This window comes from Podarcis pityusensis, assembly GCF_964106645.2.
Source record: "Podarcis pityusensis genome assembly, chromosome: 8".
Lineage (NCBI taxonomy): Eukaryota > Metazoa > Chordata > Lepidosauria > Squamata > Lacertidae > Podarcis > Podarcis pityusensis.
The window spans coordinates 76,386,383-76,438,194 of record NC_138033.1 but is presented as its reverse complement, the minus strand read 5'-3'; the positions used below and the strand labels follow the sequence as shown (position 1 = coordinate 76,438,194).

Sequence of the window (51,812 nt, the reverse complement as noted above, 5' to 3'; positions counted from 1 at the left end):
TCAGGTATCATGGCAAGAGACAAGCCAGGAGACAAGACTGCCTCTTTCTGTGAGGTATGTATGATGCTTGTTGAGTGGGCAGTGGTTTTCAACAAGGGTGCTGTGGCACCCTTTGGTGCCTTGAATGATGGTCAAGGGTGCCGTGAGCAACACTGGCCTCTGTCCCTCTTTCTCTCCCCCCCCCCATGCCTTCTTGCATCCCTGCCTCCCAAAGGCTTGCACAGCTGTTTGTTGCAGCACCCCTGGCTACAAGCTCCCCAGGCTAATGGTGCCTCTGGAACTGGCTAGGGGGTACTTCCCAGGCCCCTGTGGGGCAGCATGAGGAGGCACTGTAGCCTTATGAGGCTTTGCCCTCGGGTGGGAAAAATATTGCGCCCGGGAAAGCGAAAATGGGAGTCAACAGACACTCAAGGAATAGTTTCAGAGAAAAAGCTTTATTTCTACCATCCATGAACTGGTAGAAGGAGCAAGTGTGATAACTCACAAAAAGCATGCACGGGTTCACAGTCATGTGCACAGAGTATATATTCCCCTTCCAATTCCCTCCCCTTTCTCCTCCCTCAGGAGTCCTGCCCATGAGTTCCTCTGAGCATGAACAGAAAGCTGTCTTGGGACTATTGTGGACTCTTGGCACCCTTCCCAGGAAAGGGGGGGTGAGAGCCAAGGGGTCAAGGAGCCCTGGTGGTTCAGCATGTCCAAGATGTTGCAACTGAATGAGATAAGATTCGTTTCTCAGGCCTGCTTTGAACAGAGCCTGTTCATTAGCTTTTTGAAGCCTTCTTGTACTGATAAAAAGTAACGGTTTGCCTTGCAACAGCACAGCAAATGAGCAGATGCTTAGCTGCTGAGAAAATGATTTTGAAAAGCTTTGAGAAGCTTTGATTGAGCCTGCTTTGGGGGGGGGGTGACTTCGGGCCTAGGTGGGGACACCTGTCCTCACCTTCCTTCATTCCCCCCTCTTAATCTTTGGACAGCCTTTTTCAAGGCTCGTCCCAAAATGGGCCACTATCCTTTCTTGAGGCCACTGATGCATGCCCCAATCGTGCATGCTCCGTCAAAGGAGGCATTCAGCTGACCTAGCAACAATTGCAGGAGGCAGCTCCCAGCTCCCAAATTTGGGGAAAGACTCAGTGGCCTCAGTGGAAAGGATAGTGGCCCATTTGGGACGAGCCTGGCGGCTGTCCAAAGATTGAGAGTTGGGAATGAAGGAAGGTGAGGACAGGTGACCCCACCTAGGCCCAAAGTCCCCCCCCCAGGCCTCAAAACTGTCCAAAATTCCTTTTGTCTTCTAAAAATCCAAAACAGCTTTTCTCTGCTCTTCTCTGCTTTTATCACAAGATGCTGTGCATAGGCAAAATGTCACTTTTAAAGGCTAATGAATAGACTCTGTCAATGCCAAGAATACTCAGGCCTGAGAACTGAATCTTATCTCACTCTAGTTGCAACATCTTTGGACACACTGAACCACAAGGCTCCTCGACCCACCCCCCTTTGGCTTCTCATTCCCCCTTTCCTGGGAAGGGTGCCAAGAGTCCACAGTAGTCCCAAGACAGCTTTCTGTTCATGCTCAGAGGAACTCATGGGCAGGACTCCTGAGGGAGGAGAAAGGGGAGGGAACTGGAATGGGAATGGGAATATATACTCTGTGGAAATGACTGTGAACTCGTGCATGCTTTTCTACCAGTTCATGGATGGCAGAAATAAAGCCTTTTCTCAGAAACTATTCCTTGAGTGTCTGTTGACTCCCATCTCCCTTTCCCGGGCGCAATATTTTTCCCACCCGAGGGCAAAGCCTCATAAGGCTACAGCACCTCTCTTTAGGGAAGGGGCAACAGCTGCGGCTGTTCAGAGGACTCCTAAGGAGAGGGGAGAAGAGAAGAGGGAACACTCCACAAAGGAAGGAGTCAGAAAAAGAACGAAAGGCTGCCAGCTCTGCTGGCAAGGGGTGACATAGCTGGGCTCCTGAGCCTCACAGGGCTGCTGCAGAAAGAATGTACCGTATTTTTCGCTCTATAAGACGCACCAGACCACAAGACGCACCTAGTTTTTGGAGGAGGAAAACAAGAAAAAAAAATATTCTGAATCTCAGAAGCCAGAACAGCAAGAGGGATCGCTGCACAGTGAAAGCAGCAATCCCTCTTGCTGTTCTGGCTTCTGGGATAGCCGTGCAGCCTGCATTCACTCCATAAGATGCACACCCATTTCCCCTTACTTTTTAGGAGGGAAAAAGTGAGTCTTATAGAGCAAAAAATACGGTAGTTGGTCAAGGGAGCCGTGGACTCAAAAAAAGTCCAAAACCTCTGGGCTAAGGGAAACCCAGCCAGATTGGGTGAGGGGGTATAAAAAATAAATTATTATTATTGTTGTTGTTGTTGTTGTTGTTGTTGTTGTTATGGGCAATTTCTCAACTCTTTAAAAGTTGTTACACACACTTGTCTTGGCTCCTCACCTCCATGCAACATGTAAGGTGAGAAACTCTGTCGCAACAGTAAAATTAATATCTGCCTTGCTTTGACTGGTTCCTGCCGCCGCTCATTTTTCTCTGACCCATCATGGATTTAGCCCCAACCCCAAGAAACTAGTAACTGAAGGGTGGGTCATGGGGATTGAAGCGTATGCTTTCTGCATACAACACACCCACAGCCAAGCAGCTCCATCTCATCTGCCCCCAACCCCATACCAACCTCTCTCCTAAAATAGACTGGGGTCACTGAGTCCTTCCCAGCAATAGAATTAGCTGTACTGGAAGATTCCTAAAATGTTATTAATCCAGAGTTCAGAGTTAAGAATTCAAAGGTCCCCAAAATAAAATAAACGTTCATAAATGTGCACGGCAAATACATAAGTACAGGGGAGCAATCCTGTCAGCTGCTTTAGGAGACAGCAAGAGTCTGCAAAGCAGGATACAAATAGTAGAAAAAGTATTAAACTGTACATTTCAAAGAATATATATATACCACCCTAGCGTTGCATGGCATTAACATTGTTCCAACCAGTAGGCCACACGGACTCTCCTAGAACCTTGGCGCTGAGGCCGGGAATTCCATGTTCTCAACTGCCGTTGCCTAGCAACGGAGCTTGTGACCGTTTGAGGTTCCTCAGCATCTCAAAGTTGGCAGAGGTGGCCTTTGCACAGTCACTACAGGAGAGGATGGCGTCCCAAAGACTCCTGGAGGTAAGTGGAGGTTGCCATGGCCAGGGGACTTAACTCTGGAACCTAGATTAATGGTACTGAAGGGCCATTAGAATTTTGTTCTCTATATGATCCCAAAAACTCTTTTAGGCATTTTCTCCTCTCTCAGATGTTAGAGTAAAAATGGGCCTCCCTCTCTGGAATGTCTGGCTTAGGTGGGTAGAAGATAAGAGCAAAGTTGAATGAGTGTTATTGTAACTCCAGACAGGGGGAGGCTGAAAAAGGAGGAGGCGAACTGAAAAAAGGAGGAGGGTAACACAAGAAACAAAGCCCCATCTTATTGCTATTAGTGTAAATCACATGTTTTACATGTGAACACGTGTCTATGCATTCTAAGGGGTATAAAAAGTGGGCGCACCCTTACTGGGGTGTGAAGGTTGCGAGCTTATCGCTCTGTACCTTTGTTCTGCATATGCATTTCAAATAAAACCCTGTTAATAACCTGCAAGGATGTTTTGCCGCTTTGTGTGAATCTGTGCTCCGGGGACCCAATAGCAGATATGGAACAGGTGCTACAGTATCACCAAGTTTGGCAAAGAGCTATCGAAAGTCAAAGAAAGGGTTGAGCTTTGCCCAAGTTTTTGGAAGGGGAGAAGGAATGCCAACAAGGAAAATTCAGTGTCCTATACTGAAGTCGATTGAATATTATTTTGAACAGAGGATTCCTTCTGATTTATGTACATGTGAATCTGGAAGAGACTTCATTTCTATTTATACATGCTGGATGTTATCTTAGTACTATAGTTTGGAAGGGAAAGGGGAAAACAGAAGAAGAAAAGAAAGTGTGAGTGGCTAGCCCAGTGGAGGGGAAGGAGGTACCGGGTGGAGCTGGTTTTTCTGCAGAGCTGAGGCAGGGAGCCCTGCTGCCCACCTGTCCACAGAGTCCATCACAGGAAAGGGCTGCTCCCAGGTGCAGGCGAGGGAGAGACAGGAGCCCTGGCGGAGCTCTGCTCCTGGAGGAAGGACGGATGAGAAACAGCGCCATGGGCTCTGCTGAAACAGGCCAGCTCCCTCAGGTCTCCTCTCCCCCAACTCTTACCTGGTGGCAGCCATTTCATCAGGCTGCCTCAGTGGGAGAGATGACAACAGCATTTTAGACACTGGGTAGGGCCTGAGCTTGTGAGTTGTCTTTTCGTCTGCCCTCCTTGCCCCCTTTCTTTGTGTGTTGTATTTCTGTTGGTCAGATTGTTTCTTACAATAGAAGTCTGCCATTAGGGAGTTTCTTGCATTTGATTTCATGGAAGGCTCTCTTGGAGCCTTTTTGGCTTAAGAGAGGGGTACAAATGCTCTAAATGAATAGAAGGATGAATAAGGTCTCTAAGAAAATGGAGGACAGAGATTTTCGGTTTGTTTCCCAACCTACCTCATCTGCGCTTTCCTGATCAACACAAAAACATGAATGGGTCTGATCCATTCTTCACATTCTGATGTCCCTGTTTCTCTTTTCTCATGGACAGGGAATTGATTTTGATGAAGATCAGATATCAGAAATCAGCCTGGAAGATGGGGAGGATCTTCCTCCAAGGTAATCCTGTGCTAATCCTCTCCCACATAATCAATTGCTTTCAAAAAAAAAACCACCCTGTCCATTTCTATGGTGGTGGTGCTTGGGGTCTTTGAAGGATGGGAGGTAATAAAGCCTTTTTACAAAAGTGCTACTCCTCTCTCCCCTCAGCATCCCAACCACAGGTTCTCCGGATGCGGCTGATCTTCCTCCTGAAAGCGTCAGCAAGGAACATCTGAAGGCCAGACTTACGGAGGTCGTCGCCACGATGAAGAGTGGGAAGATCCGAAGGAAGGCGCTCCGAGATCTTTCCGCCCTCCTGCAGAAGATCCAGGAATATGTGAGTTACTGAATAATAATAATAATAGTAATAATAATAATAATAATAATTTATTATTTATACCCCACCCATCTGGCTGGGCTTCCCCAGCCACTCTGGGGGGCTTCCAAAAAAATATTAAAATACTGTAATACATCAAACATTAAAAGCTTCCCTAAACAGGGCTGCCTTCAGATGTCTTCTAAAAGTCTGGTAGTTGTTGTTCTCTTTGACATCTGATGGGAGGGCATTCCACAGGGAGGGCACGACTACCGAGAAGGCCCTCTGCCTGGTTCCCTGTAACTTGGCTTCTCGCAGTGAGGGAACCGCCAGAAGGCCCTCGGTGCTGGACCTCAGTGTCCGGGTAGAACGATGGGGGTGGAGATGCTCCTTCAGATATACTGGACCGAGGCCGTTTAGGGCTTTAAAGGTCAGCACCAACACTCTGAATTGTGCTCGGAAACGTACTGGGAGCCAATGTAGGTCTTTCAAGACCGGTGTTATATGGTCTCAGCGGCTGCTCCCAGTCACCAGTCTGGCTGCCGTGTTCTGGATTAGTTGTAGTTTCTGGGTCACCTTCAAAGGTAGCCCCACGTAGAGCGCATTGCAGTAGTCCAAGATAACCAGAGCATGCACCACTCTGACGAGGCAGTCTGCAGGCAGATAGGGTCTCAGCCTGCGTACCAGATGGAGCTGGTAAACAACTGCCCTGGACACGGATTTACCTGTGCCTCCATGGACAGCTGTGAATCCATGTTATAACAACTGGGCCAGGGGAATTTTCCACTTCAAAACAAATTTTGACCATGGGATTGACCTTGGGCTTCAACTAGAGTGTTATGGCAGATGGAAAAGAAAAGATAGAGTTGCTTCAAGAAAAAACAACGAGGTCTGGTAGATCTTTCCGCACAGACACTGGGCTGCAGCGAAGAGCATCAGCTTCTGGCCCCTCTGCACCATTAGGGGCTGCATCTGTACAACCTAAACCAAAAGGAATGGCATCTGAAGATGTTTTAGCTCTGGCACTAGGCAAAATTAATGAATCTTTGGAAAAACTAAGTAAACAAGTAGCTGAAGCATCAATTAAAATTGATCAAAATACTACAAGCATTAATAATTTGGGACAGAAGGTGAATACTAATACAGAAACTATTGGGAAACTGCTACAGGAATCTACTTTGACCCGAAAGACAGCTGAAGAAGCAAAGGAAATAGCAGTTGCTGCAGAAGAGAAGATACCACCGATACATAGGCAACTTGAGGACCACAGGTCGATGTTGTCTATGATTGAATTGAAGGAGAAACAAACGAATTTGAGGATCAGGGCCGTACCTGAACTTGAGAAAGACAATTTGATTGACTTTCTTATGCAGGAATTTGCAGACTTTTGGGATTTAGATTTGGAGAAGGAAGATTTTAAGATAGTGAGTGCTTTCAGGCTTGGAAGAGGGGGGAAGAAGAACAGGATGAGAGACTGTTTGATCACCCTCCGAACAAAAGAGGAGAGAGACAAAATCTTGAGTCTGCACTTTCAGAAGACTCTGGAAATACATCAGTCAAAAGTGGAGATATTTAAAGACATCCCGAAACATCTTTTGGACCTCAGGTCCAATTACGGAGATTTGGTCGCCCTGTTGAGAAGCAACAGAGTTATCTTTAGGTGGGAATTTCCCCAAGGCCTATCTTTTAGCTTCAAAGGAAGAAAGATAAAAATAAGATCAGTGGATGACAAAGAAAGATTTTTGAAAGATCACGGAGAAGATTTGCAGAAAGAGTCTGGAGAAGAGCTAAGAGCACTATAAAGAGGAATACTAGACATAGCAAAACTACCTTTTGGACTGGACTGCTTAGAGAAAGCGATACCACCGACAGAACAAGAACAAACACTTGGCGCAGTTGGAGGTAAAGCAAAGTAACTACATCATGGCTCTGCAACTATTAAGCTGGAATACTAATGGTCTTAACTCCCCCCAGAAAAGGAAAAGAGTTTTTCATTTATTAAAAAAGGAACAATTGGACTTGATTTGTCTACAGGAAACACATGTGATAAGGCTACATAGAAAAGTATTGATCAACAAAAGACTGGGCCAGGAGTTCATCTCATCGGACAAAGTTAAAAAAAGAGGAGTAGTGATTTATGCAAAGGAGAGTTTATCAACGAAATTTATCTTTAAAGATGACCAAGGAAGATTTGTGGCAATTGAAATTCAAATACAAGGAGAGAAATTTTTGATAGTAGGAGTTTATGCACCAAATGAGGGGAAATCTGAATTCTTTAAAAAGTTGCATGAGACCTTGATGGACTCTTTGGACTATAATGTGATTCTGATGGGGGATATGAACGGAGTGGTATCTACAAATATGGATAAGGCACAAAGACAGGTAGTCACTAAGGATGGTAGACTACCGAAAACATTTTTTGAGATGACAGACAACTTGGACTTAGTTGATATCTGGAGAATAAAGAATCCCTTGGGTAGAGAGGGAACCTTCTTCTCTGAAGCCAAAATGACATGGACAAGTGTAATGGGTTTAGGGGTTGCTCGTGTGTAAGTTGCTGCCACTCCTGGCTAGGTTACCTGGTTAACCCTTTCTGACTGAACAGCCTCCAGCATCGTGACTGTCTCAGTCACTGGCAGAATCCGTCAGTGGGCGTTTCTTAAACTTTTTCCAGCACAAAAGTTCCTTGACGCCAAGTCTCCTCCTACTCTCCCTGCGCGGAAGTCTTCTGCGCAGGGAGGGTGTGGGCAGTGGAGTACCCGTATTCTCTCCGCTGGTGTCCGGCGAGGAGTCTTGGAGCCTTCTCCCCAATTCCCCCATCTGCCCCCCTTCTCTACTGGTGTTACGCTGATTTCCTTCCCCAGCAGATGGGCTCCCTCTCTCCCTACTGGGACCCTCTCCGCCATCCCTTTGGAGCCTCCCCTCCGCTTCCAGCTCCGATGGCAGTTCCCTGACATCCATCTCCCCCCCAGGACCCCCCCCACCCTCGGCCCAACCTTCTGATCCAACCTCATCCCTTTCCTCGGCCAATGATGCTGGGAAACCCCTGAAGGAGCTGTCGCCATCCTCTGAGGATTCAAAACCCGCTTCCCACCCGCTTCGAACTCTTGCCGCGGGGTGGGCCTCCCAGTCTGATTCTTCTCCCTCTGACATCTCCCCTCCTTCCTCTTCAGAGGCAGGAAAACCCACAAATTTCTCCTCGTCGTCTGTGGTTCCAAATTCTTCCTCCCAGAATCTCGCTAGTGGTTTTGGTTTGTCTGGGAACAGGCTGTGGAATTCTTCCACTAGATACCCATCATCGACTGCCTCAGCGGGGACCCAAGTGTTTTCTGACTCGGGTTCTCCTTCCCAAGCCACTAAGTACTCCACCTGGCGCCCTCACCACCTTGAATCGAGTATTTCCGTGGCTTGGTTTGGAGTTCCCTCTCCTCTACCCGCGGGTGGGCGGTGACTCCTCCCTCCCGCCCCGGGAATTCCCACCCCTCCCTGTACGGCGAGAGTAGGGACCTATGGAACACCGGATGTATCTTCATGCTGTCAGGCAACTTGAGCTTGAATGCCACAGGGTTCACCTGCTGTGTTACCTCAAAAGGTCCCAGCCGCCTTGGCTGCAACTTCTTGCACCCTCCCTTTAGGGGCAACCCTTGGGTTGACAACCACACTCGGTTTCCCACCCGTATGGCATCCCCCTCCCGACGGTGCTTGTCTGCCTGCCTCTTATAAACTTCCTTGGCCCGCTCCAAGTTCATCTTGAGTTGCTGGTGCAATGCCTCCATTTCTTCCACAAACTGTTCTGCCACAGGTACACTCCACCCTTCCTCCCCCCTCCCCGGGAAGGCCCTGGGGTGACACCCATAATTGGCCATGAACGGGCTCATGCCCGTGGACACATGTTCAGCGTTATTGTACGCAAATTCAGCCAACACAAGTTTCTCTACCCAATCGTTCTGTCTCTCGCTGACGTAGCAGCGTAGGTATTGCTGGACTATACTGTTCGCTCTTTCTGCTTGCCCGTTGGTTTCCGGGTGTCGCGCCGTCGAGAAGCCCACCTCTACCTGCAGCAAGCGCATGAGCTTCCTCCAGAACCGGGAAGTAAATTGTTTCCCGCGATCTGAGATGACCCTCGAGGGAATCCCATGCAACCTGAAGATGTGATCCACAAACACCTTGGCTGTCTCCTCTGCTGTCACCACATGTGAGCAAGCTATGAAATGGCACATCTTCGTCAGTAGATCGACTACTACCATGACTGCTGTCTTCCCCCTGGACTTGGGCAAATCTGTCATAAAATCAATGGACACCACCTCCCAGGGTCTTCCCGGCGTGGGTAAGGGTTCCAGTAACCCTGCGGGGGCAGCCCTCTCCCCCTTTACCCTTTGGCAGCGGTCGCACCCCCGTACATATTCCCGTACATCCTCCCTCACCCTTGGCCACCAGAACTGCCTGGTGACGAGCAGCATGGTTTTGTGCTGTCCAAAGTGCCCAGCTGTGGGGTTGTCATGGAGTTGTTTGAGTACCTTCCCCCTCAGGGTCTCCCCCGGTACATACAGCGCCCCCTTATAGTACAGCACCCCTTCCTTTTCCTCAACCCCCCCATGGTTTTCTCTTCCGTCTCGGAGTTCCCTGATTTTAGTTTGAGAGAACACGTCGTTTCTAGTAAGCCCGGCCAGTTCTCGTTTCCCAACCAAGGCCCCCCCCCACACCCATCGGTCCTCGGGGATCACGTGTCGTATCTCCGGCGGTCCCTCTCCTTCCATGTACTCTGGCTTCCGGGAGAGAGCATCTGCTCTTACGTTTTCCTCTCCCGGCACGTATCGGATCTCGAAGGAAAACTTGGAGAACTCCTGTGCCCATCGAATCTGTCACTGGTTGAGTACTCGTGCGGTCCTCCAGTATTCCAAGTTCTTGTGATCAGTACAAACCTGGATCTTGTGCTGCGCCCCTATTAACAGATGTCTCCATCGGCGAAACGCCGCATAGATCGCAAGCAGTTCACGGTCATACACCGTATAGTTTTGCTCCGACTTGCTCAGCTTCCTCGAGAAAAAGGCACACGGCTTCTATTCCTGCTTGCTCCTCCCTGGCTGCAAAAGTACTGCCCCAATGGCTCTGTCGGACGCATCGGTCTCTAGCCTCATGGGTTTCTCCAGATCAACGTGTAGGAGCTGCTCTTCCGAAGCGAACACCTTCTTCAGTCTTTCAAAGGATTGCTGGGCACTTTCTGTCCAGGCGAACTTCCTTTTGCTACTGAGACAATCTGTGATGGGCGCCGTTAGGTGGGCGAAGTTCTTGATGAACTTCCTGTAGAAGTTGCTGAACCCTAGGAACCTCTGCACATCCTTCCGGGTTTTGGGGGCTTTCCATTCCAGCACTGCCTGCACCTTGCTAGGGTCCATAGCCAGTCCCTTGTCTGACAACTTGTACCCCAGAAACTCGACCTCTCTGGTGTGAAATTGGCATTTTTCCAGCTTGACCCACAACTGGTGCTTCTGCAGCCTCTCTAGCACTTCCCTGACGTCTCTGACATGTTGCTTCTCATTGTCTGAATAGATTAAGACGTCGTCCAAGAAGGCTACGCAGTTCTTGTACAGCAGGGGCCCCAACACGTGGTGCATGAATGCTTGAAAGCAGGCGGAGCCCGATTGTAATCCAAATGGCATGACCAAGTATTCAAAAGCCCCCAGGGGGGTGAACATGGTGGTCTTCCATTCGTCCCCCTCCCTTACCCTGATCAAATTGTACGCTCCCCTGAGGTCCAGCTTGGTGAAAATTTTCCCCATCCTCACCCGTGTTAAAATGTCGTCAATCCTGGGCATTGGGAAGGTCACGGGTTCAGATACCAAGTTCAGGGCCCGGTAGTCCACGACCAGCCTGGGCTGATTAGCCCCTTTTTTGTCCACAAAGAACACCGGACTGCCCCCCACCACCTTTGATTCTCTTATGAACCCCCTCTTCAGGTTCTTGTCAATAAACTGCCATAACTCCTGCATCTCCCTGTCCAACATGGCATACAGCTTACCCACCGGCAGCTGAGCCCCTGGGATTAAGTTGATTTGGCAGTCAAAGGGCCTATGGGGGGGTAGTCTGTCCGCCTCCTTCTCGCTGAAGACTTCCTTTAGGTCAGCGTATGGTGGTGGCACCTCTCCCTTTGTTTCCACCGCCAGCCCAGCCACCCTAGCCACTGTCATTCTTGGGGTTCCCCCCCCCTGACAGTGTTCCAAACAGTAAGCTGACCCAAAGGTGACTGACCGCTGATGCCATGACACTACTGGATCATGCAGTGCCAGCCAGCTCATTCCCAGTATTATTGGGGGTCCTTCCAGTGTGGCCACGTGAAAGGCAATGGTCTCTGTGTGCCTGGAAACCCTCATTCGCATTGGCGGGGTCTGGTGTGTCACTTCCCCTCCCAGAAGTTCTCTGCCATCGATGGTGGTCACTTGCAAGGGAAAATCCAGGGGTAGCAAGTGTATTTGGTGCTCCAAAGTGAAGTCCCTGCTAAAGAAATTGCAGGAGCTGCCCGAATCCAGCAGCCCCTCAACCTTGACTGGGTGCCCATTTGGGAGTTCTAGCACCACTGCTATGGCTATCGCTGCCCTGGGGGGGTCAGGCTGGGGCACTTCTATTGGTTGCTGGCCTGGCTGCTGGTCCCTTTGGTTGGCAGCCAGGCACTGTCGTTTCCCTGCGCCTGCCCTTCGTCCCCCTTATCCTCACAGCCAGCAGCCCCTACCATGCCTTGCCAGGCCTTTCTTTGAGGGCAGACCCTTGCAAAATGTCCCGGCCGTTGGCAGAGGAAACACTTCTTGGTGGTTTTCCACTCCTTCCCCTCCCGCTTGCGACCTTCACTGGAGTTTCAAACCTCTCTCGCACGCGCGCCACCTATTTCCATTGGCTCAGCCGCCTGGGAAAGCTGTCTTGGTATTTCAGGAATGTGGTAGTCATGGCAACGTTCCCCTCTCACTTCGCGTTTCTCCTGAGCCCGCGCTTCCTCCCTCACTCCAATCGCAAGCACAGCCTTGGTCAGCTGATCCATCGACTGCGGGCGGGGCGCGCGGGACAGCTCGTCCTTCACCGTTGGGGACAACCCCTCCTCAAACAACATTTGAATAGGTTCAGAGTCCAGATCCCACCCGAGACGGTGGACCAACATTGCAAAGCAGGGAGGGTGTGGGCAGTGGAGTACCCGTACTCTCTCCGCTGGTCTCCGGCGAGGAGTCTTGGAGCCTCCTCCCCGATTCCCCCATCTGCCCCCCTTCTCTACTGGTGTTACGCTGATTTCCTTCCCCAGCAGACGGGCTCCCTCTCTCCCTACTGGGACCCTCTCCGCCATCCCTTTGGAGCCTCCCCTCCGCTTCCAGCTCCGATGGCAGTTCCCTGACAACAAGAATTGACCAAATATGGGTAACTAGAGGAATGGCACCAAAGACGAGAAAAGTGGAAATTTGTCCAAAAACCTGCTCCGACCATAATGCCGTGAAGATGGAGATGAAACTAACACCAACTGGCTCTTTCAGATGGAGGATGAATGACACCTTATTTAGAGACGAAGAAGTGACTAAGAAGGCCCAAAAAACCTTGAGAGACTATTTCGAGACAAACATGAACACTAATGTTGAAAAAAGAGTAATCTGGGACGCAAGCAAAGCGGTTATGAGAGGGTTCTTGATACAACAGAATGCAATAAAGAAGAGAATCCAAAATGAGAAGAAAGATAAAATTTTGGAGAAAATAAAGGAAAGTGAGAAGAAATTGAGAGCAAAACCAAAGTCGCAAGAGATCTTGAGAGAAATAAAGTTATATCAAGTACAATATATGAAAATGATGAATCAGGAAATAGAATGGAAAATTAAACAAATGAGACAAAAGACATTTGAGTCGGCTAATAAATGTGGGAAATTGTTGGCCTGGCAAATGAAAAAAAGACAAAAACTAAACACTATTATAAATCTAGAAGTGGAAGGAAAGAACATACAGAACCCAGTCGAGATTAGAAACTGTTTCCAGAGGTACTTTAAACAATTATATACACAAGGGCCACAGAAAGAAATTGATATAGATCGATTTTTGAAAATAAATGGATTACAAAAAATCTCTCAAGAAAACAAATTAATGTTGAATTATAAAATAACTGAACAGGAGGTAGAAGGTGCCATTCAGAATATGCAATTAGGTAAATCTCCAGGACCGGATGGATTGACTTCTAGATACTACAGATCTTTAAAAGAATGGTTGGTACAACCTTTAAAGGAAGTCTGTAATGAAATATTGGATGGGAAAAGGGCACCAGAGTCGTGGAAGGAAGTGTATATTACACTTGTACCGAAAACAGAGACTGAAAAGACGCAACTCAAGAACTACCGCCCCATATCACTGCTCAATGTGGATTATAAAATCTTTGCAGATATTTTGGCTAAAAGACTAAAAAAAGTGTTAGTGGAAGAGATTCATAAAGACCAAACAGGCTTTCTCCCGGGTAGACACTTGTCTGATAATATGAGAAATATAATTAATATTTTAGAAAAATTACAAGTGAATATTAATACCAAGGCAGTTTTGATATTTGTGGACGGGGAGAAAGCTTTTGACAACATTTCTTGGAGTTTTATGAAGAAGAACCTACAGGGGATGGGGGTAGGTCAAGGCTTTGGAAACGGTATAAGTGTAATTTATTCAGAACAAAAGGCTAAATTAATTGTCAATAACGTGGTGACGGAGGAATTCAAGATAGAAAAAGGGACACGACAAGGTTGCCCAATCTCCCCATTGCTTTTTATATCGGTCCTGGAGGTCCTGTTGAATATGATTAGAAGGGACCAATTGGTTAAAGGTATACAAGTCGGAGCTAAACAGTACAAATTGAGAGCATTTGCAGATGACTTAGTATTGACATTACAGGAGCCAGAATCTAGTACTAAAAGAGTCTTGGAACTGATTCAAGAATTTGGTCAGGTTGCGGGATTTAAACTGAATAAGTTAAAAACAAAGGTCTTAGAGAAAAATTTAACAGCGATTGAGAGAGAGAGGTTTCAGAATGAGACAGGTTTAACAGTGGTTAAGAAAGTGAAATACCTGGGGATTAACATGACAGCTAAAAATGGGAATTTATTTAAAGACAATTATGAAAAATGCTGGACTGAAGTGAAAAAAGATTTAGAAATTTGGTCAAATTTGAAGCTTTCACTGCTAGGCCGTATTGCTGCGATAAAAATGAATGTATTGCCTAGAATGTTGTTTTTGTTTCAAACATTGCAAATTTTGGACAAAATGGATTGCTTCAAGAAGTGGCAGAGAGATATTTCTAGATTTGTCTGGCAGGGCAAGAAGCCTAGAATAAAATTTAAAATACTAACGGACGCAAAGGAAAGAGGTGGATTTGCCCTGCCAGACCTTAAACTTTATTATGAATCAGCAGCTTTTTGCTGGCTGAAAGAGTGGCTACTTCTTGAAAACACAGACATTTTGGATTTAGAAGGTTTTAATAATGTATTTGGATGGCATGCATATTTGTGGTATGATAAGGTCAAAGCACATAAAGCATTTAAAAATCATATTGTCAGGAAAGCATTGTTTAATGTCTGGATAAGATACAAGGACCTACTTGAAAATAAAACCCCAAGGTGGTTGTCACCGATGGAGCGAAGGCTCTGAAAAAGCTCAATATGGAGGCCAAATGGCCGAAATATTGGGAAATTTTGGAACAAGAGGGAGATAAATTGAAACTGCAGAGTTTTGAAAAACTAAAAAATAAAGTGCGAGATTGGCTTCATTATTATCAGATAATGGAGACATATAATTTGGATAAGAAAATTGGCTTCCAGGTGGAAAAATCAAAATTGGAAACAGAACTGTTGGATTCCAAAACCAAGATTTTGTCAAAGATGTATAACTTGCTGTTGAAATGGAATACTCAGGATGAAACGGTGAAATCTGCTATGATTAAATGGGCACAAGATGTTGGACATAACATAATGATGGCTGACTGGGAACAGTTATGGACCACAGGTATGAAGTTTACGGCATGTAATGCCTTAAGAGAGAATATTATGAAAATGATTTACAGGTGGTACATGACACCAGTCAAGCTTGCAAAAATCTATCATTTGCCCGATAATAAATGTTGGAAATGTAAAGAAACTGAAGGTACATTCTTTCACCTTTGGTGGAAGTGCCCAAGGATTAAGGCTTTCTGGGAGATGATCTATAATGAAATGAAAAAGGTATTTAAATATACCTTCCTGAAGAAACCAGAGGCCTTTCTCCTGGGCATAGTCGGCCAATTGGTGCCAAAGAAGGACAGAACTTTCTTTATGTATGCCACAACAGCAGCAAGAATTCTTATTGCAAAGTACTGGAAGACACAAGATTTACCCACTCTGGAAGAATGGCAGATGAAGGTGATGGACTATATGGAACTGGCGGAAATGACTGGCGGAATCCGAGACCAGGGAGAAGAGTTGGTGGAAGAAGATTGGAAGAAATTTAAAGACTATCTACAGAAATACTGCAAAATTAATGAATGTTAGAATGATGTTGGATGGAAGTTAAATGGTTTCTAGCAGCAATGTTATAAAGGAATATGTAAAAATGGATTGTTAACAGGTGATAATCTAAAGTTACAATATATTAAGATAAAAGATTAAGATAGAATCAAAGAGGGAAAGGATCTGCTGAATTAACTAATTTGAACTGGAATACAAAAAAGGGAGGTGTGAGGAGGTCGGGGAAACAAGCAAATGAAAGATAAGATATGGAAAGACTAATCTGTTTTTTAACTGTTTTTATTTTGTATTTTTATTTTCTTTTTTTTCCTCTTTTTTTCTTTCTTTTTTCGCTTATTTTTGTAATATGTTGAAACTTTAATAAATATCTTATAAAAAAAAAAAGGACAGCTGTGAATCCAAAATGACTCCCAGGCTGCGCACCTAGTCCTTCAGGGGCACAGTTACCCCATTCAGGACCAGGGAATCTTCCACACCTGCCCGCCTCCTGTCCCCCAAAAACAGTACTTCTGTCTTGTCAGGATTCAACCTCAATCTGTTAGCCGCCATCCATCCTCCAACCGCCTCCAGACATTCACACAGGAACTTCACCGCCTTCACTGGTTCTGATTTAAAAGAGAGGTAGAGCTGGGTGTCATCCGCATACTGATGAACACCCAGCCCAAACCCCCTGATGATCTCTCCCAGCAGCTGCATGTAGATGTTGAAAAGCATGGGGGAGAGGACAGAACCCTGAGGCACCACACAAGTGAGAGCCCAGGGGTCTGAACACCCATCCCCCACACCACTTTCTGAACACAGCCCAGGAGGAAGGAGCGGAACCACTGTATAACAGTGCCCCCAGCTCCCAGCCTGTCTAGACGGTCCAGAAGGATGTTATGGTCGATGGTGTCAAAAGCCACTGAGAGATCCAGTAGAACTAGGATACAGCTCTCACCTTTGTCCCTAGCCTGCCGGAGATCATCAACCAGTGCGACCAAGGCAGTTTCAGTCGCATGATGAGGCCTGAATCCCGACTGGAAGGGATCCAAATGGTCCGCTTCTTGCAGGCGTGCCTGGAGTTGTTCAGCAAGCACTCGCTCAATCACTTTGCCCAAGAATGGAAGATTTGAGACTGAGCGATAGTTGGCCATCGTGGCTACATCTAAAGATGTTTTTTTAAGAAGCGGTTTAATAACCGCCTCTTTCAGCCGGTCTGGGAAGGCTCCCTCACGGAGGGAAGCATTCACCACCCCACGAAGCCCATCGCCCAGCCCTTCTCGGCTAGCTTTTATAAGCCAGGATGGGCAAGGATCAAGGAGACAGGTGGTTGGTTTCACTCGTCCAAGCAGCCTGTCCACATCCTCGGAGGTAACAGATTGGAATTGATCCCACGCAATTTGACTAGACAGGACTCTAGCACTCTCCCACCCCAGCTCTGCTCCCACAGTGGCGTCTACCTCTTCCTGAATCTAAGCGACTTTATCTGCAAAAAACTTTGCAAAATCACTGCAGGAGATCATGTGGCCCGTACTGGGCCCCGATGTAGCAGGTGGTTCCGCTAAATTGCAAACCACCTGAAAAAGTCTCCTGCTGCTGTTTTCTGCAGATGCAATAGGGGTGGTGAAGAAAGTCTTCTTCGCCATCGCTACTGCCACTTGGTAGGCTCGACATTGAGCTCTAACCTGTGTCCGGTCAGCTTCAGAATGGGTCATCCGCCACCGGCGCTCTAGCCGTCTCAATGATTGTTTCATTGCCCTCAGATCCATGGAAAACCACAGGGCTGTTCGGGCTCCATGCAATCGGAGAGGGCGCTTCGGAGCCCAACAGTCAATAGCCCTGGTTAACTCCACATTACAGCAGGCCACCAGGGAATCAGCTGAAAGGCCATCAACATGGGATAAAGCATCCCCTACCACTCTCTGGAAACCATTTGGATCCATTAAGTGGCGGGGGCGGACCATCTGAATCGGTCCCACCTCCCTGCAGAGGGGAAGGGTCGCAGAGAAGTCCAGTTGCACCAGGAAGTGATCTGAACATGGCACTTCTTTCGTTTCGCTTTTACTTAGTGTCAGATCACCAACATCCATAGAGGTAAACACCAGGTCCAAGGCATGTCCGCAGCTATGGGTTGGGCCAGACTTATTCAGGGACAGCCCCATGGAGGCCATGCTTTCCACGAAATCCCAAGTGGCCCCTACTAAGGTCGTGTCGGCATGGATGTTAAAATCCCCTAGGACAACCAAACTAGGTGTCTCCAGGAGAACATCCACCACAATCTGAAGCAGCTCGGCCAGGGAATCCTTGGTGCAGCGGGGAGGTCGGTACACCAAAAGGAATCCTGTACTGCCCCTATTGCCTAACTTCCAGAACATGCACTCAGACAACTGGGTCTTTCCAATAGGACGCCTGGTGCAAACTAATGACTTCCTAAAAATCACTGCAACCCCCCCTCCCCGCCCACAAGGCCTGGGTTGCTGTGTGTAAGAGAAACCTGGTGGACAAGCAGTGGCAAGGACAGGCCCATCTGCTTCATCCAACCAAGTCTCTGTTACACATGCCAGGTCAACTCCTCCATCCATGATCAAGTCATGGATGGCAGTGGTTTTATGAATCATTGACCTGGCATTGCACAGCAGCACCTTCAGGTCATGTGGGTATCCCTTGCTGATTCTAGTATCCGTCCAGTCAGGACCAGACCCGGAGGCAGGGATAGTCCTCAAACAACGACTAAACCTGCCTCCTCTGTAATGGCATGGTCTGGTCTTAGCGTAACTCCTCCTCCTATCCGTGATCATTGAGATGGGTTGTCGCAGCGCATCCCCCCCTGTGGAACATGCCCCAGCCATTTTGTTGGCTGGGACCCACTCCCCGGCAGCCCTGACCCCTCCCCTTAAGATCAAAATAAAACCTAAAAACAAAAACAAAACAAAACAAAAAAACCCAGAAAATAATAAAAAATACAAACAAAAAACTATAAAAATTACAAATCCATCAAAATCAAACAAATTCCCAAGCCCAACCAAACATCCACCCCACCCCCCACCCCCACATACAAAAAAGTCAAAAGGGAAAGGAAAATTTTAAAACATTTTAAAATGAACTCTGCACCCTCCGGGTCCTCCTGGGCAGCAGCAGCAGTGACAGCAACCGTCCTTGTGAGGCCTGTCAGGCCCCACCCTGGGCCGGGTGGTGAGTGGCAGGAGCAGGGCCCTCAGGCACTCACACAGGGGAGTCCTCCTGGGCAGCACAGCAGTAGCAGTCCTTGTGAGGGGTCAGGCCCCACCCTGGGCCGGGTGGTGAGTGGCAGGAGCAGGACCCTCAGGCACTCACACAGGGGAAGCATTGCAACCATGCAGGGCTGTCAAGGCCTTCAGGCTGCTGCTTCTCGGCCCACCCTGCAAGGTGCTTAAGGGACAATCAGGCATCCCAGCACATACCCAATTTTGAGAACAGAGCTGGGCCATAGCAGAACGAATCCCAGTGAGAAAAACAGCTGATAAAAGAAGTAAAAAGCAAACATCAAGAAACGAGGGGTGGCAAGTCAAAAAGAAATGGGTTTTTCTGTATAGGATGCTAAATGTTTTGGAATGTTTGGAAGATTTAATAAAAATGTTATAGGGAAAATGGTGATGGGTTGCTTCTCTTATCAGTCCCTTCTCTGGGTTTCTTCTCAGCCATCGGAAGCGCTTCCTGCATCCTCCCTTGGCCAACTGGTGGCTATTTCCTCTCTGTGCGCACTGGATCCGGACCCGGAGTGCAGGCAGCGGGCAGCAGAGGCCCTCTGCCATTTTCTGCCCATCCTGCAGCGCTACGAAGGTAAGACTGGAAGAATGCATCCCAGCGTGGGGTGGGGTGCGGAAGACCCGAACTAACCCTTTGGCTTTCCTTTGCAGAGACTCTGGCACGAACGTTGTGGAACCAAAGACTCATCATCAGAGCTGAGAAGGTCCTCAAATCCACCGGAGGACCGGTTCCTGAATTGTTCGTGAATAATTGTTACTCTCTTGCCAGGGTAAGTCGCTCTCACACAAGGACCAGCGGTCTCTCAAGCCACATGTTCTGGGTTCTGCAGAGGCAGTACCTGGGCTTTCTGCTCCCCAGCCCTGTCCTGTGGGCATCTCTGACCTTCCTCTTTCGCTTCAGGTCTTTGGCGCCTTTCTCCCTGCGGAGCAGCTCTTGGAGGCCATGTGCTTCCTGGCCAGAGACCTGGTTGTCGAGAGCAGCTTCAACCCATTGGATATCTCCCACTTACTGCAAGAATTCATCAAGCAGTTTGGCGGCACAAAAGTGGAGGTAAGGTGTCTGCAAAGGTAGGAGAGAAGAAGATTCTCCGCTTTGGTGTAGGGGAGGCAACCTCATGCCATTGGGTGGTTAGGACACATGTTAGTTGAGAGGGGCCTGGCAATGTCAGGACAAGAACCTCAGCCAAGGGTCCTGAGAAACATGGGTTCAGGAATGGGGAATTCTCCTCCTTCTGGTGCCCTGGAGCTGCCTGGGTCCAATACTCCCAAGGACCCTGAGTGGTACCTTGGAAGGAAGATGGCTGTGGTGGCACAGGTCAAGGGTCCCTCTTTCAATGAGGGATGGAGGGATCCGCCTGCAGACAGCCCCGCTTCCTTGTACTCTCCAAGCAACCCTCTCCTTTTCTCTGATAGGTGGAGGTGCTGCTGGAGGCCTTCTATAAGATCGCCCAGGGGCCTACAGTGCAAGGCAGAGACATGGCCGTCTTTGCTTTGTCCATCTTGTCACACCAGCACCTGGTGAAAGTGGTGGAATATCTCCTCCAGTTTCTCTTCAGGTATGGAGCCCTCCAGGTTGTACTGGGCTAAGGGGAAGGTTGGCAAGCTGCAGGGCTTGCTCAGAAAGCCCTTGCTGCCATTTCCTCTCTCTGGAGCATGGCAGCAAGCAGAAGACTTGAATCTGACCATTGCTTTTGCATTCACAGAGACTGTGAGAGAGTTTGGAAGGAGGTTTTAGCATCGGCCGATCCAGAAAAGCTGATCCATCTCATGGCCAAGCAGATTTACCAAAGCCCCTTGGCGGAATCTGCCACCCAAGTGGTAAGGACCAACCACCTGCTTTCTGGCTTCCTTCTTCCCAGGGTAATATCTAGGGGTTCCTGTATTCTGCAGAAAAGCAGGGAAAGTGACTTGCACCTCTCTCTCTTCCAGCAACATCTCAACAGCCTGTTGCACACCATCCTCAGGATGGAGGACTACAAGGCAGCTGTGCGCCGGAACTTCCCACAGCTGCTGATTGCTCTCCTGGGGATGGTTGTAAACTTCCATTACGACCAGGAATTCCTCGGGTGAGTAGTGTGTTGCAAAGGGACCAATGGAGTCCTTTCCCCTTCAGCCTCGGGGGGTTTTCAGTCCAGCTTGGTTTTCCAAGGGAGGCTCTCCTTCAGGCGGCTGCTAGGGAGGAACGATGGGGAAGGAATTTGAGTGTGTGGCAATGACCCTCCTGGTGATCATGGCCTTGCTTTGGTTCCAGAGGGGCTAAGGAAGTTCTGCACCTCCTTCTTGGCACCACTGGACAAGAAGTAGAGACAGCCATCGTCGACCAACTTTTCTGCCGGGAGAATTTCAGCCAGGGGTTGTCTGCCATGGTGAGGTAAGAGGAAGAACACAGTAACCTTCCCCAATGGTCTGGCAAACGGAGCTGAAGGCACGGGGTCGGACTGTGCCCCTGGTTGCTTCCTGCGGTGTCTTTCCCTTCCTTACCAAGATCTGCATCTCCATTTCAGAGCTATCGGAAAGCGACGCTGGTGGATCCCTCACATGGTGGAAAATATCACCGCTGCTCTCGAGAACCAGGCATTTGCCGGAATGCCACAAGTTGCGGCAGCTATCTACATCGAGGTGAGGGGGACTGAGGTGCAGGAGGAAATGTGTGCAGCAAGGAGGCCCTGGCTTGGTTTCGGTCGAGTGTTGGACTTTGTGTTCTTTAGCTCCCTTTGTGTCCTTGGTTCCCCAACCAGCCTTCATCAGAATTTGGACCTTGCAGTTGCCTTTACCTTCCAAATTCTGTGGGTTATGTCAAGGCTACTTTGAGCCTAAGGACTGTTGCCTGTTTTAGTGCTCCTCAGAGTAGACCCATTGGATTTGATGTACATGACAAACTTTGGTCCATTCACTTCAGTGGGTTTGCTCTGTGCAGAATTGCAAATGGTGGGTAAAAGGAGAATGTGCCTCAGCCTCTCATCACTGAAGAGTTTCTTTCTCTTTGGGCCTCTTTAGCTGCTCAGCTGCCATCTGCTTCCCTGTGAGGATACACTGGAACAGCTCCTCAACTGGCTGGAACATGACTACCTGCAAGTCCGGAAGCTCAGCATCAGAGGGATATCCCTGCTTCTGGACTCTGACATGGCAAGTGATGCTCAGAGGGAGGGAGGGAGGGGGGGTACAGATCTCGATTCTAATCATGGCCCAGCACTCTTTTGCTGGCACAATACTGAAGAGCCTGTGCTAAAAGGCGTGAGGCATTTCAGACCTTTGAAAAGATTCTCTCTTTTGTGTAGGATCTTTCGCTTCTGCGGCTCTTGCTGCTGGATTCCCTCCTTTATGCAAAAGCCGATGTCCTCCCAGAGTTGATAGAGCTGGTACACCAAGCCTACCTCTCTGGGGACCTGCGAGAGGAAGAGCTGAAGATGCTGGCGGCAACTTACTGCGGTCTGGCTGCCCATGTGAGTATGAGGAAAAACATGACATCACACACGGTGGAGAAGGAATGCTTTGGAAGAGGAAGGGTGGGGTTTAGACTGGCATGCAGAGGAGATGTTCTGGCTTCAGGAGGCTGTTCTTCTGGAGCACCTTCTCTTGGAAGCCTGCCTGGAAAACACAGGGGGAGAGTCACCCCGCCCCCAGTCTCCCCCAGGAGGAGGATAGGGGGCTGAGCAGCCTCAAAACACCCCAGTGGGCAGGAGAAAGGAAACTGCTCTGATGAGAAACACAGTCTCTGATGTTTTCTGCCTACAGGAGGAAGACTCCATCCGGGCATCAGCCATCCAACATCTGGGGCTGCTTCGAGGCTGGGCGAGAGACCAAAGGCTTCCCATAACATCAACAGAAGAAGAAGCCATTAACGAACTGGTTGTCGTCCTCATTCACCTCGAAGCCGAGGATGAGGTGGCCAAGGTGAGGGCCAAAGAGGTGGACTTATGCAGTAGGAGGGAGGGATTGTTCTCAGGAGCTTCCAAGACTATGTACTGTAATTTGTAACCCTCTTCTCTTCTTGTGTTGCAGGCCGCAAGGAGGGCTCTTTCCCATCTAGCCCCAGAAGTCAAGTGGTGGGCTCATCCCAACAAATTTAGCCTCCACTTTGCTCTCCACCAGGCTGCCAAGCATCTGGTAAGTTCCCTCTGCTTCATTGGCAGCTTTGCCCAGGCATGTCTTTGGGAGTGCAAGGCTCTTCTGCTGCGCTCTCAAGCCTCTCTGATGCCACTTCTCCTTTGTCTTTGCCGACAGAGCAAGACCTTCAGCAAGGACATCCTTCGGAGTGTTGCCTTGTCATGTACGAAGCTGTCTGCAAACAGGCTGCCAGCAGTCTCCAGGGTGGCAGCTCTGCTTCTGGGTAAGTCAAGCAACATCCTTCCCTGGTAGGGATGGACAGAAATGTCTTGGTAATGATGGCAGGGAGGCTGGGCATGTCCCCAGGCCACCTGCTAGGTAGGCCTCCATCTGTGCCCAGATCTTGCTCTGAGTGCTCCGCGAGGGTGGAGGCCTCTAGATGCAGCAGACCATACCTGTCTTCCTGCCAAGCTGCCTCTGTCTCTGCTTGCTTTACACCGAGATGATGTCCCTTTTCTTGCCCTCTCTCTCTCTCTTTAGGTCATCTGGCTTTCCGGGATGCCGGTTTCATCCACAATCAAGACATGGCATCCTATGACACATGTGAGTGAGACATACGGAGGGCAGGGAGGGATGCTTCTGCTGAGAAAGGTCTTCAGGGGAAGGCAAATTCTCAGATGTGTGTTCAGACTGAGGTGCCACAAGATGAACATGCAAAGAGGAATGGAATGTGACTTCACTGCTCTCTCTCACACACAAACACACCTGACGGCTGTTTTCATATTGTTGATGGATGGCTCTTTTCCTGTGCATCTTCGCCTTGCTCAACCTTTCTCCCTTTCCACTCAGGGCTGGAAGAGATGCAGCAGCACGAGGAAGAAGGGCTCAGGCAGACAGGGAGGAGCTGCCTGAACATCATGCAGCGGGCCTGTAAACATCAGCAGAAAGGCAGGGTCCAGCGCTTTTTGAGGAGGCTGCTCTACTGTGTTCACAGGGAACCTTACCCACAGGACTTCCTGAGCTGCATGCCAGGTGAGTGAGGCATCTGGTGGGCTATTGGGACATCTGGTGGGCTGTTTGAATGAGACGTTTCTCAAGGAGCCCCTTTCTCCTCCTGACAGAACATCCGCAGTAGCTCCAGGCCAAGGCAACGTGAACATCAGAGTTGTGCTGCAGAGATACCATCTTCTGCTCTCCACGGGATCCAGTCTGGACCAGCGCCAAGAACATCAACACCATCAGGATCGACCAAGAGGAGTGGTGCTGCCCTCACGACCCTCCGTACACAGTGGTAGGAAACCTTTTTGTTGTTGTTTTGTTTCTTGTTGATGTTGTTTTTGATTGTTGATTTTATTGATTTGAATCTCAGGGTGGTCCACAACACCGAGTATACGAAGCACAAAATACATAATAAGAATAATCACGGCACAAAATTCATAATAAAAATATCAGAACATAATATAAATTAAAATAATAAATACCTACTAAAAATAGCCACAAGACTAATGTATGCACACTAATAAACAATACAAAAGCCCTGAAACAACACTCCAGCCCGCAAATACAAAATCTAAACATAACACATTTAACAACCATTTAAAACAACCCCACCTTCTTGAAGAAGGCTGATATATTAGATTTAGAAGGTTGGAATATGAGGTTTGGATGGCACGCCTACCTAACACACAACAAAGTGGCAGTGCATAAGGACTTTTTAAATCATATAGTCAGAATTTCATTATACAAGGTCTGGGATAAGTACCACAGACTATTAGAGCCCCAAATACGCTGGTGGGTATCCCCAGTGGAGATGATAACGGTAAAAAAGACAAACATGGACACAAATTGAGCAGCTTACCAACAATTAATAAAGGTAGAACAGGGCCAATTAAAAATCAAATTGTATGAAGAAATTAAACAGTATTGTAACGGCTGGATTCTTTTTTTTTTTTTTAATGATATTTATTAAGGTTTCAATAAAAGATTAAACAGAAAAACATAAAAGAGAAATACACAATTCAAAAATGCACAATACATAATCCAAAGAAGAAAAAAGAACAAAAAACAAAAGACAAAAAAGAAAAAGAACAGTTAAAAACAATATCACCTTTTCATTTCCATTTTTAAATTTACTTATTTTCTGGACCTCCTCATACCTCCCTCTTTTGTATTCCAGTTCAAATTGTTTGTCCAGCAATTTCTTTTCCACTTTTTTAATCCGAATCTTTAATCTTAATATAATATAACATTAAAATTTTACCTCTTAAAAACCAAATTTCCATTTCCTTAAACTTCTTTAATCCTAATCCTTAATCTTAGTCTATCTATAACTTTGAATCCTGTACAGCTGGAAACCACTTATTTTCAATCCAACATCACTCTAACATTCTTTAATTTTGCAGTGTTTCTGTAAATAATCTTTGAATTTCTTCCAATCTTCCTCCACCAACTCTTCTCCCTGGTCACGGATTCTGCCAGTCATTTCCGCCAGTTCCATATAGTCCATCAGTTTCATCTGCCATTCCTCCAGTGTGGGAAGTTCTTGTGTCTTCCAATACTTTGCAATGAGTATTCTTGCTGCTGTTGTTGCATACATAAAGAAAGTTCTATCCTTTTTTATCACCATTTGGCCGACTATGCCCAGGAGAAAGGCCTCTGGTTTCTTCAAGAAGGTATATTTAAATACCTTTTTTAATTCATTATATATCATTTCCCAGAAAGCCTTAATCTTTGGGCACGTCCACCAAGGGTGAAAAAATGTACCTTCAGTTTCTTTACATTTCCAACATTTATTATCAGGCAAATGATAGATTTTTGCAAGCTTGACTGGGGTTATGTACCACCTGTATATCATTTTCATAATATTCTCTCTTAAGGCATTACATGCCGTAAATTTCATACCTGTGGTCCATAACTGTTCCCAGTCAGCGAACATAATGTTATGTCCAACGTCTTGTGCCCATTTAATCATAGCCGATTTTACCGTTTCATCCTGAGTGTTCCATTTCAGCAGCAAGTTATACATTCTTGACAAATTCTTAGTTTTGGGTTCTAACAGTTCAGTTTCTAATTTTGATTTTTCCACCTGGAAGCCAATTTTCTTGTCCAATTTAAATGCCTCCATTATCTGAAAATAATGAAGCCAGTCTCGCACTTTGTTTTTTAGTTTTTCAAAGCTCTGCAATTTCAGTCTATCTCCATCTTGTTCCAAAATTTCCCAATATTTCGGCCATTTGACCTCCATATTGAGCTTTTTCAAGGCTTTCGCTTCCATTGGTGACAGCCACCTTGGGGTTTTGTTTTCTAATAAATCCTTATATCTTATCCAAACATTAAACAGCGCTTTCCTGACAATGTGGTTTTTAAATGCTTTATGTGCTTTGACCTTATCATACCATAGATATGCATGCCATCCAAATACATTGTTAAAACCTTCTAGGTCCAAAATGTCAGTGTTTTCAAGAAGTAGCCATTCTTTCAACCAGCAAGTAACGGCTGGATTCAATATCACCAAATAGTGCATATATTTAATCAGGATAAGAAAATTGGTTTGGGAGAAAAGAAGTCATTATTACAAAAGGAATTAGTACAAACTAATAAAAAGACCCTATCTGGGATGTATGATCTACTTTTGGAATGGGAACTCAAGGATGAGATGCTAAAGGATGTTATGATAAAGTGGGCGCAGGATTTTGGCCACAACATAATGTTAGAACAATGGGAACAGCTGTGGAAATTTGACATCAAGTTCACAGCATGTTATACAATAAGGGATCTAATGAAAATGATCTACCGATGGTACCTAACCCCCGCCCGAAGGAATCGGCAAAAATCTATAAGCAAAAAACCAATGTGTGCTGGAGATGTAACACCGAGATAGGAACAATGTACCATATATGGTGGGGTGTAAGGAGATAAAAAGCTTTTGGAACAAAGGTCATGAAGAAATCATTAAGATTTTTAAAAAATCATTCAACAAGGAACCAGAAGCGTATGTTGCAAGCATATAATCTTGATTCTTAAGATTTTAGGCACTTCTAGCCTTAACAATTTAAGCATTATTAGGATACATGGTTATACATAAAACGTAAAGGTAAAACTCTTCCAGGTGGCCTTGCCACATTCCCCCCTTTCAAGCTTAGAAACAAGTCACAGTTGTTTCTCCAGCTTGACTCTCATGTTGAACCCTGGTATAGACAACTGTGTCTCTCAAGGGGATCTCTTCAGGGGGCATTTCACGAATTAGTCGAGCGTACTCATGCTCTTCTTCTGGCAGAGGGAGCAGGGCTCGGTATATGGCCATGATGTGGGTTTCGGTGAGATTCTTAATGCTTCGGGCCACCATTCCTCTGACTAGAGATATGCAGCAAGGGGTGATGCAAAGAAGTATTAGGAAGACTAATCCTCCTACTGCAATAGTGGTCAAAAGGCTATGTAACCATCCTACTCCTGGGACCCAAGACCACATCCATTCCCAAGGATTCTGACTGGGTTGGTTATCATTTATAAGGGCCTGTAATTTTGGCAACTCGTCCTCAGTAGTGTTGTTAAGGTCATGAAACTTCACTCTGCATTTGCCTTCCAGGACTATTTTACAAAAACCTCCTGATTTGGCGAGGAGACAGTCAAGAGCAAGTCTATTAGCTGCTGCTATCTGGTTCAAATTCTCAATCTCAGACTGCAACTGTCAGAGTATATGTGTAGTGGCATTGATGGTTTTCTCCAAACTGCATGTTAGGGCAAATAGTGCTTCACGATTTTGTTCAGCCACAACTCCCAGATGTATGCCGATGGCGAGGATGCTAACGAAGCCTCCACCAACAGCACCCACAGACCGGTCCAGGAAAATCTCATCACTGCACTGTTCCCCTTGGACTTCTCTCCTCTTTCTGTTTCTAAGAGAGGGTAGATGAGGAAAAGCCTCCACAGTCACAGGGAAAGTAAAGGCACCTATTCCCACACACTGATAATTACCAGGATGGTAATTAGTGGCTAGTCCATTATACAAGAACCAACAGATGGATCCCTGTCCAGTGAAGTTGACTGTATATTGGGGAAAGTATGGATACAGATCTGAGGATGTGGTGTTGCTTTGGTAAGAGGCGTTGAAGGAACCCCACAACCAAAACTTATCAGTGCACTGTGTGTAATTTCCCAGCCAACCTTTATGTTGGTGGTGCTGGACATGCGGCCAATCTTTCCATTTGGCGTTCCATGATCCAGAGGCATAACAACAAAAGCACAAGCCCTGGGTGGTTCTGGAGAACCAGAAATATCAGTAGGAGGTAACATTCATTTCAGAAGGAGGTGTCGCGAAAAGGCCACTTTGATTATACAGCAGGCCTGCCAAGACAATGTCAGGGTCCCTGATTAGTCCTGGGATGAGGGACATGTCAGCTACCTTTCTAGGGTTTCATAATAAAGGGTGACATTTTCGCCATATATTTGAAACATCTGCTTAGCATGCTTTACAGAAACATTTTCTTTTGTCATTCGTCTCCTCAAGGTCAAGATTCACATCAGGGTTAACATCAACTTCATCATGATCAAGGAACTCCATGGGTTCAAGGAGACCAAGGATATCAACAACTCTTTCTGTGCTGAGGTCCCTACAGGTAAGTGTTTGACCTCTACTATTTCTTCTACGGTCACTATTGCATATCCTGCCTTCCTTTTCCCTTCCCAGATGAAGCTGCTCCCGTCCATGAAATATTCCACATCAGGGTTCTTCAGAGGCTCATCTTTCCGGTCAGGGCAACTGGAGTACACCTCATCCATTACTTGGAGGCAGTCATGAGGCTCAGTCCTCTGCCTCGGGGAGGGGCAATAGAGTGGCAGGGTTCAGGGTATTTACAACTTGCAGGTGCACCTGTGGGTTTTCACACAAGAGTCCTTGATATTTAGCCCTGTGATCATTGGAAAGCCAGTATCCCTCTTTGTATTCCATAAGAGTTAAGACCGCAAGTGGCACATTCACATATATTTCCTGTCCAAATGTGAATTTGAATGCCTTCTTGACTAATAGAGCCGTGGTGGCTACTGCTCGTAGGCAAGGGGGCCATCCTTTAGCTACTAAGTCAATAGTTCAGACAAATAGGCCACAGGTCTCTTCCAGCTGCCCATCCTTTGGGTCAGGACTCTTGCTGCCACCCCCCTTTGTTCATGTACATACAACTGAAAGGGCTTATTTGGGTTTGGCAGTCCTAGGGCTGGGGCCTGCATGAGCTTGGATTTCAACGCATTGAAGGCCTCCCTCTGCTCGGTGAGCCACTCAAAATGAGCGTTCTCTTTCCCCTTAGTGCTTGCATAAAGGGGCCCGGCAAGGTTGCTGAAATCTGGGATCCAGATGCGGCAGAAGCCTGCTGCTCCCAGGAATCCGTGGGGCTGTCTGCGGTTTGTGGGTTCTTTAATAATGCAAATAGCTTCCTTCCATTCAGGCCTCAATGCCCTTTGTTGATGGGAAATGTCAAATCCCAAATATCTCACAGTCTTTTGGCAAATTTGGGCCTTTTTGAGGGATACCTAATATCCAGCCTCCAATAATAGGTGCAACAATTCCTCTGTGGCCTCCTTACAGGTCTGATACTCATCACAAGCCACTATCAAGTCATCAACGTACTGAAGAAGCACCTTTTCCCCAGGTACTGATTTGAATTTAGCCATCCATACTTCAAAAAATTATTTAAATGTTCCTTTATACTTTATACTTTATATTAATTCTTTATACTTTTCTATTTTAATATTGTTTATATTCTTCATCGGTTCTTGGGCTGTGTTTGGATGGATCATACCTTCCTGCTCCCATTTAATCTGAATTATCCTTATCATTCTTTCTTTGTCGTTTATCATCAGTTTATATAACATCCCTGCTATCCCTTTCTCCGTCATTTGTCTTTTGTTCAGCACCATATCTATTTTCATTTCTGTCCTCATTGTTTCCTCTGCTCTTTCCATTTTTATTAAATCATAAAGTCCTTGCACTTTCAGCCAATATTGTTTTCCTATTTTTTCTAAAAAAACTTTTTTTGTAATTAAATTCCCCTCTTCATCAAACATATCTTTTAATTTATAAAATCCCTGATCTTCTAATTTCTTTCATCAACCAGGTTCCCTTTGATCCTCCTGCATATATTTTAATGGCATCCACCTTGAGTATGTTGGCATCCATTTTGTATTCCAGTTCTTCCAGATTCCTAACACAGTTTTCCTTGGTCCTATTGTCTTCTTAAAAGCCATGTTAATATCTCTATTAAATAGCCCTTCTCTTCCTATTCATTTATTTCATTCTCCAGCCTTATCCATTTAATCCCTTCCTTATATCCAATATCTATTCGATTTTTCAATTGGAACGTTTCATAGTAAAATTCTAAGTTCGGTATTGCCCATCCCATCTCTTCTTGAGATGAATAATTTACTATGTCTGGGGTTCTAACTCTTTAACTTCCAAAAATCCAATTTTTAAATATTTTATAATTTATATGTTAAAATCAATAAAAATTATATATATAAAAAAAAAAAATCCAATTTTTAAATACCTTATTCCATGTTTTGAACCATATTTTCCTAATGGCTAGTGTAATTACTTGAAATAAATATAATAATTTTGGTACCAAAAACATTTTAACTGTTCTAACCCTACCTAGAATAGATAAATTCTTATTTTTTCATGATTTTATATACTTCTTGATCTTTCTCCACGCTTCTTTGCAATTTACATCTGGACTCCTAGCAATATTTTCAATAAAATTTACCCCCAAGTATTTAACAAATTTCCTATTGATATCCATCTTTGTCATTTTTGCAATTTCCTTCTTCTCCTCTTTATTTACATCCCAAAATAAAATTTCAGACTTCTCCAAATTTACTCCCAATCCCGACTCCTCTTTAAAGTCCTTCAGGATTATCATAAATTCTCTTAACCCTCTAAGGGTGTATTATTGTAAATAATAATAGGATATCATCTGCATACATGTTTAACTTCATTTCTTCCTTTCCTTTCTTATATCCTTTTATCCTTACTGAGTTTCGTATACTGTCTGCCAAGTACTCCATACCCAATACAAATAGTAGTGGTGAGAGTGAACATCCTTGTTTAACTCCTCTTTGTATATTGAATTGATCTGAAACCCCCTCATTCACTCTGACCACAGCCTTCCCTTCTCTATACAATTCCTGGATTGCTTCCACAAAGTTCTCTCCTAATCCTACCTCCTGCATAATATTCCATAAAAACTTATGTCTACTTGTGTCAAAGGCCTTATACACATCCAATTTTAAGACCACCAATTTTCCTTTTACCCTGCTTGTTAATAAATGTATTTATTAAAACAATAAATATAATAAAACAATAAAAAAAAAATTTAAAAAATGTATTTGTTAAATGTATTTATTAAAACACATTTCTTATAGGATGGCCTATGTATCTTCCCTTAACAAATCCATATTGATCTTCCTTAATTATTTTAGGTAGTACCTTTTCCAGTCGCCTTGCTAGGATCTTTGTAAATATCTTAAAGTCTTGATTTAGTAGGCTAATTGGTCTGTATGACCCCACCTCTGTAGGGTCCTTTTGTGGTTTTTCAATCACTACTATTTCCGCTAGTTTCCAAGTGTCTGGGGCTTTCCCCCCTTCTAAGATATTATTAAATACTTTTTTCAGTTCTGAGCCCAGGATATCAATTGTCTCTTTATAAAAGTCTGCCGTAATTCCATCTAATCCTGGGGATTTCTTACTTTTAAATGATTTAACTACATTCTCTATTTCTTCCAGAGAAATTTCCTCCTTCAGTCTTAATCTATCACTTTCTTCGATTTTAAACCCTAAACTTTCTCTACTTATATTTTTATTTTCTTCTTTATATAAATATTGATAGAATTCTGCAAATTCTTTCCTTATTTCTCTAGAGCTTTGTGTAAGTATTTTCCTTCTGGTCTTAATGGCCTTCACTCTCGGTTTATCCCTTCTTTTCTTTAAATAGTTTGCCAGTCTCTTATATGATCCTATTGAGGTTCTCTGAAAATCATTTTTGATCATATTATCTCTCTTCCACACCGCAACTATATCCAGCTCATCCAATTCCTGATTTAACTTTCTTAACTGCTCCTGTCTCCTCTTTAGAAATTTAACCTGTTGCTGTTGTTGCAAGATTTCAATCTCTTTAATTTTTTCCTGTCTCCCCGAGTACCAATCCTTCTTAATCGCAATCTCTTTCAGTATACAATGTCCTCTTATAACAGCTTTGAAAGCGTCCCATACTACCGGGATCTTGGCTGAACCATTGTTTTCCTTAAAATACCAACCTATTTGTTTTCTAATATATTTCCTGTCAATCTCTTTTGCCATTACAGTGGTACCCCGCAAGACGAATGCCTCGCAAGACGGAAAACCCGCAAGACGAAAGGGTTTTCTGTTTTGGAGGCGCTTCGCAAGACGAATTTCCCTATGGGCTTGCAACGCAAGACGAAAGCCCATAGGGAAATCTCTGGGGACCTCTTTTAAATGCTGTGGTGGGGAGCAAAGCCTTTCCCCCCCTCTGGCCTTCAGAAGAGGTCCAGGAAGGCCGGCGGGGGCCGAAAGGCTTTGCTCCCCACCGCCAGCATTTTAAAAGCAGTCCGGCATAGCAGGGAAGAGCTTCCCGCTATCGCGGACGGCTTTTGAAGGCAGGCGGGGGGAGCAAAGACTCTTCTGAAGGCCGGCGGGGGGCGAAAGTCTTTGCTCCCCCCTGCCTGCCTTCCCGGGAGAGCGGAGAAAGGCAGCGCCTTTCTCCGCTGTTCCCGACGGCTTTTGAAGGCAGGCGGGGGGGAAAGACTTTCGCCCCCCGCCGGCCTTCAGAAGAGGTCCTGGACCTCTTCTGAAGGCCGGCGGGGGGCGAAAGTCTTCCCCCCCCGCCTGCCTTCCCGGGAGAGCGGAGAAAGGCAGCGCCTTTCTCCGCTGTTCCTGACGGCTTTTGAAGGCAGGCGGGGGGGAAGACTTTCGCCCCCCCGCCCGCCTTCAGAAGAGGTCCAGGACCTCTTCTGAAGGCCGGCGGGGGGCGAATGTCTTCCCCCCCCCCGCCTGCCTTCCCGGGAGAGCGGAGAAAGGCAGCGCCTTTCTCCGCTGTTCCCGACGGCTTTTGAAGGCAGGCGGGGGGGGAAGGCTTTCGCCCCCCGCCCGCCTTCAGAAGAGGTCCAGGACCTCTTCTGAAGGCCGGCGGGGGGCGGATGTCTTTCCCCCCCCGCCTGCCTTCCCGGGAGAGCGGAGAAAGGCAGCGCCTTTCTCCGCTGTTCCCGACGGCTTTTGAAGGCAGGCGGGGGGGAAGACTTTCGCCCCCCGCCCGCCTTCAGAAGAGGTCCTGGACCTCTTCTGAAGGCCGGCGGGGGGCAAAAGTCTTTGCTCCCCCCGCCTGCCTTCCCGGGGCAGCGGAGACTTCTCTGCTGTCCCGGGCGATCTTAAAATGCTGGCGGGCGGCAGCAAAGCTTTCGCTGCCACCCACCAGCATTTTAAAATCGCCCCGGGACAGCGGGGGCTTTTAAAATGCTGGCGGTCGGCAGCAAAGCCCTCCTGTCCCCGGAGCTTGCGGGGCGGGAGGTGGGGAGAAGGGCTTTTCTTCCCACCCCCAGCCTTCAGAACAGCCTTCTGAAGGCTGGGGGTGGGAAGAAAAGCCCTTCTCCCCCCCCCCAGCCTTCAGAAGAGGTCGGGGGACAGACTGTCCCCGGACCTGGTCTGAAGGCGGTTTCCCTAGGAACGCATTAATTGATTTTCAATGCATTCCTATGGGAAACCGTGCATCGCAAGACGAAAAACTCGCAAGAAGAAAAAACTTGCGGAACGAATTAATTTCGTCTTGCGAGGCACCACTGTATTAGGTTATTGTAGCACCATCTCCTACTTTGTCCATCCTCTTCCAGTCCCATCTCCACAAATAGTGAAGCATGGTCTGAAATCCATATTCCCATAGTCTTTGCCGTTCTAACACTGATTTCATTCCCTTCTTTAATTAGCACGTAGTCAATATAAGAGAAAGTCTTATGTCTGTTGGAGAAGAAGGTAGGTTTGGTATTGGGGTTTCCCCTCTCAAAAACATCCTTTAATCCCCATTTAGATAATCTGAAAGTACTATCGTTCTTTATATTCCAATTAAAGTCTGCTGTAACGATAACTTCACCTTCAGCATAAAGCTGCAGTCTATTCAACGTTTTCTTTATAATTTTTTTCTGTCTTGTGTTAGGCCTGTATATATTCGCTATTATAAAATTTTTTGTGACACTTTAATTTTTAAGAATATAAATCTACCATCATTATCCTTTTTCCGGCTCAGAACCTCCGGCCTAAGATTTGCATTACATAGTATAGCGACCCCTCTAGCCTTGTTTGTTGCTTTCGATTCTGCTATTAGGTCCCATTGCTAAGAGCGTGACAAAGGTCTATTGTTTGCTTTGGGTCTATGAGTCTCCTGAAGGCATAGTATATCCACTTTCATTTTCTTTGCCAGTGTCAGTACCCTGTAGCGTTTGGTGTTTGAGGCTGGTCCGTTAACATTTAAAGATAAAACCTTTAAAGATCTATCCATTATCCGAGCTACTGTTTATTTTTTGAATCCCTCTGTGTACATATATATTATATTTTCAATGCTGGCCCATTCAACCCCTCTCCCCCTTCCCCCCTGAGACTCAGTTAGGGATCTCCATGATCCCTGTCTCATGGTATCTTGGAGAACCACACTCCTCTCCCTTTGCTCTTGGAAAGTTTATATCAGAAAAAAGCAACATATATATATTTACAAAAGCCCATTTTAGATGTCTCTAGTATATATTATTTCTTGCTGTTTCCTTCCCCTCTCAACTTCCGTCTTCTTTTATTCTCTTGTCTCTGCACTGGAGATTTTGGAGATTCTTCACTCGACTCTCCTGTAATTCTTCCGAACTTGAAAGTTCTTGCTCAGTCTGTCCTTGTAGTCCAACTCCTAAACCAGCTAGCATTTTTTTTGCTTCATCAGGGTTCTTAGCAGAATATTTCCTGCTGTCTTTAAAAAACAACAGTGTAGCAGGGTAGGCCCAGGTAAAGAGGATTTTGTGATTGTAGAGAGCTTGTGCAAACCGCTGCATACGTTTCCGGTCTTGAAGCGTTTCCTGAGAAATGTCTTCTCTCACTATGACCTTTCGCTGTTTAAACTGCAGGTCTGCTTTCTGCCGGAGTGATTTATAAATTTGATCTCTTAACTTCTCTCTTGTGAATGCCATAATTACAGCCCTGGGAAGTCCAGAGCCTCCTCGTGATGTGAACACCCAGTGCACTCTCTCAGTTTCATTCTGCTCAATTTCAATTCCTTGTTCTTTGAGCCATTGTAACATCTCCTTTTCCAGGTCCTTATTCCCAATATCTTCAGAAATCCCAGAGAATTTTAAATTCCTTCTGTGCTGTCTATCATTCATTTGTGAAATTCTTTTTGTCAGAGATTCTAGTTTGTTAACGTTTCCATCAGCTATCTCTTTTGCATACTCAGCTATTTTCATAACTTTTTCCACTGTAGCAGTCATTCTTCTCATCTCTCCTTTCAAGTCTTGCATATAACCGCGGACATTTGCTTCCGAACGCTGAATCATTTCACCCAGCTCCTTCAAAGACTTGGCCATCTTGTTAAGTCCTTCTCAAGTCTTTCCCAAATAAATAGATAAACCACCGCTTTAAACACTAACTCACCCCAATCCAGGACTTGGACCTAAGACCAGTTTTCGGTGAGTTATCTCAGCTATCAGTTTGCAGAGAGTTATTTATTTTGCAGGATTCTAATTAGTAAAGTTCCAAGAGCGAGACGGGTGTGCGTCTTCCCACTCCGACCCATGCACAGTTCGGCTTGCACCTGGCTTTAGAGCTACTACAATCGGTGGTAATTTCAATTCTGCCTATTTAGGCCTGAAGACTATTTGAGCTTGAATTTTAGACAGAAAATCATGTCCCGAAAGGGGAATGGGACATTCTGGTACAAAAAGAAACTGATGAGTGAGGGACCTCCCTTAAATCTGGCACTCTTCAGGTTGCAGAAAGGGTTTTAGGGTTTTATTGCCAACTCAGACTGGTTTGAACATGTCTAGGCTGGTTTGAACTGGTCCAAGCCGGGTGGTACAGGTCCAAACTGGTTGAAACCGGTTCAGACCGGTTAGAACTGGTCCAAGCCGGTTTGAACCAGCTGAAACTAGCTGGGAAAAGTCCAGGTAGGTTCCAACTTGCCCAGACCAGTTTTTACTGGCTCAGACTGGTTGGAACTGGCTCAGACTGGTTGGAACAGGTCTAGGCTGGTTTGAACTGGTCCAAGTTGGTTGAAACAGGTCCAAGCCGGTTGGAACCGGTCTAGGCCACTTTGAACCGGTCTAGGCCAGTTTGTTCCAGTACAAGCCAGTTTGAACTGGTCTTGGCTGGTTTGAACAGGTCTCGGCCGGTTTGAAATGGCCCAAGCCAGTTTGAGCAGTTCCAACTGGGTTGGAACTGGCCCAGACAGGTTGGAGCAGGTGCAGGTCATTTGAAACTGAATTTGACTGGTTCAAACCAGCCTAGACCAGTTCAAACCAGCTTCAACCAGCACAAATCGCCTTGGACTGGTTCAAACCAGTCTAGACCTCTTCCAACCAGTCAGAGCTAGTTCCAACCAGTCTGGGCAAGTTGGATCCTGCCCGGACCTCTTCCAACTAGTTTGGGCTGGTTCCAACTGGCTTGGGCAGGATCCAACTGGTATGAAATGATTCCAACAGGTCTGGGCTGGTTCCAAGCGACATAGACCTATTCCAGCCAGCCTGGACCTGTTGTAACCAGCTTGGGCCAGTTTCAAATGACCTGCACCTGCTCCAACTGGCCTGGACCTTCTCCCACCTGTCTGGGCCAGTTCCAAGCCACTTGGAACTGTTGAAACCGGCCTAGACCGGTACAAGCCTGCCTTGACCAGTTCAAACCGGCTTGGACCAGCACAAACCGGCCTAGACCGGTTCATACTGGCCTAGACTGGTTCCAACTGGCTTGGACCTGTTTCAACCAACCTGGACCAGTTCAAACCAGCCTAGACCTGTTCCAACCAGTCTGAGCCAGTTCCAACCAGTCTGGGCCTGTTCCAACTGGTCTGGGCAAGATAGAACCCATCTGGACCTTTTCCAACTGCTTTGGGCTGGTTCCAACCGGCATGGACTGGACCCAACTGGTATGAACTGGTTCCAACTGGTCTGGACTGGTTCCAAGCAACATAGTCCTGTTCCAACCGGCCTGGACCTGTTGTAACCAGCTTGGGCCAGTTTCAAATGACCTGCACCTGCTCCAACTGGCCTGGACCTGCTCCAACCTGTCTGGGCCAGTTGGAACCCGCTGGGACTTTTTCCAATTGGTTTGTGCTGGTTACAACTCGCTTGGACCAGATTCAACTGGTATGAACTTGTTCCAACTGGGCTGCACTGGTTCCAAGCGACATAGACCTGTTCCAACCGGCCTGGACCCAATCTAACCAGCTTGGGCCAATTTCAAATGACATCCACCTGTTCCAACTGGCCTGGACTTGCTTGAAGCTGTCTGGAACTGTTCAAACTGGCTTGGGTCACTTTAAACCAGCCTAGACCTCAGACTGGTTGGAAAGGTCTAAGCTGGTTTGAACCGGTCCAAGTCGGTTGAAACAGGTGCAAGTCGGTTGAAACAGGTCCAAGCCGGTAAGAACCGGTCTTGGCCCATTTGAACAGGTCTAAGCCAGTTTGAAATGGCCCAAGCCAGTTTGAGCAGTTCCAAGTGGGTTGGAACTGGCCCAGACAGGTTGGAGCAGATCCAGGCCAGTTGGAGCAGGTGCAGGTCATTTGAAACTGGCCCAAGCTGGTTACAACAGGTCCAGGCTGGTTGGAACAGGACTGTGTCGCTTAGAAACAGTTCAGACCAGTTGGAACCAGTTCAGACCAGTTGGGTCCGGTCCAAGCCGGTTGGAACCAGTTCATACCAGTTGGAAAAGGGCCAGGTGGGTTCCAACTTGCCCAGACCAGTTGGAACAGGCCCAGACTGGTTGGAACTGGCTCAGACTGATTGGAACAGGTCTAGGCTGGTTTGAACCAGTCCAAGCCGGTTGAAACAGGTGCAAGCCGGTTGTAACCAGTCTAGGCCAGTTTGTGCCGGTCCAAGCCAGTTTGAACTGGTCGAGGCAGGTTTGTACCGTTCTAGGCCGGTTTGAACAGTTCCAAGTGGCTTGGAACTGGCCCAGACAGGTTGGAGCAGGTCCAGGCCAGTTGGAGCAGGTGCAGGTCATTTGAAACTGGCCCAAGGTGGTTACTACGGTCCAGGCTGGCTGGAACAGGTCTATGTCGCTTGGAACCTGTCCAGACTTGTTGTAATCATTTCATACCAGTTGGATTCAGCCCAAGCCAGTTGGAACCAGCCCAAACCAGTTGGAAAAGGTCCAGGCAGGTTGCAACTCGCCCAGACCAGTTTGAACTGGCCCAGACTGGTTGGAACTAGCTCAGTCTGGTTGGAAGAGGTCTAGACTGGTTTGAACCAGTACAAGCTGATTTGTGCTGGTCAAAGCCAGTTTGAATTGGTCTAGGCTGGTTTGAGCTGGTCAAATTCAGTTTCAAATGACCTGCACCTGCTCCAACTGACCTGTACCTGCTGCACCCTATCTGGGCCAGTTCCAACCCACTTGGAACTGCTCAAACTGGCTTGGGCCATTTCAAACCGGCCTAGACCTGTTCAAACCGGCTTGTACTGGCACAAACCGGCCTAGACCAGTTCAAACTGGCCTAAACTGGTTCAAACCTGCCTAGACCTGTTCCAAGCAGTCTGAGCCAGTTCTAACCAGTCTGGGCCAGTTCAAACTGGTCTGGGCAAGTTGGAACCCACCTCGACTTTTCCCAATTGGTTTCAGCTGGTTCCAACCGGCTTGGACCTATTCCACCCATTCAAACCAGTCTTGGTAACTTGGAATCCGCCTGGACTTTTTCAAACTGCTTTGGGCTGGTTCCTACTGGCTTGGACCGGATCTAGCCAGTATGAACGGGTCCCAGCAGGTCTGGGCTGCTTCCAAGTGACACGGAGCTGTTCCAACCGGCCTAGACCTCTTCAAACTGGCTTGGACCAGCAGAAACCAGCCTGGACCAGTTCAAACCAACCTAGACCAGTTCAAACCGGCTTGACCGGCACCAACTGGCCTAGACCAGTTCCAACTGGCTTGGACCGGTTCAAACCAGCCTAGACCGGTACAAACCTGCCTTGACTGGTTCAAACCAGCTTGGACCGGCAGAAACCTGCCTAGACTGGTTCATACTGGCCTAGACTGGTTCCAACCGGCTTGGACCTGTTTCAACCGACTTGGACTGGTTCAAACCAACCTAGACCAGTTCAAACCGGCTTGGACCGGCACCAGCTGGCCTAGACCAGTTCCAACCAGCTTGGACCGGTTCAAACCAGCCTAGACCGGTACAAACCTGCCTTGACCGGTTCAAACCGGCTTGGACCAGCAGAAGCCTGCCTAGACCGGTTCATACTGGCCTAGACTGGTTCAAACCGCCTTGGACCGGTTCCAACCGCTCTGAACCGGTTCCAACAGAATTGATGGTAACAAGGCACCGGGGCACTGAATGTAGACCTTTCAGTTCCGCATTTCCAAATCACGTGACTGCATTTTGATCGGGAACAAAGGGAAGCGAATCTCTGAGAATCTGGAGCACATCACAAGGGACATAGTGATGCGGGGGGAGTGTTCAACAGCTTGTAATTCAAACACTCCACCAGGCTGTATGATAGCAAATTTCAAAAGGGCTTTCTCAGGGGACTATGGTGTCAAACTGACCCCAGAGACTTTGAGAACGCATTGTGAGCTGAATTGGCCAAGCCAGGTTGCGTGGCGAGTTCCCACCTCCCACCTATCTGACTATCCGGCTTCAGCCTGCTTGCTTGAAAATCCGGAAGGGTTAACACCAGCAGGGGGAGCCCTGCTGATGCACATCAACTAGGCACTCCCTCAGGGTCACTGCTCGGGGGCGTGCCTTGGGCCCTTGCCTCCATAGGCTTCAGACGGGGCCATGCCTCCCAGAATCCTTTATCGGACTACCCTTCAATATCCGGGGGAGGTGATGGCGCTCCTCCCCCCATACATCTACATAACAATACCCGGACCAATGCCTAACCGCCACTCGAGCAAAGCTCGCCGCCAATACCCTCAGACCTGCAACCAATCCCTAATCCCCGCAGATCTGTCAGCCAACCAAACATCGTTTCCCGCAGTGGAAGGATGCATGCCATCCTCGTGGTAGAGGGTCACCTTGCTGAACTGGATGTTGGGGTGGTCAATGTCCCCCCCCCCAGCGCTGCCACTCTTCGAGCCACTGAGCGTTCCAGGATCTTTCTGGATTTGTTCATACCAATAGAGCATCGGCAGTCCCTCCAAGTGCACCTTTCCAACAGTGATGACCAAATTATGACTCAATTTGGGAAAGAAATCCTCAGATCATCAAAATCATCGAAAATGTTCCACATTAAGTCCACGCCCTTCCGGTAGGCCAAATCTAACCAGCTTGCGCAAGTTTCAAACGACATCCACCTGTTCCAACTGGCCTGGACCTGCTTGAAGCTGTCTGGAACTGTTCAAACTTGCTTGGGCCTGTTCAAACCAGCCTAGACCTCAGACTGGTTGAAACAGGTCTGGGCTGGTTTGAACCGGTCCAAGTCGGTTGAAACAGGTCCAAGCCAGTTAAAACCGGTCTTGGCCCGTTTGAACCTGTCTAAGCCAGTTTGTGCCAGTCCAAGCCGGTTTGAACTGGTCTTGGCTGTTTTGTACCGGTCTAGGCCAGTTTGAACAGGCCAGTTCCAACCCACTTGGAACTGCTCAAACTGGCTTGGGCCGTTTCAAACCGGCCTAGACCTATTCAAACCAGCCAAGACCGGTTCAAACTGACTTGTACTGGCTCAAACCTGCCTAGACCGGTTCATACTGGCCTAGACCGGTTCCAACCGGCTTGGACCTGTTTCAACCGACCTGGACCGGTTCAAACAAGCCTAGACCTGTTCCAAGCAATCTGAGCCAGTTCCAACCAGTCTTGGCCAGTTCAAACTGGTCTGGGTGAGTTGGAACCCGCATGGACTTTTCCCAATTGATTACAGCTGGTTCCAACTGGCTTGGACTGGTTCCAACTGATCTGAACTGGTTCCAACAGAATTGATGGTAACAGGGCGCCAGGGCACTGAATGTGGACCTTTCAGTACCGCATTTCCAAATCTCGTGACTGCATTTTGATCGGGAACAAAGGGAAGCGAATCTCTGAGAATCTGGTGAGAAGCACTTCACAAGGGACATAGCAATGCGGGGGGAGTGTTCAACAGCTTGTAATTCAAGCACTCCACTGGGCTGTATGATAGCAAATTTCAAAAGGGCTTTCTCATGGGACTATGGTGTCAAACTGACCCCAGAGACTTTGAGAACGCATTGTGAGCTGAATTGGCCAAGCCAGGTTGCGTGGCGAGTTCCCACCTCCCACCTATCTGACTATCCGGCTTCAGCCTGCTTGCTTGAAAATCCGGAAGGGTTAACACCAGCAGGGGGAGCCCTGCTGATGCACATCAACTAGGCACTCCCTCAGGGTCACTGCTCGGGGGCGTGCCTTGGGCCCTGGCCTCCATAGGCTTCAGACGGGGCCATGCCCCCCAGAATCCTTTATCGGACTACCCTTCAATATCCGGGGGAGGTGATGGCGCTCCTCCCCCCCATACATCTACATAACAATACCCGTACCAATGCCTAACCGCCACTCGAGCAAAGCTCGCCGCCAATACCCTCAGACCTGCAACCAATCTCTAATCCCCGCAGATCTGTCGGCCAACCAAACATCGTTTCCCGCAGTGGAAGGATGCACGCCATCCTCGTGGTAGAGGGTCACCTTGCTGAACTGGATGTTGGGGTGGTCAATGTCCCCCCCCCCCAGCGCTGCCACTCTTCGAGCCACTGAGCGTTCCACGATCTTTCTGGATTTGTTCATAGCAATAGAGCATCGGCAGTCCCTCCAAGTGCACCTTTCCAACAGTGATGACCAAATTATGACTTAATTTGGGAAAGAAATCCTCAGATCATCAAAATCATTGAAAATGTTCCACATTAAGTCCACGCCCTTCCGGTAGGCCAAATCTAACCAGCTTGCGCAAGTTTCAAATGACATCCACCTGTTCCAACTGGCCTGGACCTGCTTGAAGCTGTCTGGAACTGTTCAAACTGGCTTGGGCCTGTTCAAACTAGCCTAGACCTCAGACTGGTTGAAACAGGTCTCGGCTGGTTTGAACCGGTCCAAGTCGGTTGAAACAGGTCCAAGCCGGTTAAAACCGGTCTTGGCCCGTTTGAACCTGTCTAAGCCAGTTTGTGCCAGTCCAAGCCAGTTTGAACCGGTCTTGGCTGGTTTGAATAGGTCTAGGCCGGTTTGAAACGGCCCAAGCCAGTTTGAGCAGTTCCAAGTGGGTTGGAACTGGCCCAGACAGGTTGGAGCAGGTCCAGGCCAGTTGGAGCAGGTGCAGGTCATTTGAAACTGGTCCAGCTGGTTAGAACAGGTCCAGGCCGGTTGGTACAGGACTATTTCGCTTGGGACCAGTGCAGCCCAGTTGGAACCAGTTCATACCAGTTGGGTCTGGTCCATGCCGGTTGGAACCAGCCCAAAGCAGTTGGGAAAGGCCCAGGTGGGTTTCAATTTGCACAGACCAGTTGGAACTGGCCCAGACTGGTTGGAACAGGTCTAGGGTGGTTTGAACCAGTCCAATTCAGTTGAAACAGGTCCAAGCCGGTTGGAACCTGTCTAGGCCGGTTTTAACAGGTCTAGATAGGTTTGTGCCGGTCCAAACCGGTTTCAGTCGGTCAAGGCAGGTTTGAACTGGTCTTGGTCGGTTTGAACAGTTCTAAGTGGGTTGGAACTGGCCCAGACAGTTTGGAGCAGGTCCAGGCCAGTTGGAGCTGGTCCAGGTCATTTGAAACTGGACCAAGCTGGTTACAACAGGTCCAGGCTGGTTGGAACAGGTCTATGTCGCTTGGAACCAGCCCAGACCTGTTGCAATCATTTCATACCAGTTGGATCCAGCCCAAGCCAGTTGGAACCAGCCCAAAGCATTTGGAAAAGGTCCAGGCAGGTTCCAACTTGCCCAGACCAATTTGAACTGGCCCAGACAGGTTGGAACTAGCTCAGACTGTTTGAAAGAGGTCTAGACTGGTTTGAACCAGTCCAAGCTGATTTGTGCCGGTTGAAGCCGGTTTGAACTGCTCTATGCTGGTTTGAACCAGTCAAATTCAGTTTCAAATGACCTGCACCTGCTCCAACTGGCCTGGACCTGCTCCAACCTGTCTGGGCCAGTTTCAACCCACTTAGAACTGCTCAAACTGGCTTGGGCCATTTCAAACTTGCCTAGACCTATTCAAACCAGCCAAGACCGGTTCAAACTGGCTTGTACCGCCATAAACCGGTTTAGACCGGTTCAAAGTGGCCTAAACCGATTCTAACCGACTTGGGCCTGTTTCAACCGACTTGGACCTGGACCTGGACCTGGACCTGGACCGGTTCAAACCAGCCTAGACCTGTTCCAAGCAGTCTGAGCCAGTTCCAACAAGTCTGGGGTATTTCAAACTGGTGTGGGCAAGTTGGAACCTGCCTGGACTTTTCCCAATTGGTTTCAGCTGGTTCAAACCGGCTTGGACCAGTTCCAACCAGTCTGAACCGGTTTCAACCGGCTTGGACCTGTTCCACCCATTCAAACCAGTCTTGGGAACTTGGAATCCACCTGGACTTTGTCAAACTGCTTTGGGCTGGTTCCTACTGGCTTGGACCGGAACCAACCAGTATGAACGGGTCCCAATGTTACGATATGATACGTTTTTGGTGGAAAACGCATTTGCTTTGGACACGGGAGCGACCCAGCACATGGCATCCCGCCGGGAATTGTTTTCTACGTTTGAGAAGCAACGCTTCACTGTGAAACAGGCCAATGGCCAGGAGATGGAAGCGACAGGGATCGGGACTGTATATTTGGAAAGCCTAAACTTGACTATAAACAATGTGTATTTTGTTCCTGATTTAAAGTTCAATCTGTTGAGTGTATCTCAGATGACAAAGAAAGGACTGGTGTTGTCCTATGATAAGCAGAGTTGCAAAATCTTTAAAGATGGAGAACTGTATCTTTCTGCCAGAGAGAAAGACGGACTGTATCTCTTAACTTTTGATAAGAATGATTACAAAAGTTGTACTGCATGTGAGTCTAAAATGCTTTCTCTTGTAGGTATATCAGACGGAGCCAAGGATAAAAAGGCACCTAAGATTACCTGTGTTTTTCAGCGAGTGTATGCTGATGTAATTGGTCCTCTAGCACCATCTAGAGGCAATTCAAAATACTACCTTGTATTTGTTGATCACTATTCTCAATATGTATGGCTATATAGAATCATAGAGTTGGAATAGACCACAAGGGCCATCGAGTCCAACCCCCTGCCAAGCAGGAAACACCATCAGAGCACTCTTGACATATGGTTGTCAAGCCTCTGCTTAAAGACCTCCAAAGAAGGAGACTCCACCACACTCCTTGGCAGCAAATTCCACTGTCGAACAGCTCTTACTGTCAGGAAGTTCTTCCTAATGTTTAGGTGGAATCTTCTTTCTTGTAGTTTGGATCCATTGCTCTGTGTCTGCTTCTCTGGAGCAGCAGAAAACAAACTTTCTCCCTCCTCTATATGACATCCTTTTATATATTTGAACATGGCTATCATATCACCCCTTAACCTCCTCTTCTCCAGGCTAAACATGCCCAGCTCCCTTAGCCGTTCCTCATAAGGCATCGTTTCCAGACCTTTGACCATTTTGGTTGCCCTCCTCTGGATACGTTCCAGTTTGTCAGTGTCCTTCTTGAACTGTGGTGCCCAGAACTGGACACAGTACTCCAGGTGAGGTCTGACCAGAGCAGAATACAGTGGCACTATTACTTCCCTTGATCTAGATGCTATACTCCTATTGATGCAGCCCAGAATTGCATTGGCTTTTTTAGCTGCCGCGTCACACTGTTGGCTCATGTCAAGTTTGTGGTCAACCAAGACTCCTAGATCTTTTTCACATGTACTGCTCTCAAGCCAGGTGTCACCCATCTTGTATTTGTGCCTCTCATTTTTTTTGCCCAAGTGCAATACTTTACATTTCTCCCTGTTAAAGTTCATCTTGTTTGTTTTGGCCCAGTTCTCTAATCTGTCAAGGTCGTTTTGAAGTGTGATTCTGTCCTCTGGGGTGTTAGCCACCCCTCCCAGTTTGGTGTCATCTGCAAATTTGATCAGGATGCCCTTGAGTCCATCATCCAAGTCGTTGATAAAGATGTTGAATAAGACCGGGCCCAAGACAGAACCCTGTGGCACCCCACTAGTCACTCTTCTCCAGGATGAAGAGGAACCATTGATGAGCACCCTTTGGGTTCAGTCATATATATTGGAATCACCCAGAGAAACCTTAGCAAGGTTTAAGGATTTTTGTGATAAGGTTAAGAGGATAAGGTTCATGATGCTAATATAGATTATCTTTTCACAGATGAGAAGCCAATTTTTCTTTCACAGGATTTTCAGGATTTCCTCAAAAGACAAGGGATAGAGCATAAGATTGCTGTCTCAGAAGCTGCATGGAACAAAAGTGTGTGTGTAAAGGTGAACAAAGAGTTGAAAAATGGCATGAATGCACAATTGCTGAGTTCACATTTGCCACATGAGTATTGGGCTGAATCTTTATCGGCATTTTGTTATACTTGGGTGAGAAAGGTTTCAAAAGGTATGGAAAGTTCTCCTTTTGAGAGGCTATTCCACAGGAAACCTTCTATAACGCATTTTAAGGTTTTTGGATCTCACATAGGGACAGAAACTCCAGATGGGATAAAGAATGCCAGAGGCATTTTTGTGGGTTATGAAAAGGGTCTCTACAGAGTAATTTTGTCTGAATCTGGTCAGGTGATTCTCACAAAGTTTTTAGAGAGCACTCCGAGACAGGAGACAGAGGTTTTTCACACATTTCCCACTGATGACAATTCAGATGATGATTATGATGATTCTGATTATTCTGGTACTGAGAGTGACACAGAAAGCTCAGGAAGTTCTGTTGACACAGTCATTGAGAGAGGTTCACACACAATGGCTAGACCTTCACAGGTCAAGGTTGAACCACTGTTTACTGTTGGAACTGGTTCTCCAAAAGGTCCTGAAGATGAACCAGTCAGCAGAGAGGATCAGCACCTCATTCGCAGGTCTGAGAGAATCACAAAGGGCGTACCACCCAAGAGGTATTCTCAAGAGTTTGCTAATTCAGCTGTTGCATGTGTTACTATTGTTGACAACTCAAGCCTGGTAAAAAGTGTGTCTAAGTCAGAGACAAAGACACAACAGGGAGTTGCTAAGCGTAACACTACCTTCCCTAGCCAAGGTAATGCAGATGCACTCATTCCTTGGAAAACAGACAACCAGAGTGGCGGGTCGTTCCAAGGGTGGAACTGAAACAACAGGGGATTGTTACGTGTATAACAACTGTTTGTTTTCTTCTCTGGATCAAGCTTTGTTCGCAGCTAACGTTGATTCATATGGGGGAGGATGTTACGATATGAGAGCAACACAGCTGCAAACTTGCAGCTTGGTGAAAACATCACATGATGTGGCTAGCTGTGGGAAAGAATCTTCCCGGAAGTTCACAGGCTTCACAAAGATTTGTGCAGTGTGTAATATGAGACCTTCCTGTTGCGTATGTGAAGGAAGTCTTTGTCACTTGCTTGCTGAACACTGAACTCTTCGGAAATGTTTTCTGTAGTGATGCAAAGTCAGAAATAAAGAGATGTAAATAGACTTTCTGACTATCTCCTTTCCCTGCTAGGGAAGCAAGGAGGGAGGGGGTGTGCATTTTCCACGCTGGGAAATGTCGCCTATCAAGATCTTCCTTGACTGCGGGGATGCCAGCCAGGGCAGATCACCGGTAAACAAGCTCTGGGAACCGACGAGGGGGGCCAGCCTCTCTCGAAGGGGCTTGTTTTCCAACACCCAGCAGGTCTGGGCTGCTTCCAAGTGATGCAGAGCTGTTCCAACCGGCCTAGACCTCTTCAAACCGGCTCGGACCAGCAGAAACCAGCCTGGACCGGTTCAAACTGACCTAGACCAGTTGAAACCGGCTTGGACCGGAACCAACTGGCCTAGACTGGTTCAAACTGGCCTAGACCAGTTCCAACCGGTTTGGACCGGTTCAAACCAGCCTAGACCGGTACAAACCTGCCTTGACCGGTTCAAACTGGCTTGGACCGGCAGAAACCTGCCTAGACCGGTTCATACTGGCCTAGATCGGTTCCAACCGGCTTGGACCTGTTCCAACTGACTTGGACCGGTTCAAACCAGCCTAGACCTGTTCCAAGCAATCTGAGCCAGTTCCAACCAGTCTGCGCCAGTTCAAACTGGTCTGGGCAAGTTGGAACCCACATGGACTTTTCCCAACTGGTTTCAGCTAGTTCCAACTGGCTTGGACTGGTTGCAACCGATCTGAACTGGTTCCAACAGAATTGATGGTAACAGGGCGCCAGGGCACTGTATGTGGACCTTTCAGTACCGCATTTCCAAATCAGGTGACTGCATTTTGATCGGGAACAAAGGGAAGCGAATCTCTGAGAATCTGGTGAGAAGCACTTCACAAGGGACATAGCGATGCGGGGGGAGTGTTCAAAGTACATGTGAAAAGGATCTAGGAGTCTTGGTTGACCACAAACTTGACATGAGCCAACAGTGTGACGCGGCAGCTAAAAAAGCCAATGCAATTCTGGGCTGCATCAATAGGAGTATAGCATCTAGATCAAGGGAAGTAATAGTGCCACTGTATTCTGCTCTGGTCAGACCTCACCTGGAGTACTGTGTCCAGTTCTGGGCACCACAGTTCAAGAAGGACACTGACAAACTGGAACGTGTCCAGAGGAGGGCAACCAAAATGGTCAAAGGCCTGGAAACGATGCCTTATGAGGAACGGCTAAGGGAGCTGGGCATGTTTAGCCTGGAGAAGAGGAGGTTAAGGGGTGATATGATAGCCATGTTCAAATATACAAAAGGATGTCACATAGAGGAGGGAGAAAGGTTGTTTTCTGCTGCTCCAGAGAAGCGGACACGGAGCAATGGATCCAAACTACAAGAAAGAAGATTCCACCTAAACATTAGGAAGAACTTCCTGACAGTAAGAGCTGTTCGACAGTGGAATTTGCTGCCAAGGAGTGTGGTGGAGTCTCCTTCTTTGGAGGTCTTTAAGCAGAGGCTTGACAACCATATGTCAGGAGTGCTCTGATGGTGTTTCCTGCTTGGCAGGGGGTTGGACTCGATGGCCCTTGTGGTCTCTTCCAGCTCTATGATTCTATGATTCTATGATAACAGCTTGTAATTCAAGCACTCCACCAGGCTGTATGTTAGCAAATTTCAAAAGGGCTTTCTCAGGGGACTGTGGTGTCAAACTGACCCCCAGAGACTTTGAGAATGCATTGTGAGCTGAATTGGCCAAGCCAGGTTGCGTGGCGAGTTCCCGCCTCCCACCAGTAGGAATAAAGACACATAACACCGTTATTTTAAGGTTAATGGGCTAAAATTGGCCACAACTTTATTGGTTACAAGTGATGAGTGATATTGGCTTAGGCATTAGTCCTATCCCACTATCTGGCTTCAGCCTGCTTGTTTGAAAATCCAGAAAGGTTAACACCAGCAGGGGGAGCCCTGCTGATGCACATCAACTAGGCACTCCCCCAGGGTCACTGCTCGGGTGCGTGCCTTGGACCCTGGACTCCATAGGCTTCAGACGGGGCCATGTACCCCAGAATCCTTTATCGGACTACCGTTCAATATCCGGGGGAGGTGATAGCGCTCCTCCCCCCATACATCCACATAACAATACCCATACCAATGCCTAACCGCCACTTGAGCAAAGCTTGCCGCCAATACCCTCAGACCTGCAACCAATCCCTAATCCCCGCATATATGTCAGCCAACCAAACATCGTTTGCCGCATTGGAAAGATGCACGCCATCCTCGTGGTAGAGGGTGGAAAATGTCCAGGCAGGTTCCAACTTGCCCAGACCAGTTGGAACTGGCCCAGACTGGTTGGAACAGGTCTAGGCTTGTTTAAACCAGGCCAAGTTGGTTGAAACAGGTTCAAGCCAGTTGGAATTGGTCTAGGCCAGTGTGAACCAGTCTAGGCAGGTTTGTACCGGTCTAGGCCTGTTACCATGCAATATGTGCCATTCACTACTACTGACCTGCTAAACTGGAAAACCCATACCCTGCCTTTTTCTGAAAAGCCTCAAGCTATGCAGGACCTAATGGCCTCAATCATGGTAACCCATCTGCCCACGTGGCAAGATTGCAGGCATCTTTTAATGATCCTCTTCACCACTGGGGAAAATAGGAGAATAGATGCCACCTCAGAGCGAAACCTAAGGGGGGAGGTGCCACCAGCACAGCCAAACCCCGATGGAAGGGTCTGTATTTGGTACACCCTTGCAGATTCAAACCTGCTTGGACTGGCACCAACCGGCCTCGACCGGTTCAAACCAGTTTGGACCGGTTCCAACCGGCTTGGACCGACACAAACCGGCCTCGACTGGTTCAAACCGGCCTCGATTGGTTCCAACCTGGGTTGGGCTGGTTCCAACTGGCTTGGATGAGACCCAACTTGTATGAACTGGTTGTGACTGGTCTGGGCTGGTTCGAAGTGACATAGTCCTGTTCCAACTGGCCTGGACCTGTTCTAACCAGCTTGGGTTAGTTTCAAATGACCTGCACCTGCTCCAACTGGCCTGGACCTGCTCCAACCTGTGTGGGCCAGTTCCAACCCACTTAGAACTGCTCAAACTGCCTTGGGCCATTTCAAACCGGACTTGACCGCTTCAAACCAGCTTGGACTGGTTTAAACTGGTCTCAACAGGCTCCAACCGGCTTGGACCGGTTCAAACGGGCCTAGACCGGTTCCAAGCAGTTTGGACCTGTTTCAACCAACTTGGACTGGTTCAAACCAGCCTAGACCGGTTCCAACCAGTCTGAGCCAGTTCCAACCAGTCTGGCCCAGTTTAAACTAGTCTGGGTATGTTGGAACTTGCCTGGACTTTTCTCCAACTAGTTTGAGATGGTTTAAACTGGCTTGGACGGGTTCCAACCAGCTTGGACCTGTTGTACTCGGTTTCGACTGGTTCAAACCAGCCTAGACCTGTTCCAACCACTTCAAACCGGTCTGGGGAAGTTGGACCAGTTCAAATTGGTCTGGAGAGCTTGGAATCTGCCTGGACTTTTTCAATCTGGTTTGGGCTTGTTCCTACTGGCTTGTACCAGATCCAACCAGTATGAACTTGTTCCAACAGGTCTGGGCTGGTTCCAAGTGACATAAACCTGTTCCAACCAGCTTGGCTCTGTTCCAACCAGTCTGGGCCAGTTCAAACCGGTCTGGGCAAGTTGGAACCCGCCTGGACTTTTTCAACTCGTTTGGTCTGGTTCCAACCATCTTGGATCGGATCCAACCGTTATCAACTGTTTCCAACAGATCAGGGCTGGTTTCAAGAGACATACTCCTGTTCCATCTACCTGGACCTGTTCCAACCAGTCTGAGCTAGTTCCAACCAGTCTGGGCCAGTTCAAACTTTGGACCGGCACATACTGGCCTCGACTGGTTCAAACCGGATTGGACCAGCACACACCGGCCTAGTCCTGTTCAAACTGGCTTGAACTGGCAAAAACCGGCCTAGACCGGTTAATGCCAGCCTAGACCTTTTCAAACTGGCTTGCACCGGTTCCACCCGGTTTGAACAGGATCTAACTGCCTGGACCAGTTCCAACCTGCTTGGACTGGTTCAAAACAGTCTAGACCTGTTCCTGTGTAAGCTAGTTCCAACCCGTTTGGGCTAGTTCAAACTAGTCTGGCCAAGCTGGAACCCGCCTGGACCTTTTCTAACTGGTTTGGGCTGGTTCCTACTGGCTTGGGCCGGTTCAAACCATCCTAGCCCAGTTGAAACTGGCCAAGACCAGTTCAAACCGGCCTCGACCGGTCTGAGCAGCTTCCAACCAGCTTGGACCAGTTCAAACCAACCTAGACAGGTTCCAACCAGTCTGGACAAGTTCAAACTATAGTTTACTATACAGCGGAAAGGAGCAGCCAAGTATACTAGGACTCAATTTCTTGACTTTAAGAAAGCTGACTTCATAAAACTTAGGGAAGTGCTGGGTGAGATCCCATGGACAGTAATACTGAAAGGAAAGGGAGTTCATGATGGCTGGGAGTTTGTTAAGAGGGAGATAGTAAAAGCACAACTTCAGGCAATACCAATGAGACAGAAACATGGAAGGTGCCTACCAGAGTCGTGGAAAGAGGCGTACATTACACTTATACCGAAAACAGAGACTGAAAAGACTCAGCTTAAGAACTACCGCCCTATATCGTTACTTAATGTGGATTACAAAATTTTTGCAGACATTTTGGCCAAGAGATTGAAAAAAGTATTGATGGAAGAGATTCATAAAGATCAAGCGGGCTTTCTCCCAGGAAGACACTTGTCTGATAATTTGAGGAATATAATTGATATTTTGGAAAAATTAGAAGTGAATATAAATACTAAAGCAGTTCTGATATTTGTGGACGCGGAGAAAGCCTTTGACAACATCTCTTGGAGTTTTATGAAGAAGAACCTACAGGGGGTGGGGGTAGGCCAAGGGTTTGAAAATGGTATAGGTGCAATATACTCTGAACAAAAGGCTAAATTAATTGTAAATAATGTGGTGACGGAAGAATTTAAGATAGAAAAAGGGACACGACAGGGGTGCCCAATCTCCCCACTGCTTTTTATATCGGTCCTGGAGGTTCTGCTGAATATGATTAGAAGGGACCGGTTGGTTAAAGGCATACAGGTCGGAGCCAAACAGTACAAACTGAGAGCATTTGCAGATGACTTAGTATTGACGTTACAGGAGCCAGAATCTAGTACTAAAAGGGTTTTAGAACTAATTCAAGAATTTGGTCAAGTGGCAGGATTTAAACTGAACAAGTTAAAAACTAAGGTTTTAGA

General features: G+C 47.3%; 2 protein-coding genes across 6 annotated transcripts; both read left to right on the top strand.

Annotated features, from left to right (window-relative positions):
* Nucleotides 1–2,971: 2,971 nt before the first annotated feature.
* LOC308484056 (uncharacterized protein) lies at nucleotides 2,972–22,087 on the top strand (the record flags this gene model as incomplete). The annotated part of the gene is made up of 12 exons (XM_081018543.1): nucleotides 2,972–3,175; nucleotides 4,651–4,718; nucleotides 4,869–5,037; nucleotides 19,145–19,310; nucleotides 19,388–19,506; nucleotides 19,638–19,787; nucleotides 20,150–20,292; nucleotides 20,440–20,554; nucleotides 20,666–20,802; nucleotides 20,988–21,107; nucleotides 21,241–21,355; nucleotides 21,734–22,087. 12 exons carry the CDS (start codon nucleotides 2,972–2,974, stop codon nucleotides 22,085–22,087), a joined length of 1,860 nt encoding a protein of 619 aa, XP_080874669.1.
* On the top strand, nucleotides 21,992–46,593 carry LOC308483792 (uncharacterized protein). Of its 5 annotated transcripts, XR_013989776.1 has the most exons (12): nucleotides 21,992–22,179; nucleotides 22,472–22,630; nucleotides 22,739–22,843; nucleotides 22,961–23,066; nucleotides 23,324–23,386; nucleotides 23,633–23,815; nucleotides 23,905–24,074; nucleotides 28,290–28,398; nucleotides 29,361–29,424; nucleotides 45,302–45,414; nucleotides 45,956–46,040; nucleotides 46,308–46,593. XR_013989776.1 is itself a non-coding variant. In XM_081018027.1 (7 exons), the coding sequence occupies exons 1-7, from the start codon at nucleotides 22,144–22,146 to the stop codon at nucleotides 23,916–23,918; spliced, it is 666 nt and encodes a 221-aa protein (XP_080874153.1). In that variant the 5' UTR covers nucleotides 21,992–22,143; the 3' UTR covers nucleotides 23,919–24,283. The 5 variants fall into 5 exon arrangements, 1 of the variants encoding a protein (XP_080874153.1); XR_013989775.1 differs by lacking the exon at nucleotides 45,956–46,040; XR_013989777.1 differs by having other exon boundaries at nucleotides 45,302–46,040.
* The last annotated feature ends 5,219 nt before the right edge of the window (nucleotides 46,594–51,812 follow it).

Coding starts and splice junctions, on each gene's coding strand:
- LOC308483792 (XM_081018027.1), top strand. CDS start 22,144: ATGCTGGCGGCAACTTACTGCGGTCTGGCTGCCCAT. Junction 22,631..22,738: donor CCGAGGATGAGGTGGCCAAG/GTGAGGGCCAAA, acceptor CTTGTGTTGCAG/GCCGCAAGGAGGGCTCTTTC. Junction 22,844..22,960: donor ACCAGGCTGCCAAGCATCTG/GTAAGTTCCCTC, acceptor CTTTGCCGACAG/AGCAAGACCTTCAGCAAGGA.